Source organism: Zea mays, chromosome 3 (assembly GCF_902167145.1).
Source record: "Zea mays cultivar B73 chromosome 3, Zm-B73-REFERENCE-NAM-5.0, whole genome shotgun sequence".
In the NCBI taxonomy this organism is placed as follows: domain Eukaryota; kingdom Viridiplantae; phylum Streptophyta; class Magnoliopsida; order Poales; family Poaceae; genus Zea; species Zea mays.
This window is the reverse complement of record NC_050098.1, coordinates 226,785,012-226,856,755: the sequence shown is the minus strand read 5'-3', so window position 1 is coordinate 226,856,755 and position 71,744 is coordinate 226,785,012. Positions and strand designations below refer to the sequence as shown.

Sequence of the window (71,744 nt, the reverse complement as noted above, 5' to 3'; positions counted from 1 at the left end):
GAAAACTACAATCCTTGATAAAGATGACATCACTTTAACAAGATGGATTAATTTGAAGTAGCATACTTTATGAGAAACTTAATCTCATGCAAGAGACTCTATGAAATTACTAAGATAAAGTGACAGTCTTATTGCAATCAAGATGTAGATAGAGGCTCCCCCTAGAGATATGCATCAAGTATTTAAATGAATGGATGCATTTACTTTAAGGACAAATAGAGAGAAGCATTATACATCTTGATCAAGGCTCATTAAATTTGCAATAAACAACTTGAGCCTAGTATTCTCATTATGAAAGGATTTAGAATACTCACAACCACACCATTGATTGTTTCGTAGAAGTAGGTGGTGTTGTTCTTGATGTTCTCCTCTTTCATTTGAGAGTCCTCCCTTTGCAGTAGTTTTTTTTTTCTTTCAAACTTATTGAAAATACTCAAGAAGGATGTTAGTAACACAAGGGAGTATATAATGAAGGATGATTTCTTTTAGATAGGAAATAACACAGTTCATCATCCATAAGTCACACAGACATGAAGTAAAATCCTTAACATTAGTGCACTTTTACTTGAAAAGAGGAACATGCACTATTTAACAATTTGATCAATCATAGGAATTTAATTCTTCATATTGAACTTTAATAATTATTACATAAAACAATTCAATATGAGAACATTTATTGCAAAGGTATGAATAGATTCTAATGGATAAGTGCATTAATGAGAATGAGATTGAATGCACAACTTAGCCAATTTAAATTTAATAAAGAATCTATTTCTTCACAAAGACATAATTTAGAGTAAACAAGTATTGATGGGAACTATATTAAAGAGATGAGTTCCCATACCTTTGCTTTTTACCTTTCTTCCTTTGGGTGAAGAGCAACCCATGAGGCTTGTGCACTTTCTTTTGTAGATATTCAAAAGTAAGCTCAAGAGATGCTTTGTTAGTAATACAAGCACTAGTTTCCATGTTTGTAATCATTTTGATAAGGAATGAAAAGCTAGATTACTAAAACATGGAAACTTCATAGCATGAACTAGATTATCCATAGATGATGTTATGCTCAATTTTCACTCATAAAACAAGCATAAATAATCCTTTGAGATTAGGAATAAATCTAATTCATGATTTGGAAAGTGATAAATGTGAAAGAATCATATCCAATTTTGAGCAAGTAGAAATACATCATAAAACATTGGGTTGATTTTTCTTTTCATGTTAGATTACACGCTTCCAAAGAGAAACTTATTCTCTACAAGTGAGACTACTTTGGGTTACTTAAATAGTCTCACTAATCTAGTTATAGAGAGAGTTTTCCTTTTATAAGTGTCCTAAGGATTTGAATTCCTTACATAACACCTTGTTCTTTTAGGAACTTGAAAAATCTCTCTATATCTAGATACATGGCAATAATAGAATAACTTAGCGAAAAACATGCCATGTGGTACTTCCAACAATTTAAAGCATGTAGATTGTCATAGGATGGAAATGATGAGTATGCAATCTACCATATGATAGAAAATTCTTCAAAGAATGGTAACATAAATTTAAAGGTATTTGAAGTGCTTCAATTTTTCTATGTGACTACACAAGACGCATAAGAAATGATATTCTAAAATACTTGCACTTAAAAGATAAGTGTTACTATCTTTTGGCTTTCCTCCATGTTGTAGGCCTTGATTTTTGCACATGATATCTCTTCACTTCCTACAACATATAATAACTTCCTCGAGATGATATGAGTTTAATACATAGCAATTTGAAAAATAACCTTGGGTCAATCATATATATAGATCATTGAAGATTGATAGCTTGAGTTGATAACAATTGGATGAACTCTCTCAAGCACCCCAAAGACTTCATATCATCTCCTTCTCCTACAAATCTTGTCAAGCATATTTTGGTACCCATCGCTTGATGGGTCCATCATGGTTAGTTAACAAAGATCTAGGAACCCAAAAGTCCTTTGTGTTAGCACTAGGTAAAATTTCCTTTCTAGCACAAGTTGCAATTTTGGGTTGCCTAGTTATATGAGAATTAATTGACAAGCTAGGAGTGGAATTGTTACCAATGGGACAATCCTTGCATTGATGTCCCTTCTTTCGGCATGTGTAGCATAGGCGTTTTTCAAGTTTTGAAGCTTTCTTCTTTCCTTGCTTGTTGCTTGCTACATGGTTAGTAAAAACTTTCTTTTCTAACCTTATGCCTTTTTGTTTTAAATGGGGACAAGATCTAAGCAAGTGTCCCTTCTTGGAGCATTTAAAACAAAGTCTATCATCCTTGTTAATAATCAAGCCATTTTTAATGTAGGGACATGACCTAATCAAGTGCCCCTTTTCAAAGCATTCACTACACCTCTTAATGTGAATTGTGGCTTGATCATTACCTTGGATGTTACCTTTTGTGGAGGCGTGGTTGAGGCTTTTGGAGGAGGTGTTGAATTTCTTCTTTTGTTTCTTCCTCTTGACAATCCTCAAATCCTTGACATTTTCTTCAAGGGATGTAGTGCATGCCACGGTTGTTCCCGTCTCAAGCTTCTTCACCATGAGATCACGGTTATCTTGAGAAGGTTGGGCAATGCATTTCCCTTTTAGTTGTGTCAAGCTCATCTTTAGCCTCTCATTTTCTTCCTTGAGCTTTTGATATGAATCATCGTTTGTTCCTGCAAATTCTAGCTCAAAGGAAGATTTGCTTGTCGACGGACAACAAGCATTAGCACATGGTAATATAGTATCAATTTGAATACATGTGCATGAGTGAGGTTGTTGGGATTTTAAATTTTCTATCACAACCTCATGAGCAATGTCTAATATGATATGATCATCTCTAAGATTTTCATGAGAGCATAGGAGCATATCATATTTTTCTTGAAAAGCTAGATTTTCAATTTTTTGCTTTTCTACTTGGTTCTTAAGCAAGGTATTCTTATTTACTAATTGAGCTATACAATGTAAAGCGTTATCTTGCTCAATTGAAATAGTTTCATACCTTTGGACCAAATCAACATGAGAGCACTTTAGCTCCTCATGTTCTTTAGTCAACTCGTCAAAGCATTGCATCTTCATGGAGAGAATACTTTCTAGCCTTTGATGAGCTTCGCCTTGCTCTCTCGCTCTTTCTAGAAGTTTGAGCATGACCGCCTTATCTTCTTGGCTTAGGCGAGCGTAGAGTTGCACAAAGCTTCTTTCTTCCTCCTCATCCTCATTTGTGCTTCCGCTATCATTTGCATTAGCCACGCAACACATGTGGGAATCGAAATGGGAAGACAAAACTTTTGGAGAGGTGGATTCATCGTTTGGTCTCCATTGATCATTTTCTTCTTCTTCCTTGCAAGGGTTAGTATCACAAATACTAAAGGAAGTAGAGGCACACAATGGACTATCATAATAGGACTCATCAAATTTGCTTCTAATTCTAGTCCAAATATCATGCGCATCATGGATTGATTCGTCATAATTTGATATGAAGGCACGATAATCTTCTTTACTAAGAGAATTAGTTAAGATGTCAAAAGCTAGATAGTTTAAGCGATAACATCTTTGATCCTCCTCGGAATTAATTTTTCCATTGAAATTAGAGGGAAAAATACTCTTGTCTATAATTTGTTCTAATCGTGGATCTATGGTTCTAAAAGCATTTATCACACTAGAGGACCATGAGTCATAATTAGAACAATCATCAGATAATATTTCAAGAGTTACCTCCTTTTGAGTTGTGTTCGATGGAGGAGTCTTCTTGTTCTTTTGGGATCTTCTATGAGCCATCACTTCGAGTTGTTAGACTCAAGATGAAGTGCCTAGCTCCGATACCAATTGAAAGTCGCCTAGAGGGGGGGTGAATAGGCGAAACCTGAAAATTAAAACTTTATCCCCCAACTAGATCCCTTGATTAGTGGTTAGAACAAGATATACAAATATCGGAGAATAGAAACTAAGTTCTTGCTTGAAAGGAGTATTGCTAAATAATGCGGGAGAGATAAATCAATACAACTAATAAGTTATAGAATAACAAAGCAAGAACCCTTAGATGAGAAGAGCACTAGAACAAGTTCTTTCTTGCAACGTGTTGCTTCACTAAATGGAAATTTAACTTGAAGCAATACCAAATGGAATTAGCAAATAATGGTGCAAGAAAACTTAGAGCAAGGGAAAGCAAACAAATCACAAGCAATAAACACAATGGACACGGGTGATTTGTTTTACCGAGGTTCGGCCCTCGAAGGCCTAGTCCCCATTGAGGAGTCCACTTAAGGACGGGTCTTTTTCAACCCTTTCCCTCTCTCCCCCGATCACACAAGGATCGGTGAGCTCTTCTTCTTCTCAAGGATCACTCTCGATCCCACAAGGACCACCACAATCTTTGGTGTCTCTTGCTAGCTTTTACAAGCCTCCAAAACTTTGGAGGAAGTTCAATGGGAGTCAAAACTCCACGCGCAAATGAACACAAAGATGAAGCACACACTATCTCTCGATGAATCTCACAAGGCACTAGTGCTAAACTCAAATGAGTAGCTCTCTTTTGCTTGCTCTCTCTTTTGTGGCACTTGTGTTGGTTGTAGTGGCCTAAATCTTGTGTATAGGATGGATCAATGAATATATGTGGTTGGGAGGGCTTGAGTATGTCAACTAGATGACTTGGAATGTTGCTTGGGCTCCCACACCTTGAAGTGGCCGGTTGGAGTGGTATTTATAGCCCTCAACCACCCATATAGCCGTTGGGGCGTATCTGCCAGAAATTGCACTGGCGGACGGTCCGCGGCTAGGGCCCGGACGGTCCGCGACCCTCCAACGGTCGATTCTGACATCTTCAACGGATACTTCTGACAGATCAACGGTTAGATCAACGGCTGTCTGCCTCGGTGACACCACGCGGACGGTCCGCCCTTGGTCCCGGACGGTCCGCGCCAGCTATATAATTCCTTTTGATCAACTTGTCACCTTCGGGCTGAACCAGGTCTTCACCTGCGGACTGTCCGCGAATTATAGCCGGACGGTCCGCGCGTTGTAGCTGGACGGTCCGCGGTTTAGTCGGACTGTCCCTGATTTGTAGTTCCTGGTCGAAGTCAACTCGGTGTCGCGGACTGTCCGCCGCAAGGGCCCGGACGGTCCGCGCATAGTCTGTTTTTCCAAAAAGCTTCTCCTGTCCGGAATAATCTACGGTATTCCGGACAGTCGATTTAGTATAGTTGTAGATGAACCTTTGGCACCTGTAGAGCATATAATCTAGAACAAACTAGTTAGTCCAATTATTTGTGTTGGGCAATTCAACCACCAAAATCATTTAGGAAAAGGTTTGAGCCTATTTCCCTTTCAGTAGCTCATACGAAGTCTTCTTGAGGAGGTGATGAAGGTAGACCCTGTTGATGGTGTGGCAAGCCGTGTTCACGGCTTCCGACCAGAAACGCTCGGGGGTCTTGAATTCTCCAAGCATCGTCCTCGCCATATCGATTAGCGTCCTGTTCTTCCTCTCTACCACACCATTTTGCTGTGGTGTGTAGGGAGCGGAGAACTCGTGCTTGATCCCTTCCTCCTCAAGGAACTCCTCCACTTGAAGGTTCTTGAACTCGGACCCGTTGTCGCTCCTTATCTTCTTCACCTTGAGCTCAAACTCATTTTGAGCTCTCCTGAGGAAGCGCTTGAGGGTTCCTTGGGTTTCAGACTTATCCTGCAAAAAGAACACCCAAGTGAAGCGGGAAAAGTCATCAACAATAACTAAACCATACTTACTTCCTCCTATGCTTAGATAGGCGACGGGTCCGAAGAGGTCCATATGTAGCAGCTCGAGGGGTCTTGATGTGGTCATCACATTCTTGCTGTGATGCGCTCCTCCCACCTGTTTACCTGCCTGACAAGCTGCACAAGGTCTATCTTTTTAGAATTTTACGTTAGTCAAACCTATCACGTGTTCTCCCTTTAGAAGCTTGTGAAGGTTCTTCATCCCCACATGTGCTAAGCGGCGATGCCACAGCCAGCCCATGCTAGTCTTAGCTATTAAGCATGCATCTAGACCGGCCTCTTCTTTTGCAAAATCAACTAAATAAAGTTTGTCGTCTAATACACCCTTAAAAGCTAGTGAACCATCACTTCTTCTAAAGACAGACACATCTACATTTGTAAATAAACAGTTATATCCCATATGACATAATTGACTAACAGATAGCAAATTATATCCAAGACTCTCCACTAAAAACACATTAGAGATAGAATGCTCATTAGAAATTGCAATTTTACCTAACCCTTTTACCTTGCCTTGATTCCCATCACCGAATATAATTGAATCTTGGGAATCTTTATTCTTGACGTAGGAGGTGAACATCTTCTTCTCCCCCGTCATATGGTTTGTGCATCCGCTATCAATAATCCAGCTTGAACCCCCGGATGCATAAACCTGCAAGGCAAATTTAGGCTTGGGACTTAGCTACCCAACTCTTGTTGGGTCCTACAAGGTTAGTCACAATTGTCTTAGGGACCCAAATGCAAGTTTTATCACCCTTGCATTTTGCCCCTAATTTCCTAGCAATCACCTTTCTATCCTTTCTACAAATTGCAAAGGAAGCATTCAAAGCATGATATATTGTAGAGGGTTCATTTAATTTCCTAGGAACATTAACAACATTTCTCCTAGGCATATTATGAACAGCATTTCTCCTACCAACATTTCTATCATGCACATAAGAAGAGCTAGAAGCAAACATAGCATGAGAAAGATCATCGTAAGCACTATAACTCCTATAAGCATTTCTAGTTTGTCTCCTATCATGATACAAAAAGGCATGGTTCTTTTTAGCACTAGTAGCCATAGGGGCCTTCCCTTTCTCCTTAGCGGGAATGGGAGCCTTATGGCTTGTCAAGTTCTTGGCTTCCCTTTTGTAGCCAAGTCCATCCTTAATTGAGGGATGTCTACCAATCGTATAGGCATCCCTTGCAAATTTCAATTTATCAAATTCGCTTTTGCTAGTCTTAAGTTGGGCATTAAGACTAGACACTTCATCATTCAATTTAGAAATTGAAGCTAGGTGTTCACTACACGCATCAATGTCAAAATCTTTACACCTAGTGCAAATCACAACATGTTCTACACAAGATGTTGATTTACTAGATTTTTCTAGCTTAGCATTTAAATCATCATTTATGCTTTTTAAACTAGAAATTGAATCATGACATGTAGACAACTCACAAGAAAGCATTTCATTTCTCTTGATCTCTAAAGCAAGTGATTTTTGTGCTTCTACAAACTTATCATGTTCTTCATATAAAAGGTCCTCTTGCTTTTCTAATAGCCTATTCTTATCATTCAAGGCATCAATGAGTTCATTTATCTTATCTATCTTAGATCTATCTAAACCCTTGAATAAGCAAGAATAGTCTATGTCATCATCATCACTGGACTCATTATCACTAGAAGAAGCATAAGTGGAGTCTCGAGTACTCACCTTCTTCTCCCTTTCCATAAGGCAGGTGTGACGCTCGTTGGGGAAGAGGGATGACTTGTTGAAGGCAGTGGCGGCGAGTCCTTCATTGTCGGAGTCGGAGGAGGAGCAATCTGAATCCCACTCCTTGCCTAGATGTGCTTCGCCCTTTGCCTTCTTATAATTCTTCTTCTTCTCCCTCTTGTTCCCTTGATCCTGATCACTATCATTGTCGGGACAGTTAGCAATAAAATGACCAAGCTTACCGCATTTGAAGCATGATTGCTTTCCCTTGGTCTTAGTCTTGCTTGGCTGTCCCTTTCGACCTTTTAGCGTCGTCTTGAATCTTTTGATGATGAGGGCCATCTCTTCATCATTAAGACCGGCAGCCTCAATTTGTGCCACCTTGCTGGGTAGCGCCTCCTTGCTCCTTATTGCCTTGAGAGCAATGGGTTGAGGCTCGTTGATCGGACCATTCAAGGCGTCGTCGACGTATCTCGCCTCCTTGATCATCATCCGCCCGCTTACGAATTTTCCGAGTACCTCCTCGGGCGTCATCATCGTGTACCTGGGATTCTCACGAATATTGTTTACGAGATGAGGATCAAGAACAGTAAAGGACCTTAGCATTAGGCGAACGACGTCGTGGTCCGTCCATCGAGTGCTTCCGTAGCTCCTTATTTTGTTGATAAGGGTTTTGAGCCGGTTGTAAGTTTGGGTTGGCTCCTCTCCCCTTATCATTGCGAATCGTCCAAGCTCGCCCTCCACCAACTCCATTTTAGTGAGCATGGTGATGTCGTTCCCCTCGTGAGAGATTTTGAGGGTGTTCCATATCTGCTTGGCGTTGTCCAAGCCGCTCACCTTATTATACTCTTCCCTGCACAAAGATGCTAATAGAACAGTAGTAGCTTGTGCATTTCTATGGATTTGTTCATTTATAAGCATAGGGCTATCCGAGCTATCAAATTTCATTCCATTCTCTACAATCTCCCATATGCTTGGATGGAGAGAGAATAAGTGACTACGCATTTTGTGACTCCAAAATCCGTAGTCTTCCCCATCGAAGTGTGGAGGTTTGCCGAGAGGAATGGAAAGCAAATGCGAATTCGAACTATGTGGAATACGAGAATAATCAAATGAAAAGTTCGAATTGACCGTCTTCCTGTAGTTGTTGTCGTCGTCCTTTTGGGAAGAAGTAGACTCATCGCTATCGTCGTAGTAGACGATCTCCTTGATGCGCCTTGTCTTCTTCTTCTTCCCATCTTTGCGCTTGTGGCCCGAGCCCGAGTCAGTAGGCTTGTCATCCTTCGGCTCGTTGACGAAGGACTCCTTCTCCTTGTCGTTGATCATGATTCCCTTCCCCTTAGGATCCATCTCTTCGGGCGATTAGTCCCTCTTTGAAGAGAACGGCTCTGATACCAATTGAGAGCACCTAGAGGGGGGTGAATAGGTGATCCTGCGAAACTTAAACTTATAGCCACAAAAACTTGTTAAGGGTTAGCACAATAATTGCCAAGTGGCTAGAGAGGAGTCTCAACAAAACACAATACCACAAGAGATCAAACACAGAGATGACACAGTGGTTTATCCCGTGGTTCGGCCAAGACCAACGCTTGCCTACTCCACGTTGTGGCGTCCCAACGGACGAGGGTTGCAATCAACCCCTCTCAAGCGGTCCAAAGACCCACTTGAATACCACGGTGTTTTGCTTGCTTTTTCTCAATCCCGTTTGCGAGGAATCTCCACAACTTGGAGCCTCTCGCCCTTACAATTGAAGTTCACAAAGAAACACAGAGCAAGGGGGAATGAGCAACGCACACAAGACTTCAAAAGATCAGAGCAACAACACGCACACAAGTCGCAACAAGAGCTCGCAACACAACTCAAAGAGTTCACAACTCCACAAGAGCTCTATATGCTATCACAATGAAACGAATGCGCGAGATCGATGTCTTGGTGCTTAGGAATGTTGTAGGAATGCTTGGTATCTCCCTCCATGCGCCTAGGGGTCCCTTTTATAGCCCCAAGGCAGCTAGGAGCCGTTGAGAACAAATCTGGAAGGTCATCTTTGCCTTCTGTCGTCGGGCGCACCGGACAGTCCGGTGCACACCGGACACTGCCCGGTGCCCGATTTCCTTCCTTAAACAGCGCAGTCGACCGTTGCAGATGCGGGAGCCGTTGGCGCACCGGACATGTCCGGTGCACACCGGACAGTCCGGTGCCCCCTTCCGACCGTTGGCTCGGCCACGTGTCCCGCGCAGATCGCGCGGCCGACCGTTGGCCCGGCCGACCGTTGGCTCACCGGACAGTCCGGTGCACACCGGACAGTCCGGTGAATTTTAGCCGTACGCCGTCGGCGAATTCCCGAGAGCGGCCACTTCGCACGAGGCAGCCTGGCGCACCGGACACTGTCCGGTGCACCACCGGACAGTCCGGTGCCCCAGACCGAAACAGCCTCTTGGCTGTACACAGCCAACTCTCTTCGTTTCTTCTTCTTTCTGTTTCTAACACTTAGACAAGTATATTAGTACACAAAACCAATGTACTAAGACTTAGAAACATACCTTTGCTCTTGTTTTGCACTTTGTCCATTCATGGGCATAGATTCACATTTAAGTACTTGTGTTGGCACGCAATCACCAAAATACTTAGAAATGGCCCAAGGGCACATTTCCCTTTCAATTGTTTATGTTTTCAAATGTATGATTATTGTAATATTCTCAACCATGAGTGAACGTCGATCTTTGGGAATGAATGAACGAGTTCATAGAAACTCAACACCATGGGTAAGTTATCTGGTACACTTACATATCCATCTGAGGCCTTAAGGGCAAGAATTGGTGTACCTAGGCTCGATAAATTGGTTGGGTTGTGACAGCTGGCATCGGAGCATGCACCCATGTTTAGGAACATTAGAATAATATTTTGAAAAATCCTTCAAAAGATTTTGAGACCAAATGATTTTGGGAAACTTAAACCTGGTTAAAGGCCTGGCAGTAGAAGTGCAAATAGTATATGGTTAAGTTAAGGACTATTAGTGACTTAGCTTAAGATACAAACTACTAACCCACAACTTGGAAGGTACGTCATATATGTGTAATGTTATTTTGGGGGCATTTAGTATTGAATGGATCAACGCTCAGGTAAGGTGAGTTATGAGATCATGATCGAACAAACGTCGGTACAGGAGAGAGCAAAAATAGTGTTCGATTATATACATGTTACACATATGTATATATGAGGGATGCGTTGTGGAATATTTATTTTTTGGGATTCAGTACCCCATAAAAGTGTATGGGTTCCAACATGTGAATACTAAGAAGCGTAATGTATTTACAACGACGCACCTATGTTCAAGTAAGAAGGTAAGACAACACAATGGGCTGTCCTGTGGGTAGAGTGTGGCAACGTTGCCTATGTATTACCTGACACTTAATTGTGGCGCTAGCCTCCATATAGAGATATATAGAGCATACACTGTAATAAATTGTCACGTGTGAACCTTGCATCATGGAGTTTAGGCTGTAATGAGACCTTATGCAGATACGCTAACTAAACCTTAGAAAATCATGACTAGTTAACTTCGAAGTGAGTAGGGTTGCCACCACCATGAAGAGTGATAGCCACTATTTTTTATTGGTAGTGATTCCGTGATCTAGAGGCGAACCACCCGGTGGGTGACAATGGATGAATATTCTCCACAAGCTCAGAGACGTGGAGTAACGTGGTATCAAAGCTATTAGGATTAAATGGAGTAAATGCTGAGAGAGAGAGAGAGAGGAGGACGTGAGGGTGGAGTCGTGGAGACAAGCCGTCGATCAAGAGGGGTCCTCTAATGCAGTGACGAATCTTTATAAAAAAATTGTTCGAAGTCGAACTGACACATGTAGAGTCCAAAAAAATTACAACAATAGCTAGACTAGAAATAACATCACATCTCATATTACAGGCAACAGAAGACTAAGTAGCCAAAACCAGTTGCCACCCAAAGAATGTTCTCAGGTACCATATACCATGCCACGACGTCTGCCACCAAAGCACATGAACTGGAGGGTGAATTTCAAAGAAAATGACCAGTTTCAGACAAGGCGACTTATGTGCGTTAGTCAATGGTGCTCATTTGTACAGTGATATGCCACCGTTGATGGCAGAACAATCACTTGCTTATTGTACAGCAGTTTGCTTCAGGCTATCTTGTGGCAGCTGAGCACAGGCTACACTCCAGTGTTTTCAGTTCGCAAGTAATTGCTCTGATCAGCTCAGTCCAACATGTTGCTAATTCACTCGCTTGCTTTGGCTACATCAGTTTTCTTTGCATTAACGTCCTCATCAGGAGCTTCCTTGACTGGTTGCTGCACATCAGTGTCATGGGCAACTTGTTCGGAAGAGGCTTCCGAGTTGGCAGGCTCACTACCATTAACAGGAGCAGGCAAAGGTATAGAGACAGAACTGTCCAAAGATGATTCTGCCGGTTCATCCACTGTTCTTTCTGCCTCCGATGGTTCATCTACTGTTTTCTTTGCCACTATCTCAACTGATGGGGCTGAAGATTCTGCTGCAGCAGAGGCAGCCTCATTTGTACATATGTCGGTATAGTGATTTGAAACATCTGGATGCCGTTCAATCCCTTCAGTATTTTTCAATCGCTCATCCTCAGTACAACAATTTGGCTGTTCATTACATTCTGCTACATCTTTTACCTCCTCAGCACTACCATTTCCAAGATATACTGTTTCCATTTCATCCTCAGTGCCAATGACTTTACCATCATCAGCTTCCTCGGCCTCTAGTGAAGTCTCCAGAGAATTGGGGGATGATGAAGGAACAGAGGCAGATAAACGATCATCAATGCCTCTCTCTCCATCAAATGTGAACCAATTTGAATTTGTAAAGAGGGAGCTGCTTATAAACACATACATGCATAATCTATCAGCCATCACATAAAAACTAAGGGTGACAGAACATTTCGAGATAGTAAATTACCTGTCCTGGTCATCTCCCAGACGCAAAGAAGATATTACAACCTCAGCTGATTCATCATCAAAATACACATCCTGAAAGAGAATGAAGAAAAACAGTCCACTGATATAGAAGTTCAACCTTTTTCTACTTGAGCAAAAACAATATAGTTCATATTTATTGCACTTCATATCCAAAATGGCCAAATCCCCCCCCCCTCCAAAAAAGAACAAGTTAATTATGTCTCTCCTTTCTACATAAAAAGCTGATTGCATCAAATCTTTCATATTCAGGAAACTGCAACTATCACATTGCATGTTACAACAAACTAAGATGAGCAGGATAGCAATAAAGGAGACATAGTTCGCCCTGAAGTATTACCTCATCATCTCGTTCAAGTGATCCTTGTGCCTGCATTGACAAAACAAACATGCATCAATAATATGTAGCAGTACTCTAGAATGTCCACATTTACGAGAAAAATACTAAAGCAAACATGAAAAGGTTAGCATCATCATCATACAGCTGATTGGTCTTGCTTATGTGAGATAAGGGGAACTAATCTATTTTCCTCAGGGCAATGTCATATCATACATTAAAAAATAGATGTGAAGTATGTCAGTAGCAACAAGCTATTTACTCTAAATGTTATCACCTCTTCAATGTCATCGTTGCTATATATCCCATAACGAAATGCCTGACTTAAGTTATTAGCAAGAGCTGCCACGTCGTAATCCCTGTCCCGGAAGTCATCATCATCGCTGTCCCTACCACGGTCATGTAAAGATGTCGGGCGCCTGTCCCAGCAAAACAATGGCAGCAACGTTTAGACAAAACGAAACCAATCGATAGCAGATATAAGATACGAGAAGAAAACAGAACGTACCCACAAGCCCAATGATAAACATTCTCCACTTCATTGCGTTTGACCAGCACATTTGTTTGCCATTCAACCCAATCATTATTTTCCTATTAAAACAAAAGAAACAACCAAACACAATAGTCAGCAGAAAACCAGGCACTCGTAAGCCAAAAGATTTGACAAAGGAAAGCGAACCTGTAAGTGAGCCTGGATTGTGTTGTTACTATTGCCCAACTGAATAAGTTTATTGGCTATTCTTGTCATGTGACCAACATTTCCAATTCTTGGAGGGGTTTTCCCTTCAGAGGGAACAGTAGGCTGAGCATAGAAGACACACCAGAAAATAAAAAGGGATTAGGTCTCTGTGATAAAGTAAAAAATAGTTACAGTGTATTGATAACTTACCCCATTAGACTCAGTCGACAAGGATGAAAACCTCTCTGAGACAAGAATTTTACCAACAATATCACATTCATGAAGAACATGCTCAACAACTTCAGGTCTTTTACCCTCCAGGCAAGCAACAATTATATTCTCAACATGATGGTGCAAAAAGTTGTTATATGGATACCTGTGTTACAAAAAACATAAAAGGGGGGCTTTTGACCGGAGAAACAGAAGAGTTCCAAAAAAAACATATCCACACATACTCAAAGAACAAATCAATCGAGCGCTTTATTGCTGACTGCCTTCTTAGCTCTTTTTCAGCAGTTTCACTTCCAATTGTAAGCAGCACAGAGATGAATTCTACAATCTGGAAAAAAAACAAGATTAAATCCAGATTAGCATCAAAATGAACAAGAAAAACAGCAGGCACAATAATATTCACAAAATGAAAACCAATAAAATGTCATCTAGCGGAAGACAGACTAGCACTTGATGCCGACAAAACACACGCATGTATGCCATGGATAGATCCCAACCAAAAGGAGTCCAACTCCCAACCAAAAGGAGTCCAACTAAAGTGATGCACATATCCTATCCAAACCACTAGCATGTGCAGAACACCAATCCATTACCACATCAGTCAAATCATCCAAATTATTCACGGTTGGCCACACGATGGTGTCACGGCCAGAGGCCTGGAAGCCAAATGTGCCCACGTGCACGCCACAGAAGGTGGCACCACAGTAGCACTTGAAACCTGTCAGGCACATGCGTTTTCTAGCAGCTGCTCTCCTTGGAACCTGAAGAGTCTGCAACCAAAGGCTTGAGCTCAGGAGAGACCACGCCAAAGACTCAAAGAGGAAGGTTGACCGGGCTGGAGGTTCAGGCGCCACACCTGCTGGCTGCTGCTTGTTCAGGCCGCAATAGCACCTGGAGCAAAGATCCAGCGTGTTGAGGCTGCCAAAGAAGCCGCAGATGTTGGCCCTCCTGCCAGTCCACCGCCATGGCCACCGGACCAAATCAAGGGAGCGCAAATATCAAGTATGGCTGTGTTGAGGTGGGGGGGGGGGGACGGAGGGCAGAAGGGATTAAAAAGGCATAGCGTAAAGGTGTGACAGCCTGACAAAAAAACTCGACCGGGGAGGGAAAGACCGCCCTCCCGGTATTATATTAAGAAGAGACTGGAACAAGTGGGCGCTGGCTGCCTAACAAAGAAATGAACTGATGATACGCTAGCAGCCGAAGGATGCTTCTGCCAGGGGCACTAGGGTGGCAACAAGTGGACGCTGCTGCTGCCCGGTAACAAGTGTCTGCCACCACAAATGTGTTCAACAAAGACCAACGAGTTTGTAGATATTTCCCTCTGATATCCAAATTAAGGGCAGGCCTTGTGCAGCCTCTCCGCATTTGTGGGGAGGCTTGCCTCGGTTTATCCCTTCCCTAAACCCCTCATGTGGGAGCCTCTAGCACTTGGTCTGCCCTTTCCCTCTGGTATCCAAATGCGTCACATTGTTTTGGGCCTCGTGGCAATGGATATCTAGATCTGAACAGCATTCGTCCAATTAAATCCTACGCAGGTTGAGTCCATTTGGATTTTGGATGATCCAAATCCATTGTTAGGTCTAGCCATGGATAAGTTCTCTATGAGCCTTTTTCGTTATGTCCAGGCAACAATATACATGGTCAGGCCTCAGTACAGATGAATGTGCTTGAGGTATAATGTGCTTGAGGTATGTTTGCTTAGTAATCTAGACAAGCAAATGCTAATACAACCTTGATCTTCCCAGAAGCATAATTAGACCAAGCCATGCGACCAAAATCTAGCACCTGCTAGATGACAGCACCATCTTAAGCGGTACCTAAATAATCTTAGTTAACACATTGTTCATCACCTCAGTCTGCAGTGCAGTGAAATACAAGGGTCCTGAGCTGCTACTTGGAGCCACACCAGCAATGGTCTACATCATTTAAAGCCATGTTGTCACACACAGAGAGGCTTCTTAGTCTCCATGAAGGTGCTTAAAGCTCTGTTCCTTGCTTGATGCTTTTCTAGCTTTTAGAGATCAAAGGATCATTTCTTTCGTTTAGTGTTCAACCACTTAAGGCTTAGGAAAGAAGCATACATAGAGAGGATAAGGGAGGTAGATTGTATTAAGGGAGGTGAATTGTATTAAGTTGTATGCACCGACCAGTTCAACCCAAAATCTTAAGTTGAAGGAGAGAGAGATGGACAATTCCCTTATATTCCAACATTCCCACTAAGGGCTTGTTCGGTTAGCTCTCAATCCATGTGGATTGAGCGGGATTGGATGGGTTTGAATCCCAAACAAGTCAAACTTCTTCACAATTTTTTCCAATCCCATCCAATCCATGTGTATTGGGAATAACCGAACAAGCCCTAACGTGGAGGCACCCTCAAGCCTTAGACATGGAATAGGAGCTAGCAGCACTTATATTTTATTTAATTATGCTAACCAGGATTCGGACTCAAGACCTCTGGCTTTAATACCATATAAACTGCATGCACCGACCAGTTCAAACCAAAAGCTTAAGGTGATTGGCAGACGTGAGCAATTCACTCATATTCCAACATATCAGATAATCTCAATTGAACATTTATAGTATTGTTTTTTTGAAGAACCACTCATATTCAAGCAATTTTACTCATCTTTCTTTAGCTAAAAGGCACAAAAAAACATAAATAAACAGGAAATCCATATTCAAGCATTTTTGGGCACAGGGCAACAACTAAACAAGGTGATATCAGGCATGCCTGGTCAGCTTCTCACCAAGAGATCATTCAATCTCCAATAGCGCTCAAGCTCATTTTTTTCCCTTACCAAAGCTACTAAAAAAACAGAACCAACCCAACATCTCACCCACAATAATGTCCATAAAAGGTAGAAACTATAGCAAAATTATGATGAGCAAAAATAGAAGTGAATATATGTAATGTAACATGTAAATCCATTCATATGAGAAACAAAGAGTTTATGCAATAAGATTTGGTCACTGAAGTCCATGGTTAATTGTAAAAGGGCAGTGTGTCATCTTGTACCTTCAGACGATGTTTTCCAAGAGGTGGGCGCAAAGATCCATAAGTTGTTGGCAACCCGCTTTCAGTAGCCGAAGTGTCCAGTAACTTCAGCAAGTTGCCTAAAAACTTATGTCAGTCATACCAATAAATCAACAAATATATAGAATAAGAATCGGTGTCCAGCATATATTTCTAAGCCCACCAATTATGAAGCAAGGTAGCATATAATTTCCCAAGTCCTAAGGCCTATAAATTATGAAGCAAGATGCTTCAAACCAAATAAATATGCATGAAATATCCAACACTCACCTAAACTGTCAAGCATGCCATCAACTGTCTCTGGACTGGCTGTGACCAATGCCCCATGACTTAAGTTGCTTCTGAATGCTTGATACGAAGCTGATGCTAGTCTTTTCGGATCCAGCAAAGATATGCACACTGATAGTGAATGAACCAGAACAGATTTGGGTCTTGATTCTTCAAGAGCATGATGGAACAACCTTCCAACAAAACTGTAATTTTCATAGAACATAACAAAAAAAAGTAAGTCATGAGAAGGGAAGTAAACAATGAAATGCCCACTTATATGGGGTGAGGTTTCTAGATAAGATATGTACAATGTTTCTTTATAACTCATGGAGCATAATTTTAGTACACTACACAAAATATGTAAATTGTTTCTTGACAAAAAAAATCCCAAATGAGTAATTTGTGAGTAGAATGAAGTTAGAATTTAGAATACCTTGGACTGCATATTTTCGCAGCAAGAGACGGAGGTGCACAACGAGTAACTGCACATAGAACTTCCGCAGCATTGGCATGCACTTCAGGAGAATCCTGCTTGGCAATAATACACATGAACTTTTCCGCTAGAAAAAAATTCTACCATGATCTTTCTTACAACAAATAGAATGTAATTGAGCAGCAGTAGTGTTTTAACACTACAATATTTATGGGAGAAGAAAGTACGTATAACCCTGTCAAATGTCATAAAACTCTAATTTTCATCCTCAACCATGGTTTCAAAGGCGTCGCCTAGGCGTCCAGGCGGCCAAAAAGTCTAGGCGTCCCCGTCGCCTAGCCAAGAGTCGGCAAGAGGGGAGGGGGAAGAAGCCTAGCAGAGACTTTGGGGAGCGGGATCGGCGGCGCAGAACTCGAGGGAGTGCCGAGCTCGGGGGAGCGGTGGCGCAAAACTCGGGGGAGTGCCGAGCTCGGGGGAGTGCCGAGCTCGGGGGAGCGGCGGCAAAACTCGGGGGAGTGCCGAGCTCGGGGGAGCGGCGACGCTGAGACTCGGGGGAGCGCCGCCGAGCTTGGGGGAGCAGGAGCAGCGATGCATGGTTGTGGACGAGCGGCGACAGTGAGATGGGAGCAACCCTAACCGGAGGATATATGGGCTGCCTGCCTGGTGGGCTGGGCCATCTCTTCTACCCCTTCCTTCTTTTTTTCTTTCTCCCTTTTTCTTTTTCTTCCTCATATATGTTGTTGTTCTGTCTTTTCTTTAATTGGTAAGGCGTCATCTTGCTCGCCTTAGTAAGCGCCTAGGCGTCGCCTAGGCATCCAGGCGATGGCCCAACTCCTTGTCTCGTCTTACCGCCTTAAGAACTATGTCCTCAAACTACCAAAGACGGCATAATATCCAAGAAAGTATGTATTCCAGAATAAAAAAAATTCCAGTACAAACAGCCCCCCCCCCCACACACACACACACATACACAGTACCACTTGGTTTTGCTCATAACACACCATCTTAATTGGCTCACATGCTTACTAAGCCATTTCAGTTGGCTGGGAGAATCCAACATGTTGACCATCATGGCTGGCCACTGCCCGCCACTAACCTTTGGAGGTATACAGACAACTTCTCTCATCTACACATCTCATCTCCTCTGAGCCAGCATCAGCAACTGGTCAGGTTGTGAATGAAACGAGCAGAAATGGTGCATCCAGATTCAACAATGTGTCGTAGTACATGCTTCAAGGTTCACCTTTGCCAATCTGGTTGCAGCGGTAACTGAATCAAGCTATCAGCAAGGTGATTAAGGATATCTGGATATGTGTGCAATTTGATGGGGAGAGTCAAATGGACAGGAGACTATCAATTTGAGAAGAAATGGCAATGATTTATGGCTTAGCTGCAAGGTGCATTAGGGAAATATAGTAACAGAGGAGACTAGGAAGAAATGACTGTTCATGACTTCATGGAATGGGCTTTAAATAGTCCCTCCGTCCCAAAACGATAAGCGTATTTTGATAAGGGGAAATTAACACAAAATACATTTTGACCCTTAATTTCTCTTATAATAGTCATGTGAGCAAAAAACAGTATCACCTCAGAGGCGCCTTGCATACAAATCTATTGATGCAGGTTCTGTCCTTAACTTGTACAGAATTTGAATAATTCTCGGTCAAGGTTTATAATATTTTCACATACAAGATATGCTTATCATTCCAGGAAGGAGAGAGTATTTATTATTTTAATTGGGTGTACAAGTCAACGCACAAGTGTATTCCTACATAGAAAAGCAACCGACAAAAACTGTTATAACTTAAAGAAAATCAGTCACCCAAGCACCGCCTGCCACCTAATACCTGATAAGAACATAGCCTACCTATCTATGATTAGGCACTAAACCATATAATATAATGCATAGCCAAAGCACTGCCAGTAAACTAGATTAGTAATGAAGGTTTCATTACTTTTAAATGTTTGGAGGATTACAGAAATTTATTTTCCAGCTTTCAATATGGTGGTTTCCCTGTTACTTTTGTTGCATAATTGAGATGGACACTGTTATCCATGTCATAGAGGTAAGAATGTTTCAATTGAATGCAAAGTTTCTGTTTCTGAGCAGACCAGTGATCAAATATGTAACTAAAAAAGAGCAGACCCAGTGTCAAGAGGCTCCCACATGAGTGGGATCTGGGAAAGAAATAACCGAGGCAAGCCTCCTCCCCACAAATGCGGAGAGGATGCTTCGAACCCGCGACCTAGTGACTCAGTGAGACAGCTCTCACCATTGCACCAGGCTTGCCCTTCAAAATCAAATATATAACTAAAATAGGAATTTATGCTTGCAATTTCCTGCCAAACGATGTCACCATCGCTTATGTCCTAAATATGTTCCCATGCATTAGAGATTTTTTAACTTACCGATGAGCCAAACTTGTCTGCAATCATTTCAAGGACATCTGTATTTTCTAACCACTGCAATGTATCACCATAGTTTGAATATATGGTCTCATCAGCACCAATCAGTCGTATCAGCACCTAAAGAATTCGGGGACAACATCAACCAAATGCACCCAACAATTCATTAATTTAAAATAATTCATGATAAACTTACCTCCATTATCGATGTGATGCCAATCAGGTCAACAAGCTGGACAACTATCTTTGGATGCCCCTATAAAATGCAATAATAAAAGTCCCATAAATCTATTTGAATGTTGAGTTCAAAAGAAACTATTAGCTTGTAGACAAAAGGGTACCCCAAATTTTGCTTAGGAAGATTTCATACAGGTAAGAGTATAGGTAAAAACTAAACCGAGTATTAGAAGACTAGGAATTAAACAAACCATGTGAACATAAAAACATGAGAGAAGGACAAGTGTGATGCAAGACTTTGTATTTAAATACATAAAATAAATTATCGTTTTCACAAAAGGACACAAGGAATACCTGAACATAACTCATAAGTGGAGCAGTCTTCCTCAGCATCAAACATATTACCACCTATACATAATTATATAATTTACTAAATTCAGCCTCAGCATAAAAACGACAGAATGAAGTCTAGCCCAAAAATTACAAACTTCTCCAAAAGACTCGACACTATCTGATGATTCAGATAAACCAGATTCTCTTTCACAACGTGGCTAACAAGCGCAGCATGTGGCGTCTCAGGTGCTCCTCATGAGATCATCCGCCCCTGATCTCTAATGATCTAGTGGGTTGAGAGGGTTTTAGTAGACTGTTTTTGTTTGAGACTTGGACACTTGGTTTATTTATACCCATGGATGGAGTAGTGTGCATGTTGTGGGCTGGGGGCATCACATCTCTCCTGTTCTCTGTAGACTTGGTACAGTTTATTTCCTCTATCTTAGTGTCATATCACGCAATTCTCCATTATTATTTGAGAAAAAAATAGTCAGATTGACAAAGTTACCTTACTGAAGTAACCAGACAATAATGTGCTATGTGGATGATCAGGTTTCACAAATGAGAAAAGCAAGTCCATTAGCTGCAACACAGACAAGGAGAAGAAAATAAAGTAAACCATAATTCAATAATCTACAGGTAGAAATTTTTCAAGGAAAAACTCCAAGGAGCAAATATATGACGAGAATGCCAACCTCTTCATCCTCTACTAAGGTCCTCAAAATGACATCGATTTCACAAGTAAATATTTCACAAGCAATAAAAGGGAACCTACAAGGAGAAGTTCAAATGAATAGGAACTTCAGGATTTTACATAAAATGACAACACTAGTTATCAATGATTCAATGGTCATACTTGAAGGAGCGCTTCCTTTCAGCATCCTCTGGAACTTCTTCCAAAATATAATGAAGCAACTGTTCCACCTGGGACTTGTCACGTAAGCTACACAGAACAATTCAAGTTACATAGAGGGAAACCAGTACTATTGGGTAAAATAAACACCAGCATGTTGCAATGTTCAAAAAAGGAAAACTGGATAAGGTTTATAATAATGCATACAGCAATATCCTCCAACAAGAAAATGTAACTACTCCCACCAGTGTACACACAACATTTCAGACAAAATGATTGAAGTGAATGCAGTATTCTGTATTCTTTTGTTTTCTGAAACGTCATGTAAAAGTGAGTAGAGGTAGTAACACATTTTGGCCCAAAGAAAAAAGTGCAACTCTTTGCAGATAATACAAACTATATATAGAACAGTACCAGTAATCAAATATAGAGTTCACTGAAGTACAATTTCATGTGCATATGAGGACCTTTGCAGGAACGATAAGTGCATAAAAAAATTATATCATATAAGCATACTTATTGACTATTATTTTTATTCTCTAATAGGCATTTCATTTGACGCCACAACCACTCCACTGTATGTATCAGAAGTCACAAGTGAAGTTATAATAAGACAGCCCACAAAAAAAAACAAATACTAATGTAAGTTCCATCAGTAGATTGAATATGCTGCTCATATCACAGAAATAAATAAGAAAATTACAAGTTTATGAGTCTTGAGTTCAGTGCTTTGCACTCCTGAATAATTTCATCCTCATCAAGAAGTTCTTCCAATGTAAAATTTTCTTTGTCCAGAATTGTATCCACCTGAAAAAAATCACTAAGTTAGCACAGTTAAGAACCTCTCTTTAACAATAAATGAGGAAGAAAAAAACGAAAGGCCTCCATGGTTCAAGCTATTTGCAGTGACTACTGAAAGAATAAGAATGATTCACGTTGACAGTTGTCAAGTTTGGAAATCACTTAAAAAGAAATTAATTTCAGATATATATCAAGTTGTACACACAAAATAGCACTGAAACAAAATTACAGATGTCACATCATTTTTATTTCCTATATATATTGTGACTATGCAAGTAATCCAACAAGGACATTCCCAAAAACAGAATTAATGGGAAGGGCATATTGCAATGGTACACTATGCCAGCATGAAATGCAATTCCTTTCTGGAGCAGCAGCAGTGCCCTATGCATAATAAAGCAGAATGCCACAAGACAATGTGTAATAAAATATAAAGCCACAAGACAATGTGTTCAGCATAAGAAAACAAACAAAGCCGCCTCTTTGCCATAAAATGAATCTCATCCACAAATAATTCAATCTTCCCCGAAACATAAGCCCAACCAGAACCAAAGCATATCATTCCTTTCAGCAGCACACGCTCTGATCCCACTGGCACCCTCAAATCCACGGGAACAGCATACACGTACTCATAAACGCAAAAATCACACATCCCTAAGCCACAGCACACTCGTACACTAATTCCAGAACGAAGTTCAAACGGGAATACACAAAATAAGCGAGCATTACGACCCAATCCAGAACAAGCAAACAAACCACCCCGCAGCTCAGTCACAGCGCCCGCACGCTCACGCTCTTAACCTGAGAGAGGCAGCAAAGGTGTGATGAGGAGCAGACGAATGGGAACTCACGGGCGAGGCCGCGGAGAGGCCGGTCATGCGCCAAAACATGGCGGCGGCGGTGGGACGACCAGCGGCGGATCTAGGGTTTGGGGCGCCGGGGAGAGCGAATCTGAGGGCGAGCCCACGCGAATCCGAGCGGCGGCGGCCGAATTGCCCGGCCGCGGAGGGCGGGTCGGATCGGGAGAGCGGGCGAGCGGATCGAACTGGGATCGCGAGATGGGGAGGGAGGCGCACGCTCGCGCGCACACACGAGACACGAGAGGATGAAAAAACAGCACGCTTTTCTTCTATTCGCCTTCCGTTTCTCTCTCCGTTTGGGAAGTTTGATTTGGGCTGGGTTTGGGGTTAATTGGGATTAGTTTTTGGTCCTGCCGTCTGGCCGAGACCGTGTGTTTCTGCGACTGGGCGCCGTTACTTTCATCGAGGCAGGTGGCCGGTGGCAATCGGAGGTTTCATTCTGCGGGCGCCACATCATGCAAGAGAGTGGATTTTATTTCCTTTACGAGGAAAATCAAAATTTATGAACCTGCAAATATCGGTAAAACAACAAATATTGTTAACTAAGAAAAATAACTCATGATAAAGTAATAAAAACAAAATAAGTTTTGACCAGGAAAATACATGCTCAATTATTTCTAGCACAGACTTCTTCGGTAAAGAGAAATTAGACGATAATAAGAGGTGCACTAATGAAAAAAGAGGGACAGTAGCTTCAATCTAAAGCATGTAATCTGAGTTGTATATCTCGATAAGAAGTTAAGACCTAAAGTAAGCGAAAGCCAATCCTTATGAGAATGACTACAAGCTTCGCAAGAACAAAAGACAAGGAATTAATCAGTTGAGATACTCCCAAATTATTGGTTCTCTCATGTACCTTGTTGGTGCAACCATACCTGATATCTCGTTTGCTATGAGAAAATTGAGCAAATTCACTTCTAATCTAGGAAGTGAACACTGGGGTGCACTAGAACGTGTAATGAGATACTTGAGAGGTATTTCTGCGTATGGACTTCATTATACTGGGTATCCTGCTGTACTTGAAGGGTATAGTGATTCCAACTTGATCTCAGGTGCAGCTGAGATCAAGGCCACAAGTGGATATATATTTGATATTGGTGGGGCTGCAATTTCTTGGATGTCTTGTAAGTAGACTATCTTAACGAAGTCTACTATGGAGGCGGAACTTGTAGCACTTGAGTCAGCCATTACTGAGGCAGAGTGGTTGAAAGAGCTCTTGATGGACATGTCAATGGTTGATAAACCGGTACCAGCCATTCTGTTGCATTGTGATAATCAAAGTGTGATCACAATTGTAGGCAATGTAAAGGAAAATGCAAAGTTCTCAAGACATGTGAAACGGCGAATCAAATCAGTAAGACATTTGATAAATACTAGAGAGAACGTCGTAGAGTATATTAATACTGCTCGAAACTTGGCGAACCCTTTTACAAAGGGATTAGTAAATGCTGTGATTGATGAAGCATCAAGGGAGATGGGATTGAAGCCCATGTGATGTTATCATACAGTGGTAACCCAATCTATGTGATCGGAGATCCTGTGAATTAGTAACTGGGAAGAACAAATTGTTTTGTATAACAAGAGACTATATTATTTTATTCGTTTTCTGCTAGAAGTTGCGTACTTTCGGTACCGCAAGGGAGGTTGACTTTTGTCTTAATGTATTGTGAGGCTTGTAACAGGCAAGGTACTATCCTGCAGGGTACACTTGTAAGAATACACCTATGTGAGTTTGACTGTGAGGTCGCGGTCTATGAGATATGGGTAATCTCAAAAAATCACTAAAAGACATGTGAGTATAACTGTAACGCTCCAATCAGAGGCATGGCTTTAGGCAGCCTAGTATCAATGATGCCTATAGGTGAAACCAACTTACACAAGACTAGCAATTCAAGGCTTTGTCCATTGCAAAGTCGTTTTTGGCGATTAACGCCAAAGGACCGCACCACCATTATTTTAAAATTTTCAAAAGGAAAAATCATTTCAAAAACCCTCTTGAAAGCTAAGGGGAGAATTTCTTCAGGGGGAGCTTTTATTTAGTCAAAGGAAAAGCATTTGAAACAGGGGGAGAAATTTGAAATCATATTCTTATACCTTTGGCTATTTGCAAAAGAATTTGAAAAGATTTTTCCAAAAAATTGCAAAAACAAGCAAGTGGTCCAAAATGTTAAATAGAAGAAAGCAATCACGTTTATTCTTAGACTTAGACTTATGTAGAAAGTCTTTCAATTGGTTTAAATTCAAGTAACCTATGCACATATATCAAAATTGCAAACTAGTTAAACTTTTACACTTCATATTTGCTTTGGTTTGTGTTGGCATCAATCACCAAAAAGGGGGAGATTGAAAGAGAAATGGGCTTAATATTTTCCTATAATCGATTTTAGCGGTTGACGTCCATCACAAACCACGTGGACTAATTAGTCTGCCTAGATGTCTTTTTTATCTCAGGTGCATAAGGTTAAACATAAACCAAGAAAGGAATTAAGTTGGGGACTCAAACAAGTTTGGAGAAAAGTACTAGAAAAGGTGTTGCAAGTGGCGCACCGGACAGTGTCTGATGCCCTAGGCCAAGCACCAAGTGAACTGCTCACTCTCCGGTTTTTCAGAGACGCCCTCCGGTATAATTCACCAAACTGTCCGGTGTGCACCAGACATGTCCGGTGTGCCAACAGTGCAACAGTCAACTGCAAAAGTGAACAGTGAAGTGAACAGTGCGCAGTTAGAAGTCAGAGCAGCAAGTCAGAACACACCGGACATGTCTGGTGTGCCACCGGACTGTCCGGTGCAGCTACAAGACAAAGTGTTCCAACGGTCAACCGCTCCAAACCCCAACGGCGTGCTGACGCGGCGCGCGCCGAACAGTGAACAGTGCCCTGTCCAGTGCACCACCGGACTGTCCGGTGCGTTATCGCCAGCAACGACTAGAATAGTGGCTGGGGCTATAAATACCCCCCAACCACCTCTATTCAAGGCATCCAAATTTTCTCAAGTTCACATTCAATACAATAGCAATAGCATTTACTCTAAGACACATTCCAAAGATCAAAACCTCTCAAAGCCTTCAAATCAACTCAATTCATTAGTGACTTGAGAGAGAGTGTTTTGTGTTCTTTTGTTGTTCTTGTTTCTTGGATTGTTTTCTCCTTTCTATTCTTACTCTTCCAAGTGCTTTGTAAAGCTAGCAAGAGACACCTAAGTGTGTGGTGATCCTTGCGGGGTCTTAGTGACCCAAGTGATCAAGGAGAAGCCTTGACCGGTTTGTGTGACCGATTGAGATAGGGAAAGGGTTGAAATAGACCCGGCCCTTGTGGCCTCCTCAACGGGGACTAGGTTCTTTGGAACTGAACCTCGGTAAACAAATCACTGTGTTCACTTGCATTGATCTTCACTTGATTTGTTTCCCCTCATTCCTCTCTCTAAAGTTCCCTTGCTCATATTGATCTGAGTTTGCTCCAAACGTCAGCCGTATTGATCGAGCAACTCTAAGCAAGGAAAACTATATTTTTTTAACTCCGATTTAATTCTAACACTAACCCTGACCTTAGTGTCTGTTTAAAGGCTATAAATCACAGGTTTCGTATATTCACCCCTCTAGGCGACTTTTAGTCCCATTGAGGTGTGGACTAGGATATTTAAAAGTATGTGAATTGAGTCCTAAACCTTAAAATTGATTGTTTTTACTGCATTCCTTCCGTGTCTGACTTGAAAAAAGAAATTGGTTTCGAAAAGGCTACTCGTTTTGCATTCACATTTCAAGGGTTTGTATATACCCCTTAGTGCCAAAATGTAGTGTTTTCTAACCCTCTTTTTTCCATCCACATTCAAATGAATGATAATGAATATAGATATATATACAAACTACATTCATAGATTATTTAATGAATGAATGTTTAGTCTAAAAAATTATATTTTTGGACGGATGGAGTACTCTATTTGATAATTAAATAAAATTGGTTATATAGTATGTCAATGTCGTTCAAATGACACTGGTGTAAACACAATACTTCTCATTGCTATTAGGATGTGTCCAACAGATCGTGCATATAGTCGTGCAAAAACATTGGTTTGAAATGTGGAATGCACTATTTACAAAGTGAAATTTGAAATAGGAAATAAGATAGGAGATGAGATAGGTAAGATACTGAATACAACATTAGCTTTATCAAATATGAGAACCTACATTATTTTCCCTATCAATAGAGCGCAAAGACTCAGCCATGTTTACTTCTAGTTCTTGCACCATTGGCTACAACAATTGTATGTAACATATACAGTAAAGGTTTTCCTCTAGTTGTGACCGTGAGATGCCGGTGATGTAAGGTTGTCTCCAATAGCTTTACACATCATCTGTAACTGACATAAAATTTCAAACTTTACTCTACAAATTGTGCAGTCTACATTACAAAATATTATAAAATAACATTTTATATGGCCATATGCATGGTCTGTTGAGCACGGATTTAAAATCACAACAAAAACGTTAGAAACTGAGAGAACGAGACAACTACTAAATCAAATATGTTATGGTTGTAAATATGTTTCCACGTATATAATTGTTTCACATTTCTTCCTTTTCGTTCTATAAATAACAAGAATGTAACGAACACAACGAGTCCATTGATCAAGGGCTTGTTTGTTTGGAATTATAATTTGTCTAGATTATATAATTCAACTTATTTTAAACTAAGTGTTAGCACAAAATAAGTTAAATTATATAATCTACCTAGATTATAATCCAAACAAACTCACAGCTCAGCTGAGGATCAAGTATAGTATGAGTTGAACAACCAAATGGCCGTTGTAAATAATCAACATATAATAGCTTAATTGGATCCATTAACAATGAAACCTAGCAGCTAAAAATTAGATTGAGTAACGGTGGATCGAAATAGACGTTCTAATACACCCGCTAATTATTAGTTCTATTAACAAATTTAGCGTTGTTAACAGATGTTAATAATTGACATGTATTTTTAACTCACTAACTAACCTTCTATCGGCAGATGGATTCGGATGTTCTACTAAAACTTAGTACCGATGGATCTAAACATATCCTAAATGTTCGAGTTAGGTTAGACTGTTGTCACAAACCAAAATTTCTAATTTTGGATTGTGAATAAAAAAATGACTAAACAAAACAATGATTTTGATATTTGATAAATTTTTAGGACTACCCTACAATTTGCACAAACTAGTTATTAAAAACTTAAATAGTTTATCGAACTTTTCTAAATTGAAGACTTTTTAGTGCAATGTTGCTTTTGATTGTTGTGTTATAAGTATGTAAAGTTTTCAAAACACGTTCGTAACAATGGCCTTCTATCTCTCTGATATATCTCTGTCTGTTTAGAGCCTTGAATTTAATTCCTTTTCTTTGGAGCTTATAAAGAATCTTTCCCCTATACTCCAAATCAATTATTTGACTTCATTGTTCGTTAATTTATCTCTAAAACCTGAGAATTTTCAGCCTTTTCATATATCTTTTATCTATTAGCGTGTTATAAAATTTGAAATATTCTCAAATATATTATCTTGAACTACAATTTTTTATTTGAGTTTTTCGTGTTCTAAAATATCTCTAAGAGTTTTCTCATTTTTTGAGCCTCCAAAGCAAATTTTCATGCCTCGTAATAAATATCTAAAATTGTCAAAATTATTTTAACCCCGAATTTAAAAAATTCTACATTTATCTAGTCCCACTCACACTTTGTATGCTACATATATCGTCATACACTGTTGTGTCTCCACTGACGCTCCAACCAAAACAGACCTAGTCGTCGAGCCCACTAACGCCCACCTAACAGCCACCGCCCACTGGCGTCTAAGCTCCAAGCCTCCAACTCCCCAGCTAGGGCGTCTAGGGCCCCAACCAAGCAACCAATGTTGGCACCCCAAGGCCAGGAACCCTAGTCGCCGCACCATCAGTGATAGCCACCTTCAAGAGTCGAGGCTCCGGTCGTTCAGCCTCTAGCTCTAGCGCCTCCTCGGATCCTCGCCTCCGGCGACTGACGCTCTAGTGCAACACAAATAGGTGTAGCATCATCGTGATCCGTGACCTACTAGAGGTTCCAAAATCGGGTAGAACGAGTTACCCAAACTTGAAATTTCTAGGTACCCAAAATCTCGGATGTAGAGTCTAGTAAGCTGTAAGCCTATTTTCGGGTACAGTTTATGGATAGCCAAAAAATTAAAAAGCCCAAAAAACGAACTCGAATTTTGGGGCTAACCCAAATGCCCATAGGCACAACTGTGCCTGACAGTCCCTGCCAGACGCCAGGGAGGAAGCGTTTGTGTTTCCCCATCGACACGCAGCAGAGGCCCACACGTTCATGCACCCGTGTGTTTCCCGATGTGAGTTAAGACACCAATCCATTAGCTCTAGGCACCTAGGTGCTAAAAAATCACTCGATAATTAGCGTAGACGTTTTGCAAAGCGTTTAGATTAGTTAAGCCATTATCATAGTGCTTGATTTAGGTTAGTTTCTAGTTGATAGAAGCGAGGTTAAACACTCTCGACCTATTGATACTTGCACACACGAACACACCATTGTATTGTACCAAGAGAGACTATATTTTTTGAGATTAATTTTACTGTGTTATAGTGTGGCTGCCACCATGTGGCAGAGGGAACAAGACCCACGACATTTCATCTGTAAGCTCGATAGTGGAAACGAGGGAAAGCATCTAAGAGGTGTCAAAAGCGGAGCACCACTTGCGCGTAGAGAAAGCTCGTGGCTATATATGAAGATACTTGACTGAGAGTTGGGTTCTCGTTTAGGCTACCCTTGCGTGGGGTCCAACGAAGATTAGTAAGGAGCTTGTGTGCTTCTTGATATCTCGGTAAAAATACCGACATGACAATGAAAGTTTGCATATCTACCTCATTTAAGTTACCATATTTATATCGTTATCTTTAGTTATGTGCTTCACCTTTTGTAGCATAGCTACATATTGGTTGATACGACTAGAACCTAGGTTGCATAACGCCTTTTGCAAATATTTAGAGAAAACCGTAGTTACACATATTAACACCTAGTCATCTATATAGGGTTTGTTTAAGAGCAAAAAAATAGAGGCCTAGATTAGTGTAGAAAATAGCTGTCCTAATTCACCCCTATTAGATGTCACCATCCCCAACAGTAACAATCGTTGTTAGCTCTACAGGCTGTTTACCTTTTTTATTTTTATGTAGTCTGCAAATACTTTGTTTACCTTTATGTAGTTTGCAGTTTATTATCTCCAAATGTATATGTTGATGTCTCTAAATTTTTCTTTATTTTAAATTATAAGACATTTTGTTTTTTAATATTAAGTTTTTGTTATGTTAGATATAAGATATACCTAGATATGTAATAAAAACAATGCAGATGGAAAAGCCAAAGCATCTTAGGAGTAGTATTTCAGTATTTGTGGGATGACTTTGAGAGCTAGTTTTCTTATAACTCAATAAATCAGAGGCAGAATCAAAACAATTATGTATAGATATAATGTGAAGGGAGAAAAATACTGGTTCGGTCAAAATGTAAATGATTATGTACAGAGCAGTACATCCCATGCAATAAGAACCAAAATGTAAGTTGAGACATTGTGATGTATTCAAGACTATTATGCCTATATTGACTTCACATAATCCCCCGAAAGCTATTCAAAGTTCTGAAAATTAGAAGCGAAGGGTATTCACGTGGAACCAGTTTATCCTTTGCCTACTTACAATGAATAATCACAGTCATTGAAGCAAGGTCACGAGGAAATAGCAGGTGAAGCTGCTCCCGAGTGAATAACAGCAACTTCACTGCATCTGCTGATACCTTCAAATGCCTGTACGCACACTCCTGAGAATCCCTCCAGAGCATGGAACACATTTCGAAGGCTTGTCTGCAGACTGTTCAGTGTCATGGCTCGGCTTACCCTCACAGAGGTTAGGTATCTGGCTTTCTCCTCCTCGACCTGCTTTATAAATGCATCCAGTTTCGTTCCATTCTTTGATGCTGAATAGTTATTCTTATTTGGAGGCTGGGCCGAGTTTTGCATTGTATTTTCACTGTGTTTCTCTAACTGGGTCTGGAACTTGCTATCCATGTTATCTGACTTCTTCTTTAGTTGGCGCTCTTCACTTTGCTGTACAACTATAGAGTGTATGACTGACATAAAGGTCTTTATCGCTTCAGCTGCTACCTGTTTGTATAAATAAGGGCCAACTTTTAAAGCGAGAAAATAGCTAAATGGTAAACACAAGGAAGTTGTGAAAGATGAATACACTAGTCCTTCAGTTCATAATGAATATGGCACAGGTTTCTTATTCAAATAAAAAATATACTCCCTCCGTTCTTTTTTTATTTGTCGCGTTTTAGTTAAAAAATGAACTAGTGGACAACAAATATTCGAGAACGGAGGTAGTATATCCTTAACCAAAAGTTGCTGAAAGCTGGGGTTCAATGGAAACAAAAGGGCAAGTTGGATCTATCATACCTTCTCTGGTAGCCTGTCAAGAGCACGCTGGAGTTCCTCAGAGAGGCTAAGGATTCCAGATGAACTTCTCATTAAGCCACCATCATCCGGAAGGCAGTCTGTGAGACCAATCCATTGGCTAAGGATGCTAACGTATTCACGCTGCGATGTGATAAGATTGCAGAAGGCAGTGTGCCATCCAGACACCTCAATTTCCAGCTGAGATGTTGCCTGGCGATGAGTGTCACTTGTTGGTTCACTCCCAGGTCTGTTGCCAAGGAGACTAACTTGCTGGGCAATATGGTTCTGGACCTGATGGCACTCGTGCATGTTTTTCCACATATGCACAAGCCTAGATCGAGAGAAGAAAGTTCAGATAAGGTAAGATGAATGAAATAGTATTGTGATAAGGACTAACTGCATTAAAAAAATTAACATTTGAGGTATCGACACTAAGCTGCAAAGACAACTTGCTACATGCATTCATTTATTATTAATCCAAGTGTCACATTCCAAGACAAAAGTCGTATTATGCATGAGGTAACTACTATCCAATATTCTAATTTAATTGCAAAAAAAAACTAGTATGACAACACTCAGCATGTAACTTACAAGTTAATAAACCATATTTGGGAGTTTGGAATGAAATTATCTTATAATGTTAATACAAGAACAAGCACTTGTGGATGTTTCAAAGTTTTAAATAGCAGTTTTTTTAGTATTATAGTTGATAACTTTTGGAGCTTACCCTGCAGATAATTCAATGATCTGAGGATATAATTCCTCGTCTCTGAGATTTGATATGGAAAAACATGCCAAACTCACAGCTTCTTCCAATGAGATTATCCGAGTTTGCAGTTCTTCAATAGAATCCCGAAGTCTTTCGGCATGCAGTCTATCATGCCCTCCTGATTCCAGCTTTTGTAGCACTGAGACATGTTTCTTATACTGGAGCCTTGCAAATTCTTCATCCTTGCAAGATAAAAATAGTTATAATCAGCAATGCATTGATTTTTGGTAAAGCAATAAAATGGGAATATTTAATATTTTCTCATCATGCTGTCATGCTCTCTTGTTAATAGAACAAAAAAACACTGCTCAAGAAATAATTTACAGATGAATTGTGACAAATCATTGTGTAGCTAATAGCCAATTATTCTACTAGTTCAAGAGTTCACCTTGATTAACTTGTAGAGTTTTTGTTCCTCGTCATAAAGCTTCTCCAGTGTCTTGCCATGGTAACCATATCCAGAAGCACTAGAATTCAGAACTGAGGCTTCTCTGCTAGCCTGCTGAGATTTAAAAGACCAGCTCCAAGAAAGCGTGGAGAAAACCTTCGCAGGTTTAGAATTTTTTCCTGCACCTGGAAACAAACAACAGTATTCAGGAGTGTCTGAACACCAAGAAAGACAATGCTTCTGCCCTTTCATTTTCAATCCACTGTAACAAAGTAATTAGTGATGCACTTGATCATGGAATGGTTTCTAATATCGGTCACTTTCCATGGATGTCACAAAACATTTACATGCAAAAAAAGCATCGGAGAACCAAACAGCGCATAGACCAGAAGTTTCATACACAACAACTAAATGAAATAAAAGATTACACATTCATAAGCCCAAAGTAACTTCTCCTAAACAGGACATATTAAGACATTCTGTACAAACGATCTTCATTGCAGTTCTTCGGAGGATCCTTCAATGGTTTCAAACACGACATGTCATGCTTTTGAGTCTGAATTCTTAGTGAACAGCAGAATGTGAATTAGTGACATAAATAAATATTGTCAAAAGGAGCAAACCATGAAATGGAGACACATTAATCAATTCAATTTCTAAAACTACTAGATGGATATCTTGTCGTCAATTTCATTTTCTACGGCATAGGATATTTTCATACACCAAATATCAGACTACTTTGCTTGGTGATTTGTGGACTTCTCCAAAAGAGCATTGACTCGACACCTCCAAAGAAAGAAGATTCTAGAGCAGAGGTTATTGATTGACATATCAAAAATATGTACATAATGATAGTACATGGGCACGTATTACCTTTCTTTGCCTCTACCTCTAAGGCATCAGGCCGTCCACCAGCAGAGTCCAAAAAAATCACAACGTCATTCCCACTTGCTGCTGCTTTCAAGAAGTACTCATCAATCTCCTTAACAATCTCTACAAGCGACTTCTTACTCCTCCAAGGCACCGCCATAGAGTCTGAATCCTTTGTCACCCAGCTCACCGTTGAAGAGTTGCCATCACCCAGAGCCCTACCCTTGGCTGGATTCACATGGACCCTATCCACAATGACATCATTATTGCCAAGCATGCTTTCATCCTCCTCTCCATAAAATTCTGTGTCTACTTCAGGATCATTGTCCATGGTCACATGCGAGGCCACTTCTTTATCATTCCTATCAGCAAATGGAGATGGGAAACTCAAGGGGCACACATTGTAGGGATCCAAGTCCTCCCAATCTATGCCGGGTGGCAGGGGTGGTGGTAGAGGAGTCGAGCAGCTGTCAGTGTCGTCATCATCAGTAAAATCACCCCCATGGAACTCATCCTCCATCTTCCTTAATCTTATCGGACTCAAAACCAGAGGTGGTGGTGGTGGTGGGAGCTCACCATCCCTCTTCTCCATCTTTCTTATGGTTGTTACTGGACTAAAAGGGACAGGCGGCGGGGGGCATGGCGAGGGTGGCAATGAGGATGTCACCGAGAGTTCAGGAGGAGGAGGAGGAGGAGGCTGTGGAGTAGGCGAGGGCGGCACCACAAGGTCTACGGGAGGCTGCTGTGACAATGCAGACTCCAGCTCCACAAATTGCCGGAGAGTGGCTCCTGTGTTACGGAGGGCGTGCAGGTACGCAATGTGCACAGCTGCAAGCTCAGGGCGGCGGCGCACCAGCTGCTTCATGAGCTGCCTCCTGTCCTTGGAGCGCCTCACAGGCTCCTCATTGTCCACTTTAGAGTTGGAGCAACCCATCTGCCACCAAGGAACCCGCAGCTGCTGCTGCAGCAGCAGCTAGCACTCCCAAATTGGTACTTCCCCTGAGCTTGATCAAAATTGACTGAAAACTTGTAAAACTGCACTAAAACTCCAGAGCGTAGGCAGGCACTGTCCAGCCACAGCTCCTAACCGTAGGAGGCGCAGGAAAAATTCTCGGGATGGGTTTTACGGTTCCGCTAAAATTGGCTGAAATTCTCCTCAATCTGGCTCCTGCTCTCCAACAACCAGTCACAACAACCTAGCAACAACTCCTCTACTCTTGCATCAAAACCCGATGGAACCGGCGCTGAAACCAATTAGACAAAAAGTGACGACTCAGGCCGACGAATCAGTCGCGAGGAGGAACAAAGCCACGACGGCGACGCGGGCAAGCAGATTCTCGAACAAAAAGGGTGCCGTGGCGTGGCTGGTTGCCTTACCAGAGAGTGGAGTGGGCCGATTGATAGATGCTCCGAGGTCAGAACTGTTGGTGAGACTGGAAGCTAAGCCGGGCCAAAGAAAGAAGGATCTAGGCAGGCGGAGGTGAAGAATATGCCCGCAAAAGGAGAAGAGAGAAAGGTGGAGGTAACTGCATCGTGTGATTCTTACCCACTCCCTATCCAAGAAGCCATCTCCCTTCTCACCCCCCTCCCTTCCCCACTCTCTGGCGGGAAGCAGTCGGCAATGGGGGTGGAAGAGGAGCACCCGGCAATTGGGGCTTTGAGGGGGAAGAGAGGGAGAGGGATCAGCGGCGGCACGGCAGCCAGGCGGCAGGAGCAGAGCAGCAGGGAGAGAACGAAGGGGAAGGAAAGAGAAGGCGTGGGATTCGGTCTGTGTGATTAATAAAGTGTAGTAGTGGGAGGAAAATGTGCAGCAGGCAGAGCATCGCAAGGGCAGTTGGATTGGAGATGGAGAAGTGGTGCCATGGAGACGGTGGCCCCGCGGTGGGCGGTGGTGTAGGAATGTGGGCAGAGCTGCCACTTTTCACCACTGGCACCGAAACTACGAGGCCAGGCCTCCCTCCCTCCAAAGCTCCACTTGTAGGGCTGCCTGTGTGTGTCGTGTGCCCCTCTTAATTTTCGTCTTGCTATTGTGGCCCTTCCTCTCGGCTCTTGTCTTCTATTGATAAGTGCACACTCCACTCCACCTCAACCCACACACACAACCCAATCAGTGGTGCCGTATTTGTTGAAAATTGACAAGGCCATGGCCCACCGGTGTTTGTTTCGACAAGACTTTTTTATGGATTTGTTGTCCGGAACCGTCTTTAGTCGGATTACCTAATTTATATAAGATTTGATTATCTAGAATGAGTGTCCATTTTTTTTACAAAAGAACAAGACCTTAGAGCAACTCCAGTAGTTCTTTAATAGACTTCCTAAATCAACAATTTAAGTAGCTAACACAAAAACTCATCTCCAACAGTTCTCTAAACGAACTTTCTAAATTTAAGAACTTCTCATCTAACCTTATTTCTTTTCTACATTTGGCAACCATTTAGCAACTTACTAAACAAACATGTTTACTGCATTATGTAGATAATGAAGGTAATTGATGACATTTGTGACTTTATTTTTATGTGGATAGATACAAAAAAACTACAACCTATATTTAGAGAACTATTGGAGAAGTCACATTTTTTTACTCTCAAAGTTATTTAGCAACTTCTTAAATCTGTGATTTAGAGAGCTAAAATTTACATAACTATTGGAGTTGCTCTTAAGAGCATCTCCAACAATGCCTCAAACGGGTGTCTCAAATCTCTACTACTTATTAAGGCTCTAAGGGTAGCCTGCCGTTCTGCCTTCGTTCAATCTGGATCGTTCATCGCTGTTGTTCAATCTGGATCGTCCATCGCCACACTATCCTGCTAGTCGCGCCACGTGCTCGCTTCGCGCAAAAAATCGACACAAGTTGACAATACCAAGAGCTGATTACACAAGCTAACTGCTTCTTCTGTAGCAGGAAGGTTTATAAGTTGCTATCACAACCTTTGGCTAGCCGATATGGTACATTATATTTGCGCTGCGCTTGCATGGGCTGAGTTATTCGTACGAGGCCCAAGGAAGTACAAGTGAAGTTTAATTCAAACACGACTCGTCGTCGGGACTTCGTGCGCAGCCGCCACCCACACGGCCGCACGTTCTGCCAGCCCAGTATCCCAATCCAGTCCACTACTCCACTCCCGTTCCCCCAAGTCTAGCAGCCAAAGCATCGCCCGCTGATGGCGTCTCCGCCCCACTCATTCGAGGTCCGGACCCCCGGCGACTCGCCGCGGCCCACCGCCGCTCTCCTCTCCCCCTCCGTGGCCGCACCCCAGCCCTCCACCGCCTCCCGCCTCCTGCTCCTCCTCACCGCGGCCGTCGCCGCCGCTACGGCCTTCGTCCTGCTCCACCTGCCCACCACCGTCGTGACCGCGGCGTCCGCCACCGCGCGTCCGCTCTCCAAGCTCTCCAAGCCCGTGGTGCTGCTCATTTCCTCGGATGGCGTCCGCTTCGGGTACCAGTACAAGGCCCCCCTCCTGCACATCCGCCACCTCTTCGCCAACGGCACATCCGCCGCCGAGGGCCTGGTCCCCGTCTTCCCCACGCTCACCTTCCCCAACCACTACTCCATCGTCACCGACCTCTACCCCTCCTCCCACGGCATCATCAACAACTACTTCCCCGATCCCATCTCGGGGGACTACTTCACCATGAAAAACCACGATCCCAAGTGGTGGCTCGTGGAGCCGCTCTGGGCCACCGCTGCCGCCCAGGGGGTCCTATCTGCCACATTCTTCTGGCCGGGTTCGGAGGTTACGAAGGGTTCCTGGAACTTCCCCGACAAGTACTGTCGCCACTACAATGGCTCGGTGCCGTTTGAGGAGAGGGTCGACACCATCCTTGGCTATTTTGATCTCCCGCCTAACCAAATGCCATAGTTCCTGACGCTGTACTTTGAGGATCCTGATCACCAGGGGGCACCAGGTGGGTCCTGACGATCCTTCAATCACCGATGCGGTCGTACATATCGATGAGATGCTCGGGAGGCTCATTGCTGGTTTGGAGGCTAGGGGAATGTTTGAGGATGTGAACATTATATTGGTAGGTGACCATGGTATGGTTGGGACCTGCGATAGGAAGCTTGTGTTTCTCGAAGAGTTGGCTCCATGGATCGAGTTGAAGTCAGATTGGGTTCTGTCAATGACGCCATTGCTGGCAATCAGGCCGCCAGATGGTGTGTCGCCAGATGAGGTTGTGGCCAAGATGAATGAGGGGCTTGGATCTGGGAAGGTGAAGAATGGGGAATATTTGAAGATGTACTTAAAAGAGGAGTTGCCTACTTGCCTGCATTATTCAGAGAGTTACAGGATCCCGCCAATCATCGGGCTGATTGGGGAAGGGTATAAGATCGAGATGAAGCGCTCCAAGAGAAATGAGTGTGGAGGAGCCCATGGGTACGACAATGCCTTCTTCTCAATGAGGACCATATTTGCCACACATGGACCTCGTTTTTCAGGGTGGTAGAACTGTGCCCTCATTTGAGAATGTGGAGATATACAATGTCATGGCTTCCATTCTCAATTTGAAGCCTGCTCCAAACAATGGTTCAGCTTCTTTCCCTGGCACGATTCTGTTGCCGAACAAATGATCATGGATTGGTTTTGTAGGAGTAAGGGCACATGGATGTATGGTGGTGTTCTCATTTGGTTGTTGTTGTACCTCTTAAATTAGACTTCTGCCACATCACTGTATCACTGGTTTAGGAGAGCACAACCAAATGCAGCCCATTACGCTCTTGCGTCTCTAGAAAGGATTGGTCGTGTTCACTCAATGGTTACCCAAAATGTGGATAGGTAGTGAGCTGGGCCTGTGTTTCTTCATAGGTAACAGAAGTGTATTTTTCACCTTCACTTGTTGGACATGTAACTTAGGATGCATCATCGTGCTGGGGGTAATCCATTTGAGCTGCATGGGAGTGTATATGAGGTAATTTGTTTAGAATGTGGTACATCCATCAGCCGAGAATCATTCCAGGAGGAAGTGAAGAACCTAAACCCAAAGGTATGTTGTCTATTTTATACCAATTATGTTTATCATTTTAATTGTACATGTTTGACATGAACCCTTTGGATAATGCATTTGCCATACAATAAGTTAAAGTGGATTTTTTTGATGTTCCTTTGAAGTTGTTGGCTTATTGTATAATTTGGTATATGTTGCCTTTGCTTTTGGAATCATTCAGACACGATTCCACTGTAATGACCATTTCGTCAGCTTCTCACTAGATGTTATTGTTGATCCGAAGAACAATACATTTTTATGTAGATGATTGTTGCCACTTTCTACTCAAATTTTTAAGTGGTGTAATGCTTATTCTTTTTTGATTTGAACCGATATTCTGTAGCCCCTGACAACGGACGATTACTGTTTCTGCAGTGGGCTCAAGCTATCGATAGTTTGGAAGTAGGACAACTAGGTTCAGGCAAAAGTTTTGGAATGTAGCAACGACCTGATGGTGATGTTGAGATTGATGAGAAGTTCTGGGAGCAAGATTTTGAAATTCCTAGCTGCCATCAATGTGGTGGAGTGCTAAAGCCTGATGTGAGATTCTGTTCATCCTGATGCTTCTAGGATTAATTTCTTCATGTATATAAGTATGCTCAGTTGAAGTCTGGTAAGCCACACCTAGCCATCTAGGTTTAGTGTTTTTTCTTTGAGCTAATCCGCACCAGGGTGGGGCTGCAATCCCCGTTGTAGGCTTCTATTGTTTTGAGTTAGCAATGTTTAGAGTATGAAAGAAACACTCAATTCAACTTGTAGTTGTATTTTTCTGTTTTAGTTGGCATATCATCATGAGGATGTGAATTCCACAGGAAGGCCCATGTGATCTTATTGCTCCCTTAGATCTTCCACATTTTTACAGTCTTTCCACCGTGTATCAGCTTGTGACTCAATTTGGTAAGAAACACCTTTCAGATGTGTGCCATATATAATATAGATCAATGTCATATTGATTTTGTTTTTTCAGGAAGGATACCAGTATACCACACATTCTGTGGAGGATTCTGAAATTATTTTAGCTTGGTAAGAGTTCTCTGTAGTCTGCTAATTCTACCACTTTGAACCATAATTTTTTTTCCTAAGGAATGTTTGATGGTGTATCGACACTATAGTAGATGCAAACATTTGTCATTTCTAATAGGGAATTATGATGTCCCAGTGAATCCTTATGTATTCCTGCTTGAAGTATAAATCGAAAAAGGTTAGTAACCATGATAGTCATAATTCGAACATACTACAGGAATGGATGCACAAGTATCTTATGAAGAAGAATGAGAAGCAGCAGGCAACACACTACGGGCGGAGCCGGCGCGGGAGCAGGGCAAGAAGCAGGACGCGAGGATGAGCAAGTCGAGCTCGAGCGGCATCGTGGCGGAGGCGGAGGCGCATCAGTGCGTGAACGCGCGCGCGGACGACTTCATCAACAAGTTCAGGCAGCAGCTACAGCTGCAGCGACTAAACTCGCTGCTCAACTACAAGGAGGTGCTCAACCGCGGCGGTGGCAAGCAGTAGCCGCAGCGTTCCATGGATTCCAATATTATGCATCTTAATTCAGAGGCAATCAACTAAAAGAATCAAATATGATAGGGTCCTTAGTACCCCTTAATTATTTACACATATTTAACTACAAAAGTATTCGAGTTGCTGATGAGGCAGCAATGTTATTGCTCTTAGTTTTTTTCGTGGATCATGGCTAATATTACACATTCCATGGATTCCAAACTTTTCTTTGTGAGTTCTATTATTCAAAAAATGTGAGTTTAAATGGCTATAAAGAATACCACAATACCATGTTAATACCTTATGCTTTTGTGATTAACGTGTAATGCTGCTAGCTAATGAGATCCTTCTACTGTCTCTTTTCACATGTCCTCTTTATTGTTTATGCATTTTGTCTTTACTCTTTAGTTAATCGCAGTCCCTAACTCAGCTTATTTTCTATTGCCCATCAATGGCTTCTCACATAGAACTACTTTGGAGACCATCATGACACCAGAAGTATACATGATGGAGGATCAAGAGATACTTCTTTTAGGATAACAGATCATGGGCCTTCTGTATCTGTTATCAGTGGTAGTTCTCTCAGTTCAGCAAAGTGGAGGTCTCCTTTATCTATTAACAAAGTAGCCATAAACAATGTTGCAAATTTGCAACGGATGAAGACTGGTGATTGGACTGATAAAACCCTTAACCATATGGAATAGGTACTAGGTTATAGCATTAGCATAAACATTTCTTCTTAGGTACTAGGTTATAGCATTTGGAATATATTATATAGTTTTGCTTAGGAATTTAGTCATTTACAAACAATTTTATATCTTGCGCCTCAAATTTCAAGTTATAATAATGGTATTTTAAATTATTAAACCTGTGATTGAAGTACCAAGAGCCCATTAGATTGAAATCATGATTTGGTTAAAAGGCATTGTAGAGTATCAACCTATACAACTGAATATTAATACAGGGTAATTCTCATCTAGGTAACCAAATACAAATAGGCCTGAATAAAGTTAAGTTGCTTATGTTTCAGTTTTTAAACATGTTTGAAGAGTTTAGCTGACCCCCTTTTTTGCTGCATGTATGTACCTAATTTTCTCAGGGGCTTTTAGTATTATCGGTCATGAGTTAGGAAAATGGATGTGTATTTATTAAATGCTTCTTTAAGTTCAAAATACTTTGTCCAGTTTACTGGAATGTTTTATTTCAAAATAGCCCTCTTTATCAAAGAAGCATATAAACCAGACTAACAAGCTATCTTATTTTAACTGGTGGAGCAGACAGACATTGCTCTTTGTTCAGACTGCTTCCACAATGCAAAATTTGTTACTGGGCATTCAAGCTTAGATTTTCAAAGAGTGGATGCGATGAAAGATGGATTAGACACTGATGGGGACAGATGGACAAATCAGGAAACTTTGCTATTGTTGAAGGGCATAGAAAAGTTCAATGATAACTGGAATCATATCGCAGGTCATGTTAGGACAAAATCAAAAGCACAATGTATTCACCATTTCATTCGTCTCCCGGTGGCAGATGGTTTGTTAGAGAACATTGAAGTGCCAGAAGCATCCCTTCCATCTGGAATGCAAAGCAGTGGATTTTTGCATTCAGATTCCAATGGTAGTACTTCAAGTGTTTTCTATTTGTTCAACTAGCAAACTTCTTAGTTCTGTTATGTTTCAGTATTCATGGTTACAAAATGTATTGGGGTTCTATATTTTTGACTGATGATTTGTTCACTTTGCTTCCATCAAGGTAGCCAACCTGGAAACTAGATTCCAATTATTAATTCTGCTAATCCAGTCATGTCACTGGTGGGTTATTGTACACTATATTCAAATTTGATACCGAAATGTCTGAAAGCATTTACAGTTGTAACTGTAATTATCTTCACTATTCATTTATATGGTTGTCCATGACACACATACGTTTTCCATGCCCGAATGTTTTTTAATCTAAGATTTTTCTATCTCAATCAAAATAATATTTACCATTTACATGTTGCCAACCATATGGGGTTGCTAATTCATTTCCTATGTTGTATTACTTTAGAAATTGGCGCAATTTAGGACTAGACAGCTTATCGCAGTTCTTTTAATTGATCAAAAGTTGTTAAAACAATCATTCTGGGTGGAAAGCTGTATGTCTATACCACTTTTAGCTATTAATTAGCTATCTGAATTCACAAATATCTTGCTAGGGCACTGGTGGTATTATCATAATAGCTATTCCAGTGATAATTCTAAATCCATGTGTGTACATTTATTGGGGGAATATGTAGTGGATAACCATATTTCAGTGTGAATAGGCTAACTCTGAAACATTTGCCATCGGGTGGGACTTGGAAGCATTATATTAATTAGGTGTATTTGGCATTTAACATAATTGGAGCTTATTTCTTGGTCGATCATGCTAATGCTATAACCCTTAACCATTTACTTTGTTATTAGTTCATCATAAGCAGAGGGTAAATGTCAGATACACTACAACAAGCGATGAGGCAACCACACCTCAGGAAGGTGACGGCGTGCTAACGCTAATTTACTATGACATGGACCTGCGAGAGTGCACCTGGGGCATAGTAGATGTGAAGATAAACCGACAACAGTCTAGCAAGGGCAAGCCCCTGAGCAAGAAGCAGAGGGAATGGAGGTTGCAGACGGCGTTCGAGTCACTGAAGTTGGTCAGGCTGTACTCTGAATGTTGAGATGCCAATTTTTGAGTAAATTTTGAGTTTCCATTTGTTGCACTCCTTCGACAGTTTATCCAGTCTTGCTGAACTCTGATATGCCACTGGATGCACAACTCATACTAGGTAGAATGATGTTGTACTAATGTACTATCTGTCACAATCAGTTAGATTTTTTCTATTCCTAATAGATAACAGAAGTTTAGCCACGCAAAGCAGAATGTTCTTTGCCTCACCTTTACAGTTTACAGGCACTTGATTTATTGTTTGTCTTCTCCTAGATGTTTGTATAATATGTTAGTGACTTGTCAACGAGAATGGATTGCTTCATTGCTTGCATTGTATATTTTTTTAGAGTTTTAATAGGGCCAGGACCCAGTTGTATCATTAAGAAGACCTCGTTGCTTGCTCTATACGGGCCTGTTTGTTAGGGATTCGCTGTTGCTCTGTGAATGAGCCTTACCAAATGGTTTAGCAGAAAAAAAGTTTGCATATCACGGTGATGTTTGTCATTTCGTATCCATATTCAGTCCTTTTCTTTTTTCCTGATTGCAGTGATTACCGAAGGATGGATGAGCATGATCAGTATGAGTCAGCTGATTTAGATGATTCACTAGAGGATGAGAGGAATCTTGATGAAACCATGGTTGATTGAAGGGTCGCGGAAGTAAAGCCTAATGCAAGGGATGTGAGGACTGGTGCAGCAGATGACAAGAAGTTGCCATGGATGCTCCATGACCAGGGTAATGGCTTCAAGACATGTTTTAGTTACTGTAGGATATTAGAGAAATTATCATATTTATATTCTAGATTAATGATCTATTGAACTACCAAATGAGTATTTGGTATGTGAACTTATGTTGCATCTTTTGGCTCTCGTGAGTTATTGCTTAGGGCACTGTGCTGGTTCTTGGGCTACCCACATGTTAGCTTCTGTCTAATTCCACGTACACCCGCCAAGAAGATCTCTAAGGAATATACAATTGGTTATTTTTGATGTTCTATAGAAGGTGGGCACTATGGTACTTATGCTGCATTTGCACCACCTTAATGTATTTAGGTTTACCCATTGATCTCAAGTTTTTCAAATTATTGTCCATGGTTATGTTTACTCCTTGTTCTGTTTTTATGTCAATGATTTTTCTTTATTGTCCCAAAGAAAAAAGGGTGAAGGGTGATCCACTCTTATCTTTTTGTGATGACATTAAAAATGGAACTGATGAAGATGATTTTGAGAAACATATATGGTTCTTCTTACCTATCTGTGGTCTCGCTTTTTTTGTTTTTTTGTACCACATTTATGTGTATTCCTCAAGCAGATCTATTCATTTTGGCATGTGCTGCATATATCTCTGTATATTGCATTGACTTTTTGCTCTTCTATATCCCCCACTTGTGTGGACTAGTTATAGCTTGTGATTTCACATTTCATTTGTTAGCGACCAAGATGTATTTATGTTAGTTTATGACTACCACTCAGGAAAGTTGATTCGTTCTCCATTCCAATCTTTGTTAGACCCGCAAGTTGTTTGCTAACAGTGATCCTTCAGAGAAAGGGGGACATGGGAACAAACAGAACGAGAATGACTAAAGAAACAATGGTTGCTTGAGGAGGAATCGATCGAAAGTACTGCCACATTCTGATATGAGTACTCAACTTTAAATTAATAAATCTACCGTAAGTCACAACTTTTGGATAAAATTTCTTCCTAGCTGATAATCATTTTTATGTCACATTCTAGATGAACCACTTCCAGAGTTCCAGTTACTTACTCTTACCGGGATGGGACTGGGCACAAGAGAGTTATCCATGGTAATTTCTAACAAATGATGAACATGCTTATTATTTGCTTGCTCGGAGTTTTTTATGTGGACTGTACAATGAAAACACAACCTATCATGATGCCAGGTCCTTTAAGGTGACACCAATGGAGAATTCCTGATGGCTATGCAACAACAACTTGTCCATGAAATTCGTGAAGTATGGACAACATCAGTTGAGAATCTACTTTATATGAAGGAAGACCTTATCATCCCTCATGGATGTGTGCATTCTCTTGTAATCTACGAAGTTTTGTTAAAGTTAGTCGAACCATTTTCTGATTCTATGTTCTCTCATTTGTTTGACAACAACACATCTTTTATGAATTAATTATTAAACAAAACGAGGCGCAAGACTGGATTGGTAATTCATATATTCTTTTGTGGTGCGAATATATTCTGGTAAAGACATGTTATTTTGTTCTAAAGCACATGCCATAAAAGAGGTTCCCGAAAATGATTATCATGTTTTCAAAGAAATATAAAATTGCGTACAGTAAGGAACATTTTGAATAGGCAGAGGATATTTTTAAGTGAGACATACAATTCGGCCAGTTGACTTAAATAAGAATTTTCTTCGTACCACCTTCTTATCAATTTTATCTTTTTCTATGATTTTTATTACATATAACATAATTAGCAAAACATTATTATTTATGATTACCATTAGCTATCTCTTTCTACAAGTTATGGACATGTGGAGAAATTTGTAGTAGTGAAACAACTAAATTAAAATAGCCCACAATAGATTATGAAATATTTTTCTCATAACAATATAACACACATTTTGTATATAAGTTATCGTGGTATTATATGTTCCCGTTGCAACAATGCACTGTCAATATTGTATGAGTCTTTAAGTGTAGTAGCAAAAGTCTTGGCACGTCATTGTTTTAGTTATTATGATCTGAACAACCCATTTTATATATGGAGCTCGTGGCAATGGCAGCGCCGCAACACGACGATGGAGCCCGTAGTGCGCTCAGGCTCGCGCTTCTCTGCAACAATGCACTGTTCCCCATAAGGGCTCCCGTCACTATTGCGTTCACGCCGTCCATCGCTAGAACCTTGAGCAATTGGAGGCTCGTTAATTTGTGTTCCGTCGCAACGCACGGGCACATACCTAGTTGAAATATATGGCTACCTTATTTTATAAAATTTGATCAAAAATTATAGGACACCCTTCCAAGTGCCTTAAATACACTATATTGTATTGGGTTGTCCTATAATCTAGATTTGTGGTTGTTAAAGCAAAATATTTTATTGGTGCTCTAAATTCTAGAAATTATACTTGTTTTGAACTTATAAGATATTTTTACAGATTACAGTGTTGGAGATGCTCTAAGGTGAGTAAAAATGTTTGGGTTTGCTTGTAGGGTGCCACTGCAAGTGCAAGTTTGTTCAGGCAGACATTTTCTTTTCTTTTGGTCGAGGCATGCTGACTCATCGACAACAGATATGAGAGAGGAGCACCGAGCACGCACGGCACGGCATGCGGTAAGCACAGACTGTTTGTTTGTTTGTACAAACTCTAGCGAGCCACCGAACAGATTAGTGAGGGCTGATGAAATGGAGACCCGGCTGTCGATACAGGTACACAACCACCTGGTTGCTGTGGCTGCAAGTGGCAAAGCTCCTAAGTCCTAAGAGCATTACAAGAGTAGCCAATAAAATCTTTCAATCTAGAATTTTTTTGGTAAGATTAGAAAAACCCTACCTCTAGCAATTTTTATCCCCACGGCTCGATTTTTATAGGATACAAGAACGCCACACACACTCACACTACAAACCACACACGCACACATGCGCATTCAATATACACTAAATTGGTTAAGAGGTTTATATCTCTTAGTAAGTGGGTACATGCAATACACTAAATATGTACTCCCTCCGTTTCTTTTTATTTGTCGCTGGATAGTGTAATTTTGCACTATCCAGCGATAAATAAAAAGAAACGGAGGGAGTACTCTTTTTTCTAGAAAACCACTTGTTGATGTGGCTGCACGTGGCAAAGCTCCTAAGAGCATCGCAAAAGTACTAGCCGATAAGATCTTTCAATCTAGAATATTTTTTTTTCGTAAGATTGGATAGCAATTTTTATTCCTAGGAAAACTTCACCTTCACACACGGATAAATCCACGGACTTCCCGTCGCACACATCCGCCTCCGTAGCGCGCCGCGCGTGTACAGGGAAGAGAGGATCCCAGTCAACAGTGTCTGGGCGGGAGCCGGTGTCGTGGCCGGCTGTGTCTGGCCAATAAGGTAGCCTTCTGTAGGGATGAAAACGTTCGAAAACGGTCGGTAAACACTAGAACCATTATCGTTTTTATATTTTTTATCAGAAACAAAATCGGAAACGATAACTCCGGAAACGGAAACGATATCGGTATTTCGGAAACATCGAAAACGAAAGTTCGGTACGGAAAATACACCGGTAACGATCGAAATCTAAAATACGATCGGTAAACGTATCAAACTTCACAATAAAACAAAATTGACAAAATATCACAAATACCTCAAGTTCACAATTCATGATATAACAAGTTCACAATATAACAAGTTCACAAGGATCACAAATTTATAATATAAAAAGTTTACAAAGATCACAAGTTCACAATATAACAAGTTCATAAAGATCATAAGTTCACAGACTCAAAGTTCACAATTCACAATATCCACTCGATTTAGTTGACATGGCATGCTTACTCATAAAATATTTTTTCCTCACATAAAGGGTTTTTTTCATAGCCTCACAGGAAAACCCTAAAATCTAGTGTGTGAAAAAGACAGAATGTCGGCTCTCTATCATTATATATTACTAATACATAACATGTGCATAGAAAATGATGGATTCGTTCGAGAGACCAAATCGTTAATCTCAATTGCCTTCCAACAACACCATGTAACCCCAAAAAAATCTTAAAGCTTAAAAAAAATACAAAAATAAGCAATCCTTATCCAGAAATGTACAGGCGATGCGAAAAAATCACATGCTGGAAAATTCCGAAAAAAATTCAGAAAAAATTTCGAGACACAATTCCGGAAATTTTCGAGACACAAATCCGGTAATTCCGACAAAAACGGTAACCGATGGAAACGGTCGGTAAAACACCACGCCGATTCCGATAGAAAATTCCGAAAACCGATTCCGTTTTCGAAAAATACCGTTACCGGTGAATCCGATCGAAAAATTTCGAAATCGGTTTCCGGAATTCCAAAAAATTCCGAAACCATTTTCATCCCTAGCCTTCTGTGCCCGATTGCCCGTCCCGTCTAGATGGCTGGACGAGACTGCTGGATGTGGGTGGCGGTGGCGGTGGTCGTGGAGGGCTGAGCAGAAAACCCGATATCCGAAACTCGAACCCAAAAAATCCGAACCCGAACTACAATTTGGATAGCAACTTCCGGTACCCGAAATTATTTATGAAATTTCGGGTCAAACAAACCGGTACCCGAATTACCCGAACATCCATATACTCAGTGTATTTCAGAAATAAAAAGTCCTCGACACCTGCCATCCACACGCAGCAGTGCAGCACGCCACAGCTAGCCGCCGCCCGCCGGTGCTTTCCTTCCAGCTCGTCGCTCGGCGCCCGCATGCTAGCTCGCTCGACAACCCGCATGCTGCTGCCTACAACACGCTACACGCAGGAACGCAGCTAGATGCCTAGCTAGCTCGGCCGCTCCACTTGCATGCTGCTCACCTGCATGCTGCTGCCTGCGCATCGCCGCCGACCAACCGTCCATCAGCATGTCGCCAAGTGCCTGCTCGTGCATCGCCGCCAACCGACTGGAGCAGGAGCACAACTATGCCTGTGCAGGACTGCACTGTAGGGGGCAACGGGACTATAGTGAAGCACACTGAAGAACGACATGAACAATGAAGAAGCCAGGAGCCTAGGAGTACAGACTGTCTCGATAAGATGTCGAGTATCTCGGTTTAACCTGAACCCGAAATTTTGATACCCGAAATTTCGGGTATCAAGTAATATCAGGTTAAATTCGGGTTCAACTGCTGAATACCCAAATTTTTAAAAACCCAAACTACTCTATCCGAATTTTCGGATATACCCGAACGCTCAGCCCTGCCCGTGGATGCTGGTGCCGACCACAACTTGAATGCACGCACAATTTCCCGTGAAAAAGACTCATGCACCGTTAAGAAAGTTTCTCGTGAGTCTTTTTTTCCCAGGAGGAGTGACATTTTCCGTGAGTCCTTTTTTTGCTTTTTTTTTGTCTTCCGGTATGGAGTCTTCCATTTGCTCATCCTAGTCGATAGGTCATAGAGCTAGAGATGGTAATAAGTAAATATTAAATATCCAATACTAAATATCCATTGGTATTATTATCCTAAACTCATACACACGACAAAAAAAAGTAACGCTTTCGAATTAGCCATATCTATTGGTGGGTATAGATTTTACCTCATACTCTTATCTATGTGGCTATAGCTCACTCATCGGGTCATCGTTTCCCACAAAGATTATACATCTCAAAATAATATATTATATAAATGTCAAGTGTATCCATTTAAATACCATTACAAAATTTCTAGCACCATTCACTCATCCATTTAACAAAACCATAGATAATTGGATAAAGTAGCAACACTAGGATAGTACCACACAACAGTATAACACATTACATGTTTCATTGCATGATCATCAAATAGTTGTTGAGCATTTTATAACATTATCGTCTAAAAGATTGTTAAATAATCAAAGAGATAGATGACTAAAGCCCAAGTTCATGTTTTGTGCTAACTTTATACTGATATTTTAACGGGTATGTGTTGAACATTCGAATACCCATTTACCATTGGGCGGAGTTTTTTTCTCAGTAAGAGAACCATGGGTAGAATATTCGAATATTTATGTGTAGAATATTTAGTCCATTGGGTATCGGGTCACAGTTACCCATTGCCATCTCTACTAGGAACTAATCATTGAATGCGGTGTCCTTATCTTTAGCAGTTATATGTACCAATGCTTGTTTCTCTTCCGGTTCGAAGGACATTGGCGGCATAGGCTCTCAAGGACCAAAACGGTTTCATCCTCCCATGAGATTGCGGACGGTCAGTCTAGTGTGTCATCTTTAAAACAAAAATAAAAGGTGTGTTAGGTGAGATTCCATTGGACAAGACAAGGAATGTAAATGTTTATCTTTAAAACAACCTTAGATGAAAATAAGCTTTTGTAGTGACTAGTTCTACTCTAAGCTCGTGTTCTATAGTCATTAAGGCTTTAATGCCACCTCTGTCACACCCAATTTTAAGAACAAAATGGAATGTTCACTATACATGTGCTAGGATCCCATGCATGCTTTATCATACAATAGATATATCAAAAGCACAATACTTTTTTAATAGAAAATAGAAATGGTACACATAACCGAATTTTATAAAGGTCTCCACTAGTAGGCAATCCCTATATGCATCAATAATGGAATATGGCCATAACACCACAGGAATGTCGACTGATTGACCACGTACCTTAGAACTTGTCGTAGTCCTGGGACTCTTGATTCTAGGCCTCCCGCTTCACTCCTTCTAAGCAATGATAATACATGAATTGTATTGGAAAAATTAAGAGTGGGTACTTTCACACAAAATAAGTATCCCATTTTAGGTAAACTAGTTTGGCTTTATAGTGGACTAGCTCATCTATTCTCTTTTAGTTGGTCAAGTTTTAATTTAGTATAAATCATAACTAATATCCTTATTTTACCAAAACAGTAAACATTATAAAAACAGTTAGTTACCAATACAACGTTCACTATGCACCCATAGTGAACTAGGTATAACACCGTTACATACTCCATACATAACCTTTTAACTATGTTCCATTTTGCAAACTCTAATATGTGAGTATTTGAGTTGCTCGTAACCATGAACACGACTCGTATATCAGTTTACACTTTGTAAATGTTGTACACCTTTACTCGCAAGTCATGTTGTCATTATGCTAGGGCTAGCTATGGCCATTCACCTCTATAAAGGAAGTGTGACACGATTCACCATGAGACCTTTGCAAAGAGTCGTCGTATGCGTATCAGTTCATAGCAGCATGCTTGGAAACAATCTCCTATAAATCCTCACCCTTCTATCCTTGCACTAGGAAAGACCTAGAAGCATACTTCTATCCCCCAATACTTAGCCAAAAATAGAAATGGCCATAAAAATATTCTTCCATAATCTCCAGCTATTATGAGCTAATGACTAAAAGGGAAATATGCCCTTGGGCCATTTCTAGTTGTTTTGGTGATTAAAATGCTCAACACATTACTATGAACTAACACTCATATGAGCATGAGCACATGTATTTAGGAAGCAGATTAAGGAAAATAATAAAAGCACTTTTGGGCTTGAAAATGGACATATTGCAAGCCTCTATGGACCAAAGTGATAAAGGTATGTTTCGAGTACTTAGTCAATTGTTTTAGGTGCTAATCATGTTTGTCTAAGTGCTAGGGATCATCTGAAGTTGAGCCAAAGGAAGCCAAAGGGATTTGGCACAAAAGGACCCAACATACAGTCCGGTGATTGTACGGCCGAAATGTCCGCTCTTGGGCTCGACTAGGTCTCACTGGCTATAATTTACCGGATGGTTTGATGCCACCCACCGGACAGTTCGACATGAGGACAACCAATATCTATAAGCCACGTTAGTCAGCTCCAACGGTTAGATGGTGCACCGAACAGTCCGGTGCCCGTCTAAGATGAAAATTGACCAAACAGAGATCATCCGACTGTTGTATTGTGCACTGTCCGGTGCACCCAAAGACAAGGAAGGCTAGGAGCTTCCAAATGAAGCTCCAACGGCTCTGAAAGGGAAATAGGCTTACACCTTTTCCTAAATTGATTTTGGTGGTTGAATTGCCCAACACAAATAATTGGACTAACTAGTTTGCTCTAGTATATAAGTTTTACAGGTGCCAAAGGTTCACAACAAGCCAATAAAAGGACCAAAGATGGGTTCAAATAAAGAGAGCTAAAGACATCCCAAAAGGCACCCTGGTCTGGCACACCGGACTGTCCGGTGTGCCACCGGACTGTCCGGTGCACCACCGGACAGTGTCCGGTGCACCACCGGACAGTGTCCGGTGCACCAGGGAACTTGACGCTGAACTCGCTACCTTCGGGAAAATGGGAGGTCGCTCCGCTATAATTCACCGGACTGTCCGGTGTGCCAGTGGAGCAACGGCTACTTTGCGCCAACGGTCGACTGCAACCGCATTAAATGCGCTACAGTGCGCGCCAGAGTTAGAGCACGCGCAGAAGGGGCACCGGACAGTCTATAGGACCTGTCTGGTGCACCACCGGACAGCCCAGAGGCCCCACCAGTCAGAGCTCCAACGGTCAGAACTCAATGGCCGGCTGACGTGGCTGGCGCACCGGACAGTGTCCGGTGCGCCATGCGACAGACAACCTCCCAACGACCACTTTTGGTGGTTGGGGCTATAAATATCCCAACCACCCCACCATTCATTGCATCCAAGTTTTCCAACTTCCTACACCTTACAAGAGCTATAACATTCAATACAAGACACACCAAAGAGATCAAATCCTCTCCCAAGTCCATAGTTCATTCCAAATCAAATAGTGACTAGTGAGAGAGTGACTTGTGTTCATTTGAGCTCTTGCGCTTGGATTGCTTCTTTTTCTCATTCTTTCTTGTGATCAACTCAATTGTAACCAAGGCAAGAGACACCAATTGTGTGGTGGTCCTTGCGGGGACTTTGTATCCCGTTTGATTGAGAAGAGAAGCTCACTCGGTCTAAGTGACCGTTTGAGAGAAGGAAAGGGTTGAAAGAGACCCGGTCTTTGTGACCACCTCAACGGGGAGTAAGTTTGCAAGAATTGAACCTCGGTAAAACAAATCATCGTGTCTCACTCTTTATTTGCCCGTGATTTGTTTTTCACCCTATCTCTCGGACTCGTTCATATTTCTAACACGCTAACCCGACTTGTAGTTGTGCTTAAGTTTATAAATTTCAGATTCGCCCTATTCACCCCCCTCTAGGCGACTTTCAGGCTCCTAGGCTCCTTGGGGATATAAAAGGGACCCCTAGGCGTTTGGAGCAGTCACCCAAGCATCACAAGAGCATACTACAACTCCACTTCGTGGCCACGCTTTCGATTGTTAGAGAGATTTGAGCGCGTTTTGAACGGTGACTCTGTCGTTTTGATTCATGCGCTGTCTTCTTTGCTTGTGTGTGTGGTGTTGCTGCAATTGTGCTCTTATGTGCATTTCTACTCCCCTCCTTACTCCGAATTTGATTTTGATCAATTGTGTAAGATGTGAGAGACTCCAATTTGTAGAGATTTCTCATAACTGGGATATTGATATAAGGAAGGCAACTGTGGTACTCAAGTTTGATCATTGGAACACTTGAGAGTGGTTGAGTCCAACCCTTGGCCGAAGGAGGTCACCACACCGTGGAGCAGGCATTGGCCGAACCACAGTAAAAATCGTTGTGCCTCTTGTTCACTTCACTTATTGCTATTACTGTCTTGTTGAGTTCTTATATTCACTTGTAATATTGCTCCTATGTTTAATACTCATTTTAAAGGAGCAATCATGTGGAGAGTTCTCTTTGCTCCTCTTTTCTCATCATAACTTGGTTTTAGTTGTCACTACCATATTTTATAAACCAAGTTTGTGTTGTTTAGAGCTAGTTTTGTAGGATCACCTATTCACCCCATCTAGGTGCTCTCAATGACCACACAAGACTTCTCTAATAAATTAGTCAATGCCAGATACCATATAAGTATTTTGGTTGTATTATTTTTCCTTGGTGGTAATCTAGTGAATCGGTCCTTAGTGCGAGCAACTTGAGCAAGCACAACCTAGCATGTTCAAGCCTCATTACCATGTTTCTAGAAAAACATTGTTAATCATAAATCCTAATGTCCAATGAGTCACATTTATCGTTTGTAAAGTGGAGCACTAGCATATTAAATAAAATTTCCAACTCCCAGTTAAACAAGGACATGGTAAAACAATGACTAGGAAATTCGTGATATGAGCATAAACTTGGCCAAAAACATTAAGTGACATTTAATTGAGTAGGGTACGTGTAATGAAATATTTGCCCTCTCCATATTTCTTGGTTTCTTTGAAAGTCAGGCCTACAAAACAGGTGCACACTATCGGCTCTACTCATAACAAACTTACAAACAATATACATAAAACAAGAAGAACAATACACCAACCAAGAAAAATATTGTATAATAATAGTTTTGGAAATATTTTGTGCATTAATACTATTTTATTGTGATCATAAACATTAATTTTGAGTTAAAAATGAATTAGTTATCCATTTTATAACAGTCAAGGGCATAACTTCAATTATTCGAAAAACTTAGGGTTCAAAATTACAAATCTAGTCCTTGGTTTCAACAGAGTAGGACACTAGGTTGATTTGGCAGAAGTAGAGGATTTCTTATGCAAAAGTGTCATTGTCAGCAAGGGCTGACCAAGCACTGCCTAATGCACGGGGGTTTCTGGCCATTGGATCACATGTTGACAACGCATATTAAAATAGGGAGGTGTGCGAGGGGCGAGACAATGGTGGTGACATTCTTTGTGTCGAAGGATTGCCGACATGATTAGTCCGGAAGACTCAGAGATAGAATAGCGCTACGATTTGCTGCTAGGCTACGAGAGATCAAGGCAGACTCACTAGGCACAAAAGGGGAACGACAAAGCGGCTGGATGTACTCAAATGAAGACGCATGTGCTTATCATGGTAAGGATCAACTCCCGTGAGTAATCGGGCATGACTTAGGGCATAATAGAGTGAAAGAAAAAAGGTGAGATAGAATTAGTACCTTCTAGCACACCTTATAGTATTGATTTGGTCGACTGAGCATGGCCAGAGTCGGGTTACCAATGGTGAGGCAACACAATGAGAGGTTTGTCACCATGGACGAGGCGTTCAAGGCAGGTAGAGTTCCCATAGAGAAGTGTGTTAATTGTTTTAGGATTAAGCTCAGTGGTGAGGGCTACAATGCTCTGGTAGGGCCAGAACATGCTCCAAACTCTAACAATGGCGATGACGCCACGAGCACGATGTTTTGGCGTGTCCACTGCACTTAGAGCAACCAGACTTAGTCCATTTTGGGCACAACTTTCTTGGCTTCAATTGGCTGTTGTCTTGGGCACTTCTATGACTTAGACAAACATATCTTTATTCCATTCAAACACTCTAAGGCATAGGTCTTGGTCATTTGATTCTTTTTATTTTATCCACTTAGACTTTGCTCAATTTAACATCTGAAACACCAAATTCCAAATCTGGTTTCTCTAGTTGTTCCAACATGTTCCAATATGTTGCTAGGGCCTTTTAGGACGTATCAAAACTTTGATTTGACACAAAGTCCATTTATTACTTGTGTTGGGGCCGTGCTTCGGTGCGCCGAAGGTCTCACACGAAGAAGCAGCTTCGGCTGAAGTCGTCTCCAGGAGATGGCCGAAGGTCCCTTTTCATGGAGCTTCGGCGTTTTAAACCGACATAGAGATAGAATGACCTTTTTATACATATAGGTCTGAGTCAAATGCTGTAAACTTTCGCAAGGGGCATAATTGTAATTTGTCACAGGCTGCGACCTGTGCCTATAAATAGATGAACAGTACCTCTGTACTGTTCACGCGAACTTATCATTTGCTTTCGCATCACGCTTGTACTTTTGCCTTCCGCAGGACCGAAGGTACATTTGTAATTCAAAATCATTTATATTCATTGATACAAGTAGAGATAATTCTATGACAATATTTAAATGTTTATTTCATATTCTATGATTTATGTGAATGCTTCATTCTTCGTTGTTATGCTTACGAAGGTATGACCTTCGTAACCTTCGTCCGAGATGCTATATATCCCGAGGGGATATATTGTTATGGAGGACGAAGGACCTTAACGCTTAACATTTTTTGTGTTGCCTTGTTCTTAATTCTTAGCATTTGAGAACAAGTCCCCAACATTGGCGCCCACCTCCGGTCAACTCACTTCCACCTTTCTGAGCTGATGGCTTCGTTCAACACTCAAGCTGGAGCTGCTTCGGCTTCGAAGCTGGTGCTCCCGATAACAGGCGGTTCTTGCTCAGAGCCAGCTAACAAAAAGCAGAAGAAGGAGGCTCAGAGAAGGGTGCAGCATGTTGGAGTGCAGGGACCCTTCATTAAGTCAAAATGGTCTCACATTCCAATTACCTTCTCTCAGGAAGATCTTCAGCTCAAGGACTATCCCCACAATGATGCTATGGTCATTTCTTGTGTGATCAAAGGGTTTCTGGTTCACAATGTTCTAGTTGACACAGGCAGTGCAGCTGACATTATATTTGCCAAAGCCTTCAGACAGATGCAAGAGCCTGAAGACAAGATTCATGATGCTACGCACCCTCTTTGTGGCTTCGGAGGGCGGCAGATTGTGGCACTCGGGAAGATTACCATGCCGGTAACCTTCGGATTTGTTAATAACACAAGGACTGAGCAAATTGTGTTTGATATTGTTGACATGGAATACCCCTACAACGCCATCATTGGTCGTGGTACTCTAAATGCTTTTGAAGCAATTCTTCACCCAGCTTATCTCTGCATGAAGATACCTTCGGACCAAGGGCCTATTGCTATTCATGGGAGTCAGGAAGCTGCCAGAAGGGCCGAAGGAAGCTGGACTGATTCCAAGGCAATCCATAATATAGATGGAGCTGAAGCTTGTGAACAGTACAAGTTCAGGAGGGAAAAAGCAGCTTCGGCTGATCAGCCGAAGCCCATGCTGCTGTGTGAGGATATAGCAGAGCAGAAGGTGCTATTGGGCTCGCAATTATCTGAAGATCAAGAGAAAACCTTGATAAGGTTTTTATTCAACAATAAAGATGTTTTTGCATGGTCAGCCAATGATCTATGTGGAGTGAATCGGGATGTTATTGAACATTCGCTCAATATTGACCCATCCTTCAGACCCCGCAAGCAGAGGCTTCGGAAAATGTCTGATGACAAGGCCGAAGGGGCTCGCAACGAAGTAAAAAGACTCCTAAGTGCAGGAGTTATCAGAGAAGTGAAGTATCCAGAATGGCTAGCTAACACTGTTATGGTGAAGAAGGCCAATGGAAAGTGGAGAATGTGTATTGATTTCACAGATCTCAACAAGGCTTGTCCGAAGGATGAGTTCCCGCTGCCAAGGATAGACTCTTTAGTTGATGCAGCAGCTTCTTCGGAACTCATGAGTCTCCTGGACTGTTACTCAGGCTATCATCAAATCTGGATGAAAAAGGAGGATGAGCCGAAGACTAGTTTCATAACCCCAAGTGGTACATATTGCTATCTTCGGATGCCTGAGGGGCTTAAGAATGCTGGAGGGAGTTTCAGCAGGATGACTGCGAAGGTTCTCCAATCTCAGATAGGCAGAAATGTGTTGACCTATGTTGATGACATTATTGTAAAAAGCACGAAGCAAGAAGACCATATTGCTGATCTGCAGGAGACCTTCGCCAGCTTCAGACAAGCTGGTCTGAAGCTGAATCCAGAAAAATGTGTCTTCGGAGTAAAGAAGGGTAAGTTCCTTGGATGCTTGGTTTCAACAAAGGGAATTGAAGCTAACCCAAATAAAATCGAAGCTATACTTCGAATGGAGCCACCAACCACAAGAAAGGGGGCCCAAAGATTGACAGGAAGACTGGCATCTCTTAACAGATTTATATCCAGATCAGCGGAAAGAAATCTACCCTTCTTCGAAGTACTAAAATCAGCTGAAGTCTTTCAATGGGGCCCAGCTCAGCAAAAAGCTTTTGAAGAACTCAAGCAATACCTGATAGATCTAACAACATTAACTCCACCAATGCCAGGGGCTCCTCTGTTGTTGTATGTGGCAGCTTCGCACTCAGCAGTAAGTGCGGCACTTGTGCAGGAGAAGTTTGATGGACAAATCAAGAAGCAGGTCCCAGTATATTTTGTATCTGAGGTCCTTAGTGTCTCAAAGAAAAATTATACAGAACTGGAGAAGGTGTTATATGCCGTTCTAATGGCATCCAGGAAGCTTCGGCATTATTTTCAGGCATATAACATTATTGTTCCTTCTTCGCAGCCGTTGAAAGATATCATGAGAAATAAAGAAGCTACTGGCCGAATTGGAAAATGGGCTGCGGAGCTTAATGAATTTTACATTGATTATGTGCACAGATCCTCGATCCAGTCTCAAGCATTGGCAGATTTTATTGCCGACTGGACGCCAGGGGTTCAGGGCGAAGAAGCGAATAAAGATGCCGAAGCATGGACAGTGTTTTGTGATGGCTCCTGGGGAACCTTCGGAGCAGGAGCAGCTGCTGTTTTGGTTTCACCGACCAAGATTAAAACTTGCTATGCAGCAAGACTGGATTTCAGCTGCACAAATAATATTGCTGAGTACGAAGCCTTGCTCCTGGGTCTTCGGAAACTAAAGGCGATGGGGATCAGGAGAGCGATCCTTAAAACTGATTCTCAGATTGTTTCGGGACATATTGACAAAAGTTGCAAGGCTAAAGACCCGAAGCTTGAAAAATACCTAGACACAGTCCGAAGGATCGAAGCTTCCTTCGAAGGATTTTCTGTTAAGAATATCCCTCGAGGGCAAAATGAACATGCTGATTTGTTAGCCAGGTCTGCAGCACAGGGGCTGCCGCTACCTTCGGATGTATTCTTCGAAACAATAAAGGCACCTTCAGTGGAGTTACTTGAAAGAGCAGTTCTTACTATTTCTCCTGTGTACAGTGAAGATTGGAGAACTGAAATAATTTCTTACCTTCAGGGCAACTTTCTATCAGATGACGAAGCTTATAATAAAAGAATAGAGGCAAGAGCTCGACCGTATATCATTATAGAAGGGGAGTTATACAAGCATGGAGTTTGTGCACCGCTACTCAAGTGCTTGTCTAGAGCCGAAGGCATAGAGTTAATGAAGGAGATACATGCAGGTCTTTGTGGATCCCACATCGGATCCAGGCCGTTACTTGGAAAAGTGTTCCGTCAAGGATTTTATTGGCCGAAGGCAGCTTCGGATGCAGCTGAGTTAGTTCAAAAGTGCGAAGGTTGTCAGAAATGTGCAAGAGATCAAAAACAACCTTCGTCTTTGACACAGCTAATACAACCCATCTGGCCATTGCAAAGGTGGGGCCTCGATTTGCTGGGCCCATTACCACCGGCTCAAGGCAATCTGAAATATGTTGTAGTTGCTGTGGAATATTTTTCCAAGTGGATTGAGGCGAAGCCATTAGCTACAATAACTTCGGCCACTGTCCAAAAATTTTTCTGGCAGAATATTGTCTGTCGCTTCGGAGTGCCGAAGGCTATAACCGTAGATAATGGAACACAATTTGACTCCGAAGAATTCAGAAATTTTTGTGATCAAATTGGCACGAAGATCCACTTTGCGTCAGTCAGGCACCCGGAGTCGAATGGGCTTGTTGAAAGGGCCAACGGCATCATAATGACAGGAATAATGAAGCTAATCTTTAATCAACCAAGGGGAAAATGGCCAGATCAGCTTACCAAAGTGGTATGGAGCCATAACACAACAACATCAAGATCTACAGGCTTTACCCCATTTAAGTTGTTATTTGGTGACGAAGCAATAACCCCGGAAGAAGCCAAAGCTGGATCAATAAGAGTGGTAGCTTCGGCAGAATCAGGTCCCGAAGATACTTGTCTCGTGGAAAAAGATGCCTTAGAAGGGATCAGGCTTCAGGCCGTGGAGAATATCAATAAGTACCAGGCTGAAACAGTTAAATGGCGAGATAGAAAGGTCCGGCTAAAAAATATTGAGCCAGGACACTTGGTGCTTCGGAGAGTGGCCAATCCGGATACAGTGGGCAAATTGCAACTGAAATGGGAAGGGCCTTTCTTAGTAGCATCTTCGTCAAGGCCTGGTTCGTACAGACTGAAGGACATGGATGGCAATGAAATTCCAAGATCTTGGAATGCGGATGAGCTTCGGCGGTTTTATGTATAACTTGATGTAATTTTGACTTTTCTTTTCTTTTTCATGGCACCCTTTTCCTTTCTAAAGGGGGAGAAAGGTTTTTAATGGGGCCATCTTATGTAATTTCCTTTTTTCTTTTAAAAGAGCAAAATCCCCCAAAGAATGTAAATGTAAAAGCTGAGAGCGCACCATCGAGTGCCGAAACTAAAAAAGACGAAGAAGCTCCAAAGACGTCCCTAAGGGGATGCAGAGCTTACAGCGAAAAGTCAACGCTGATCCCGCCGAAAGTAAAAGGCGAAGAAGCTCCAAAGTCGTTCCTAAGGGAATGCAGAGCTTATACCGTCTAAGTAAAAGACGAAGAAGCTCCAAAGACGTCCCTAGGGGGATGCAGAGCTTACAGCGAAAAGTCAACGCTGATACTGCCTAAGTAAAAGGCAAAGATGCTCCAAAGTCGCTCCTAAGGGAATGCAGAGCTGACGTGTGTTTTGCTCCTAAGAAAATGATGGATGAGTGTGGCTTCGGATATACGCTTCGGACATTCATTTGCACATTACATTACATCATGGCATTTGCATACATAAGCATTCATTCATAGCATTTATGTACCAAAGTGGTTGCTTCGGCAAAAAAGAGAATTGGTTTTTTAAGAATCGTTGTGTACAAGTAAAAGCTTCGGCAGAAGGAAGAAGTAGTCTTTTATGTTTTGCTATGTAAAAGCTTCGGCAGAAGGAAGAAGTAGTCTTTTATGTTTTGCTATGTAAAAACTTCGGCAGAAATTGCTATGTAAAAACTTCGGCAGAAAGAAGAAGTAGTTTTTTATGTTTTGCTATATGAAGAAAAGCTTTGGCAAAAAGAGGAAGCGGCCGTTTAGGCTTCGTTGTGTACGAAAAGAAGGGAAGGTGTTTTTTCGCCTTCGGCTCAAAATACTGATTTCGTCCACATCAAAGCGACTCAATCGAAGGGTAAGAATATATTACAAGGTATGTACAAAGTTCCTTGAGAACAGTTCAATTGTATTTACAAAACTTGTTACAAAAGTATCCTGAGTTTTTTCCTATAGTACATTTCTACTGATCTTCATTAAGCTTCAGCTTCGGCGACAGTTTCGGCGACATAACTCAGGCATCATTTTCACCTTCATCATCCTACAGAAATCAAGGAATCGTGAGTAAAAATCAAGTGCAAAGAAAAAGGTAAGTACGAAGTATTATTTCTTACTGGTTCAAGATGACTTCGGGCTTCGTCTCCAGCTTTCTCTCGACCGCCCTTTGTCCATACCATTTTTATAAATCTATTTGAGATACTTCGGGCGAGGTCGGGCATATCATCCAGGATTGATGAAGATAAGGTGAAATTGGGCCTGTTGACAACCTTTCCATGTTCGCAGCCGGCTTTCAGAAATGCAGCAGCGGTACCCTGAGAAGCTACCCAGGCACAGAAGTCGCCGTGCCCGGCTATGACTTCGTCAAGCTCTTCGATTTCAGCTTCAATATGATCGAAGGCCTGGGGTAAATTTTCCGCCGAAGGGTTAAATTTCCCACTGCTGGCTCCAACAGAGTAAAATATCTTCTTTAATTGTCCAATACAATTATTGCCAAAGTTCAAGCATTTGTCTTGAAGGCTTGTTAATGCTTTCTTCAATTCTGAGCTGGTCTGGACTTCGGCTTTAAGCTTCGAATTCAGTTCTAGCTTCTCCTGATCAAATTGTTTTGATTGATTGATAAGCTTCGAATTTAACTCTAATATTTTAGCCTCAGCTTCAGCCAGCAAGCCTTCGGTCGATTGGAGCTCGAAGTCTTTCTTTTCAATGATGGCAGATTGCTCTTTTATTTTGCTTTCCAAGTTTTCAATTATAGCTTCATGCTTTTTGTCCTCCAAGTCTTGTTGCATCTTCAGAGCTTTGCTCAGTAGCATGCTCTGAACAGAAACAACTTATGTTAAGTAATTGTTAACGGCAATAAAAAACAGAGAAAAAGGTTGTTTACCTTGAAGTTAGAATAAAACAAGCTGCCGACGATATGTTGTCGTCGGTAGCGGCTGATGTCTGTCTCTAGCTTCGGAAAACCGATACTCTTCGATAGAGTACCGATTACCTTAGCTCCAGTATGGTCTCGAATACAGCCTAGTTTTTCATCATCTACACCCCCAAATAGGAGGGCACCTGACTTGTAGCCGCAAGATTTGGCGTAGTCTTTAAGTTCTTCTATTTCGTCCTTCGTCAGTTTTTGCCCAACTAAGTTCTGGAAAGAGTAGGCTTCGTCGTCCGAAGGGTCTTCGGCTATTTCTTTTCCTTTCTCAGGCACTGTGGCCATGGTTTTTTCAGTAGTAGCACCAGCTTCTTCCGCAGCCATGCCTTCCAAAATCTTGTTGATATTCTTAATTGTGGTTTCTAAGTTTGTATCTTCGGCTGTAGCGGCTTCGGCACCCGCGGCCTCCGAAGCTACGCCTTCGACGATTGCTGTACCTTCGGCAGCTGCCGTTTTTTGGATTGATACCCTTGGCGGCGTCTTGTCGATAACCTCAGTTACCGCAATAATTCTTTGCCGTTTGGGTTTGTTTATCTTCGATTGATCCGGCTCGTCCACCTTTGCAAAAAGCTTCGTCAGTTGGAGCCCTAATGGACTTAGCTTCGTAGGCATGGGTTCAGTCATTACCTTTAAAATTTCCTCCACGTCGCTGGTAGAAGGCGGTGTGGGGGTCCCCTCTTCTTCGGGAGATTTGCGCTTCGGAGCAGATATTTTTCCTTTTTTGAGAATTTTCTTCTCCTTTTCTGGTCTTTCTTCATCCGTGATCGGAGTTTCGGCTATTCTTTTTCTTTTAAGGCCCTCGGCACCCTTGTTCAAATGTTCATAGTCTGGGTATTCGAGGCCTAGGGCGTCAAGCACTCGGTTCAACCTTCGTTTCGGTCGGGCACCGAAGGCTGCTGTCATTAGTTGATCCTCTTTTTTGGAATAATTCCCCAGGATCTCGTTGCACATCACCTCAACGGTCTCTAACCATTCTTTGCAGGGTTTTTTGAAGAACTTCTTGAACTTGAAGTAATAGGGAAGCCGGACAAGCTCTCCCTTCTTCTTCTCTCCCTCTAGCTTCGGCATCTCCCACTCTTTTAGAGTAGGGAAAACTCTGAATGCCAAGAACTCTTGAACTAGATCCCTGGTACCAATATGTTCTGAGATAATTTCAAATTCACCCAGAGCAGCCCAGGTGGGACCTTTTAGGTCGCCAATGTGGCATTGTGGCCTTGTCTCTCCGAAGGTTAACTCCAGAGGGCTTTGAACCAATTTTTCTTTGTCTTCATCGACTTTTACATAAAACCACTCAGATTTCCAACCTGCTGACCATTTGCTTCGGTAGCTGATGACAGGACACTTTGTTGACTTCCGGTAGGCAAAATTGTAGCAACCAAAATTATCATGTAGCCCATCTTTTCTGGCCTTTGTTTGGTAATGTAATTCGTGAGCACGGCAGAAGCTGTCAGCAAAAGGTTCCACAGCTTGGCTTCGGAGGGCCCAGATATAAACATTGAGCCTAACGATGGCGTTAGGAGTCAATTGATGAAAGTAGATACCAAACCTCCTTAGTATCTCCGCAACAATACCGTGGAGAGGGAATCTAAGCCCAGCCTTTAAAAAACTCTTGAAAATAACAATCTCATCCTCCCTTGGCTTCGGGGTGGTTTCTTCTTCCCCGAAGCGGAGTAGCTTCTTCTGGTCCTCTTTGAAATAACCTGCTTTCACCATCTTCGAAAGGTCAGCTTTTGAAACAGTTGATTTCCCAAAATTTAGGTGACTGGGCTTGCTGGGCGTAGCAAGGTGATAGTCATCTTCGGAGTCAGTCCCTTCAATGTTTTCTTCTCCTTCGACAGTTGTTGGGCCTGCTTCAGCAGCAGGCATTTCTTCTGTAGTTAGAAGACCGGAACGCTGCATTGCTTCGGAGATGGGCACAGTGTCTGAACCTTCGGCTTCGTCTCCCTCACGTACAACTTTGGCAGTAGATCGTATTCTCGCCATTTGATTCTAAGTTTGAGAAGTCAAAAACTTTTTTCCTTTTTTCTCTCTCCGAAGCTCTTCTTTCTGACGAAGCGGACGTTGAGAAGCACCTTCGTTCGATTCTGAGACTTAAGCTTCGGCTATGGTGAAAAATTTTGGCAGCGAAACAGTGCAAATAGCAATGAATGCTGTGGTAACTTCACACCCACCTGTTTGTTTATATAGTACTGCAGGTAGGAAGGCGAAGCGGTGGAACTGTTACACCAGGCGCGCAGTAACTCATACCCGCTGCGCAGTGGACCGCAAGGATCAAACAGTAACTCTGCAAGGTGGGACCGACACGCGCTCGGAAGTCGGATCGTTTCTCCGCAACGAGCTCAGGGAAGGTGTTTTTTGGACCTTCGGCTTCCCGAAGCTGAAGAGGCTTTTTTCACGGGTCAAGCTCGTTACGAAGAACGATCTAGCACCGCGAAAGGGGCTACTGTTGGGGCCGTGCTTCGGTGCGCCGAAGGTCTCACACGAAGAAGCAGCTTCGGCTGAAGTCGTCTCCAGGAGATGGCCGAAGGTCCCTTTTCATGGAGCTTCGGCGTTTTAAACCGACATAGAGATAGAATGACCTTTTTATACATATAGGTCTGAGTCAATGCTGTAAACTTTCGCAAGGGGCATAATTGTAATTTGTCACAGGCTGCGACCTGTGCCTATAAATAGATGAACAGTACCTCTGTACTGTTCACGCGAACTTATCATTTGCTTTCGCATCACGCTTGTACTTTTGCCTTCCGCAGGACCGAAGGTACATTTGTAATTCAAAATCATTTATATTCATTGATACAAGTAGAGATAATTCTATGACAATATTTAAATGTTTATTTCATATTCTATGATTTATGTGAATGCTTCATTCTTCGTTGTTATGCTTACGAAGGTATGACCTTCGTAACCTTCGTCCGAGATGCTATATATCCCGAGGGGATATATTGTTATGGAGGACGAAGGACCTTAACGCTTAACATTTTTTGTGTTGCCTTGTTCTTAATTCTTAGCATTTGAGAACAAGTCCCCAACAACTTGATATGTACTTTTTCTCTAAGTTTGAGTTGTATCTCTATATTGGATCTTCTAAATTCAATCTCTTGATCATGTGATCAAACACTTAGCAAATTAGTTAGTCTGCTAGGTTGTGGTGGCCATCAAACACCAAAACTAATATAAAAACAACTTAAAGCTCATTTCCCTTTCAATTTTATAGTTCTGAGAGCTTCACTTCGATGAAAAGGGCGAGATAGGGATGACACGAAGAAAAAATGTCTCGATGATCTTTGAGATTTGGTTAGGCTCAAACTGGCGCTGCTATGGCACGCTATCAACCAAAAAAGGAAATCAAGGAGTTTTAGGCATGCAAGACATGATCTAGTGATGATTGTGCAATCAGTCGAAGCTAGGGAGGGTCAGCGATGGTAATGGAAAGCTTTTAGTCAGTGATGCATTGCGACAACAAGAGGTAGGTGATGACATGTGGGAACGACCTATCAGTGACAGAAAGCGAGCGCTGACAGAGAGAGAAACTCGGGGAATCCCTGTGTCAACGACACAAAGAGAGAGGGCACGCACACGACTGTTGTAATATTAGAGAAATAAGTGACATGCTTTCAACATATTTAAATAAATTAAATATTCTAATTCCGAATAAAACATGCATATAACTCAGATAAATGTCATATGTAATTATAACATCAATGAACAGTAGCAAATCCAATAAACGAAAACATGAAACATAGCTATGCAGGTCCATTTGTAAATTAAACATGGCTTGTAGATGAATAAGGCAGATTAAGCACATAAACATTATTGTTTATCTTTTTATATTGCTCACAAAATAGCGGGTTGCTATAATAAACAACCCTCCAACGCTAACTGGTGATCAGAGATCCTCGACTAACGTGACAGTCCTATCTTATCAAATCAGGGTTTTAGATCAGATGTAATAAGCCCAATAATCAAGTATAAATACTAATAGTAAGGAGTTGTGTAGTAAATAATATAACAGAATTTAACACAGTTAAACAGCCTCAACAAATAGAGATATAATTAGACATAAATAATATCAATGCTGAAAATAACAACACACTTGTTGGCGTTTCGACCCCGGGGGGTCCCTAGACCGACGAGTAAATTGTCGCTGCGTGTCCCAGCCCAGATGGGTCGGCGCGAGACGGAACACAAGGGGGAAACAGTAAGGGGAAACCACGACCTCGTGTTGTCCTGCGCCCAGGGTGGATGCACTTGCAGTAGGGGGTTACAAGCGTTCGCGAGGGAGAGAGAGAGAGAGAGAGAGAGAGAGAGAGAGAGAGAGAGCCTTGTGCGTCGTCCCGTTCTCCCGCGCGGCCACCTTCTTGTACGAGAGCCCTGGTCCTTCCTTTTATAGATGTAAGGAGAGGGCCCAGGTGTACAATGGGGGGGGGGTAGCAATGTGCTAACGTGTCTAGCAAAGGGGAGCCAGAGCCCTATGTACATGCCGTCGTGACTGTCGGAGAGGTTTTGGCGCCCTATTCATGTGATGTCGTGGCCGTGGGAGGAGCGCTTGAGCCCTGTGGAAGTACAGTTGTCGGGGCTGTCGGATCCTTGCTGACGTCTCCTTGCTTCCGTAAGGGGCTGAGAGCCACCGTCGTCATGGAGCACGCGGGGTGCCATCATTACTTGTTTACCGGGGCGAGCCAGATGGGACGCCGGTCTCGTTCCCCGTAGCCTGAGCTAGCTAGGGGTAGGGTAATGATGGCCCCCCTGTGATGTGGTCGGTCCGAGCCTGAGGTTGGGCGAGGCGGAGGCTCCTCCGAGGTAGAGGCTGAGTCTGGGCCCGGGGGTCGGGCGAGGCGGAGACCGTCGTCCGAGGTCGAGGTTGAGTCCGAGCCCGGGGGTCGGGCGAGGCGGAGACCGTCGTCCGAGGTCGAGGTTGAGTCCGAGCCCTGGGGTCGGGCGAGGCGGAGACCGCCTTCCGGAGTCGAGGCTGAGTCCGAGCCCTGGGGTCGGGCGAGGCGGAGACCATCTTCCGAGGTCGAGGCTGAGTCCGAGCCCGGGGGTCGGGCGAGGCGGAGACCGTCGTTCGAGGTCGAGGTTGAGTCCGAGCCCCGGGGGTCGGGCAAGGCGGAGACCGTCGTCCAAGGTCGAGGTTGAGTTTGAGCCCGGGGGTCGGGCGAGGCGGAGACCGCCTTCCGGAGTCGAGGCTGAGTTCGAGCCCTGGGGTCGGGCGAGGCGGAGCTTCCTATGGCGCCTGAGGCCGGTCTTGGCGGCTGTCAGCCTCACCCTGACGGGTGGCACAGCAGTCGGAGCAGCGCTGGAGGCGCTATTTTCCTGTCAGGTCGGCCAGTGGAGGGGCGAAGTGACTGCGGTCACTTCAGCCTTGTCGACTGAGGAGCGTGCGTCAGGATAAGGCGTCAGACAATCCTTGCATTGAATGCTCCTGCGATACGGTCGGTTGGCGTAGCGATCCGGCCAAGGTTGCTTCTCCGCGAAGCCTGTCCGAGCTGGGCCTCGGGCGAGTCGAAGGTGCGTCCGTTGCTTGAGGAGACCCTCAGGCGAGGCGTGAATCTTCCTTGGTCTACTGTTTCTGCCCGAGGTTGGGCTCGGGCGAGACGAGATCGTGTCCCGTGAGTGGACGGAGCCTTGACCGAAATCGCGCCCATCAGGCCTTTGTAGCTTTGTGCTGATGGGGTTACCAGCTAAGATTAGGAGTCTTAGGGGTATCCCTAATTATGGTCCCCGGCAACACTAAAACCCAGACTGTCACGTCGTCTCACTACACCGCTATCATCATCGAGCAATCAACTCTGTCCACAAAATGTGCAATCACACCCAAGTAAATAATACTAGCAGATTGCACAAAAATACTCGATAAATATAGAGAGGCAACGGGTAACTCACAACACGTAGATTGTCTACGTGGGAAGACTAGCTCAGCGAACACAAGGCTCTGTCCCAGAAAACCAATTCCGCCGCCCACGTCCGGACCTGCACGGCGGGAGGTTGACAGAGATACTAGAGCCGCTGCCGGAGCCGAGGGAGACGTCCACGGCACCAGCCCGAGAAGAGGAACACCGTCCAGCAGGGAGCCCAAGCACCAGGCCACGGTGGACAATAATCAGAAGTTCAGAACAGACAGAGCACCACACAGGTGCACTGGTAAAACAACGGAGCGCAGGAGAACCTCACTGCGCACAAGCAGTGCCACCTCCACCTCCTTCCACCAGCAGGATTAACACCAGAACACTAAGAATCGAAGGAACCAATCCAAATCGTGACTGGAACCGAGAGGAGGAATAGGAACAGAGAGCTGGTGATTTTGGCGAGGTTCTGAGCAGGGAGCAAGTCTCCATACTTAAGGAGCCGAGGGAGAAGCGGTTGCACAGAGGCGACGTGGAGATCGGCGAGAGCCGAACAACCGGCCGCTGAACGCCGCCGCCAGAGCCCCTGATCCCCTCCTCGCTCGCCCCGCTCCTCCACTTGCCCTAGGGACGTGCTGGTCGGTGGGCTAGCTCGCCCACCAGGCCTGTTAGCGGCCCACCTGGCTGGTCTCCCTCTTTCTTTTTTTTAATAAAATGAAAATCGCAAAAACGGACAGCAACGACTACTGCTAGGTCGAATGCCTGTTAGGCTGCCTTCGAGCACTAATTTATCTTTTTTTTCTTTTTTAGAAACTAGATTTAAGTTTTAATGTCTAAATCAAATTCAACACTCATACTCATATCCGTCTACTCAATGGGTAGAGTTCCTTGTATACTAATATAGCCACGGACAAAAATCGTCTTATATCTGCCTTCATGTGAAGTAAAATTATTTGGGTTTCGGATCTTCATGGTTATCTATACGTGAGTCGATGTGGATGTGAGAAGATCCTCTGCAATCTGTAGATGGGTCATTGATCTATAGGTCCAGCTTGGACCTAGGTTCACACATCAGTGACCGATGTAGAATCCGCTTCCTAGAGTGTGTTTGGAAGCAAATTATTTTTTTGCTAAGGGAAAACCATGGTATTGGAGAATATGATAGTTTTTTTTGCTAAGGGGTGTTTGGCTACATTATAAAAAAATCTGTTTTAAATATCATGGTTATGTAGATACTATGATATTTTTGGAGTATTTGAAACTCTACTTCAATCCAAAGTTTTTGTCTATGACTAGTCTGGTACATGTATAATACGTACTATGGTTTGAGATACTTTATCTTCAAACATATATTGCTAAGTGTAATGTAAAAAGTACTATGACATCTTAAAACTATAGTGAATACTTTATTTCCAAACATTATGTGTTGGTGCCAATTCTGTGGCCTGTGTGTAGACCGGTAGCGGTAGGGAACATCGCCGCGACTGCGCGACATATCTGTGGCTGGGTTTCGCGCACCGTGCGCCCGTCCAGCCCAAAGATAAGCCCCTGAACTACCAGTGGCCACACACAGATTCCTTCGATTCCCGCTGACAGCGAAGCTGAGGAGAATCCCAAGAAACAGAGCTGGTGAAATTGCATTGTCGCAACAGGCAAGAGAAGAGGAGAAGAAAGAAATGGCTGCAATACCTGCAGCGATCCCGGGCTGCTGCTCTTCGTCTCGCCTGCCTCAGCTTGCTGGCCTCCCTGCCTCCACAAGCAGAAGGCGCTTCAAGGTCACGGCCATGGCGCCCAAAAAGAAGGTACTAGTTGGTCTCTCAGCTCCACCCACCTTCCCGAACTCCGCAACTCGATTCTATTCTTTGCACAAAAAAAATATATATAGAAAGCTCAGCATATGCATGGTCGTGTTCGTGGTGCAGGTGAACCGCTACGACGAGAGCTGGTCGAAGCAGTGGTTCGGCGCGGGCATCTTCGCGGAGGGCAGCGAGGAGGTGTCCGTGGACGTGTTCAAGAAGCTGGAGCGGCGCAAGGTGCTGAGCACCGTGGAGAAGGCCGGCCTGCTGTCCAAGGCCGAGGAGCTGGGCCTGACGCTCTCCTCGCTGGAGAAGCTGGGCCTGCTCTCCAAGGCCGAGGACCTGGGCCTGCTCAGCCTCGTCGAGACCGCGGCGGGGACGTCCCCGTCCGTCCTCGCCTCCATCTCGCTGCCGCTCCTCGTGGCCGCCGTCGCCGCGGTGGTCGTCGTGCCCGACGACTCCGTCGCGCTCGTCGCCCTACAGGCCGTCGTCGCGGCGGTGCTCGCGGCGGGAGCCGCCGGGCTGTTCGTGGGCTCTGTCGTGCTCGCTGGCCTGCAGGAGTCGGATTGATGCATTGATCTGCAGCTGCGCAAGGTAGAACCAAGCTGTGTACGTACGTCGACAGTACCGCCTTGTGTAGTAGGATCGATCTTGTTAGCAGAGCAGAACTCGTTACTAAAAAAATCTATAGTGTCTGTAATATAATATAATACTTTAGCTTTTTGATAACTTGCCGTGCAAATGTGGTAACATATTATGAAGAAAATTGCGATCAAATGGACGGTTAACTCGGATTCAACCAGACACTTTTACAACCAATGCAAAATATGGATGCCAATCCAGCTCTATGTACATCATCGTATACAAAATAGCGAAGCCGTAAAGGACATGTATGATCGCTGCAAATTCAAAAGTTTCAAAGCTAGGCTAAGGGATGTTTGAATAAAGCTAATAGTTAATGACTAAAATTAGTAAGAGACATCTAAACACTTTAGCTAATCATCAAAGTGTTAACTAATTTTAGTAAATTAGTTAATAATGAGCTAGTTATTTACTATCAATTTTTAGCCAACTAACTATTGGCTCTAGTGTATTCAAACATGTCATAAAGTTCTACATCCTAGGTATATACACACCTATAAAATATTGAACTATATTGTGCTCACGACACGGTCACTTTTTTCTTTTATATCTCTACTAACTATTAAGGGTCAAATGTAGACTGCCCCCGCCATCCCCTGTCTCCCTGCACGCTCGGCCGCTCACCCCAACCACGTCGCGATTCCGCCGGCGTCGCGCTGCATCCGCGGATCCCGCGCGCGCTCGGCCGCTCCAACCACGCCGCGATTCCCGGCGTGCGCGACGTGCCTCCCGCGGATCCCCCGCGCGCGTGGCCTACCTCGGCGCATCCCCCGCGCCCTCGGCCGCTCGACCGCTCACCCCCACCCCGCCGCGCTCGGCCGCTCACCCCCACCCCGGCGCGCGCTCGGCCGCCCACCACCACCTCCCGCGGATCCCGCGCTCGTCGCCGCGATTCCGCCGGCGTGCGCGACATGCGGCTCCCGATCCCTGCCCCCGCGCGCTACCTCCCGCGGATCCCGCGGAATCCCGCGCGCGCACGCCCTGCCTCCGGGGATCACCACAAACGCGGGGGATGGAGGGGTTCGATCGCTGCGCCGCCGATTCTCCTGGTCCTTAGGCCGAATTTTCTCATTTCTTGCAACGCTTCCCCACCATGGATCTTTGTTGATTCGGTAGATCTTTGATGGGAACCGTCTCAATTTCAAGCTGTGACCCCCCCCCGGGGGGCTGCTGCTACTTGCCGAGCAGTAAAAGACTATAGAACAGTAGAATAAGTAACTAAACCATGTCCCCGTGAATTTCAGGTTCATTGTGAAGTTGAGGTGGGTGGTATAAGCATCGAAGAGAGCATGAGCACTGCCAGTGGTACAAGGCGTGCACCAAGAAGACAGTCGCAAGATGGGTCTGCTGATAAAGTAGTGGTGATCATCGAAGCAACCTCCCCGGTGGTGGGGAGCCGTCGTGGACCACCGACCCCTGTTCCTGGCGCCCAAAACTCACCCATTGATGTGGAGGCCATCGAAGATGAAGTTCAGACAGTATCTCCTTCGCGAGTGCCCCCACCGGTATAATTCTCATTGTCTTGAATTTAAACAAGCAATCCACTTTTCAATAGCGTTGTTTGTTATGCTACTTTCATGCCATTATTAGGTCAATTGGTGATTTTTAAGGAGCAACCTTTTAATATGAAGGACTTCTCAAACTCTTCACTATTGCAGTTATTTCTGTTAAAAAGAACTTTTATGAATGATAGTTATGCTAATATGTGCACCATCAGCTAGCACTTACATCAAAGCATATTGTATTCTGCAGAGGAGGGACAGGAGAACCAGGAGGGAACCTATAACAGTGGTTGACTTGGAGGTTGACGCTAGCCAGGAAGGTTAGCTTACTGTCTTCGTATCACTGTGCTTGTAGAATTGTTGTGGCCTTTGTATTGGTGTTTGTTCATTAATGTAATATCAAATCACAGTTAAATTCTTCATAAGTCACATTCAACAATGCTGTCAATCAACTTGCAGAAGAGATTTTGGCTGCAGCAAACGCAAACTGTAGCCAATGGCCAGCTCCCGAGATTGATCTTCTGGAGAGAACAAGCAATGAGAGGATATATGCAGAAATGTTCTTGCCTAGCATTGGATGGTCTTCGCCATCAAGGATCCAGCCACTGCTTGCAGCCATTAATAGCTGCAAGATTCCAGAGTTCAGTTACGATCTATCTTGGCTA

At 42.7% G+C, this 71,744-nt stretch overlaps 3 protein-coding genes and 1 pseudogene across 5 annotated transcripts; 2 read left to right on the top strand and 2 right to left on the bottom strand.

Moving 5' to 3' along the window:
• Positions 1-11,244: 11,244 nt before the first annotated feature.
• LOC103652598 (serine/threonine-protein phosphatase 6 regulatory subunit 2-like) lies at positions 11,245-23,129 on the bottom strand. The gene is made up of 19 exons (NM_001346783.1): positions 22,817-23,129; positions 21,868-21,971; positions 21,168-21,254; positions 21,007-21,082; positions 20,820-20,894; positions 20,333-20,386; positions 19,998-20,057; positions 19,805-19,921; positions 17,396-17,490; positions 16,963-17,165; positions 16,675-16,772; positions 13,880-13,983; positions 13,635-13,800; positions 13,425-13,547; positions 13,254-13,336; positions 13,023-13,164; positions 12,749-12,778; positions 12,392-12,462; positions 11,245-12,307 (listed from the first exon to the last, which is right to left on the bottom strand). The coding sequence occupies exons 1-19, from the start codon at positions 22,853-22,855 to the stop codon at positions 11,689-11,691; spliced, it is 2,346 nt and encodes a 781-aa protein (NP_001333712.1). The 5' UTR covers positions 22,856-23,129; the 3' UTR covers positions 11,245-11,688.
• Positions 23,130-30,288: 7,159 nt separating this feature from the next.
• Positions 30,289-35,355, bottom strand: LOC103651534 (DUF630 family protein). 2 transcript variants are annotated; one of them, XM_008677184.4, is made up of 6 exons: positions 34,702-35,322; positions 33,328-34,568; positions 32,455-32,639; positions 32,025-32,248; positions 31,298-31,628; positions 30,289-31,003 (listed from the first exon to the last, which is right to left on the bottom strand). In XM_008677184.4, exons 2-6 carry the CDS (start codon positions 34,256-34,258, stop codon positions 30,569-30,571), a joined length of 2,106 nt encoding a protein of 701 aa, XP_008675406.1. In that variant the 5' UTR covers positions 34,259-34,568; positions 34,702-35,322; the 3' UTR covers positions 30,289-30,568. The 2 variants fall into 2 exon arrangements, with proteins under 2 accessions (XP_008675406.1, XP_008675404.1); XM_008677182.4 differs by having other exon boundaries at positions 33,328-35,355.
• Positions 35,356-36,502: 1,147 nt separating this feature from the next.
• Positions 36,503-37,985, top strand: LOC103651533 (phosphodiesterase superfamily protein pseudogene; annotated as a pseudogene). Its single transcript, NR_163858.1, has one exon. The product of NR_163858.1 is annotated as a phosphodiesterase superfamily protein pseudogene (transcript).
• A 30,681-nt stretch (positions 37,986-68,666) lies between these two features.
• On the top strand, positions 68,667-69,736 carry LOC100276623 (uncharacterized). The gene is made up of 2 exons (NM_001150368.2): positions 68,667-68,941; positions 69,062-69,736. The coding sequence occupies exons 1-2, from the start codon at positions 68,816-68,818 to the stop codon at positions 69,503-69,505; spliced, it is 570 nt and encodes a 189-aa protein (NP_001143840.2). The 5' UTR covers positions 68,667-68,815; the 3' UTR covers positions 69,506-69,736.
• The last annotated feature ends 2,008 nt before the right edge of the window (positions 69,737-71,744 follow it).

Coding starts and splice junctions, on each gene's coding strand:
- LOC103652598 (NM_001346783.1), bottom strand. CDS start 22,855: ATGTTTTGGCGCATGACCGGCCTCTCCGCGGCCTCGCCC. Junction 20,895..21,006: donor CCTTAGTAGAGGATGAAGAG/GTTGGCATTCTC, acceptor TCTGTGTTGCAG/CTAATGGACTTGCTTTTCTC. Junction 13,548..13,634: donor TGTCGACTGAGTCTAATGGG/GTAAGTTATCAA, acceptor TTCTATGCTCAG/CCTACTGTTCCCTCTGAAGG.
- LOC103651534 (XM_008677182.4), bottom strand. CDS start 34,258: ATGGGTTGCTCCAACTCTAAAGTGGACAATGAGGAGCCTGTGAGGCGC. Junction 32,249..32,454: donor AACTCTACAAGTTAATCAAG/GTGAACTCTTGA, acceptor TTATCTTGCAAG/GATGAAGAATTTGCAAGGCT. Junction 31,629..32,024: donor ATCATTGAATTATCTGCAGG/GTAAGCTCCAAA, acceptor CTCTCGATCTAG/GCTTGTGCATATGTGGAAAA.
- LOC100276623 (NM_001150368.2), top strand. CDS start 68,816: ATGGCTGCAATACCTGCAGCGATCCCGGGCTGCTGCTCTTCGTCTCGC. Junction 68,942..69,061: donor CCATGGCGCCCAAAAAGAAG/GTACTAGTTGGT, acceptor TTCGTGGTGCAG/GTGAACCGCTACGACGAGAG.